This window comes from Symsagittifera roscoffensis, chromosome 10, assembly GCF_963678635.1.
Source record: "Symsagittifera roscoffensis chromosome 10, txSymRosc1.1, whole genome shotgun sequence".
NCBI classification, from domain to species: Eukaryota; Metazoa; Xenacoelomorpha; order Acoela; family Convolutidae; genus Symsagittifera; species Symsagittifera roscoffensis.
This window is the reverse complement of record NC_087071.1, coordinates 39,954,970-40,027,058: the sequence shown is the minus strand read 5'-3', so window position 1 is coordinate 40,027,058 and position 72,089 is coordinate 39,954,970.

Sequence of the window (72,089 nt, the reverse complement as noted above, 5' to 3'; positions counted from 1 at the left end):
TTACCTCTGAACATATTCCCTTGCGAGCTGAACAGAACACTATAAATGTCTGCCTGCTTATCAGACAAGGAAATTGCAAAAATAAATTGTATCTGCATGTAGCAATTTCCCAGCAAATTGGTCCAATTGAGGGTTGTTTGCAGGGAAAGAATGACAATAAAATGGTCACAAAAGGTTTCTTAGATAAAAATGTCGGGTTTTCTAGAGAAAGTTGCATGTTTTGAAAAAATTTTATGAAAATTAAATATTTAGCAAATTAGGGGAAATGATTTGGAAAAAACCCGAGCCGAATTTCTACCATCCCTGAAAAGTTTTGAACACAAAAAATTAACGAAATCAAATGTCAAGCGAGTTGGCTGCATCCAAGTTTGTTTTGCAACAACTACAAACAATAGATTTTGAAAGTACAGTGTGAATGAGACCTAGCCACTTTCTAAAAAACCGGAAAAAAAATCAATCTTTTCCAGAAATCAACCTTTTTTAATTCAAGTTGATTTGGACTTTCAAAACAACATCGAGGGCCTAATATAAAACTAAAATGAACAGCAGGCCCTCAAATAGCCTTCATTGAATCGACAGAATTCTATAAAGTAGGTTATTAGTCAGCAGTAAGTCGCTGAATACTTCCCTAGGTCAGATCCCGCTAAAAATCCGCTCATGGTATGAGCGATTTTGTAGACAATTGCGCTCAAACCGCTCAAACCGCTTAAGTCGCTTAAGAACCGCTAAAATCATTGCTAGAAACGATGAAACCGTTCAAGACTGCTCAAATTATCTCTAAACTTGGGCTGGAAACCTCGAATGGATTACACAGTCCTTTTTTGTAGTTCCTTGACTAATAGTAGACGGCCAAGCATCACGACTAGTCAAAAAATGGAAAACTTATGCGAAAGAGAACCATCAGGTAATCAACGAGCGTTTGTGTTTGATGGAAAAAAAATTCTAAAAAACATTGATGCGAAGATCCGTGTTCATGAAAGCAAATTGAACGAAAGTGTCGTCCAAAAACGGGTATATTGGTGTCAACGGCGACTGTCAACTGATAGTATTGATACAAATACATTTTTTCTAGAGTTTCTTTTGCGAGAGAACTCTGCACACTCATTTACTGGGGTTCAAATATTAAAAAATTAAATCGCGATACAGCTATTATAATGCGCGATTCGCGATACATGTATTATTTATGATGATAGAATCATTGGTACCACTCCTGATTAAAGAGCAGAGCGCAAAAATGATAATCAGATGCGGCGTTTCTTTTAAAAAACTAGATAAGGGAGAAACAAAATGATCCTGAAAAGCGAAAGTTGTTTTAAATAACAAAAACAAACTTGAAGGAAGAAGAGAATCCCCAATCGACAACAATCAAACACAGACGAATTGATTAACTGCTAGCAAACAAGTTAAATTCGGAAATAAGAAGTAGCTTTGAATTCCAAGCGTATGCAACTTTGGAAGTTTGCTGCTACAAAATGGGCTCCGGGCAGATCCCAGGCCAGCAAATATGCCATGAAAATAATCTGAACAAACCAGTGTTTTTTGCAAAGATGAGTTTTTATCTGGCACGGTTAGCAATATATTTATTCCTGGTTTCTTGGCTTAAACTACAATATTTTGAAACCAAAAGGAAAAGTTTTTTTATTTGTAAATTTTCAGAATGTTCATTGGTTTGATCAAAATGGAATTAAACAGAGCGCTTTCTTTTTTTGTCAATTTTGGTTCCATCTTTGACAAAAATCCGATGTGAAAAATAACCATGGAAACTTTCTAGAAATTTCAATGAATATTGCTATGATTGATCGTTTGAATTGATATTGTTAGCTATGTTCACATTTTCAATTTATTGGGACTAATGTACAACTAAGTATACAAATTAGTGTAATAAGAACAATTCTGAACAGACGGTAAATCTAATATGAAAAAAAAAATCTCCTTTCCTATTATTCCGAAGTTTCAGCTATATTCAGCTAGGTTTCAGCATAGTTTAAACCAAATTGAACATTCTTTTTAATAGTTAAAAAATTTTTTAAAAAAATATAACCTCATATTAGATAATCGTCATTTACATTTTTTAAAAAAAAAATAGGAAAAATCTAAAATTTGGGGCAAAATCACAAAAACTTGTTTCATTGTCTTAACATGATACCAATTATCAAAAAAGGCTTCCTTTTACACTCTACATGTAATGAACCGTAAAATTTATACAATTAACATTGAAGCGATGAAAAACTTGTCTTAAAAAAAAGTTTCTTAATATTTTTTCTCCAAAAACTAAGCTTTTGAAAAAAACTCGATTTTCTTAGCATTCTTTTGTCAAGAGTCGAGCCGCATCCGGATTTAGACACAAAACGCATAGAAGCGCCGAGAGTTTGATTCTGGAAAGTCTGGACATAAGATCTGGAAAGTCTGGACATGAGTCGCACAAAGGGTCGCGCCGCATCCGGATTTAGACCCAAATTGCTTAGTCGCTCCGCGAGTTTCAGTCTGGGAAGTCTAGACACACGGTCTGCTAAGTTTGGTTATGAGCCGTGCCATGGATCGCGCCGCATCCTGATTCAGACCCAAATTGCATAGTCGCTCCGAGAGTTTGAGTCTGGAGAGTCTGGACATTAGGTTTGTTAAGTCTGGACATCAGTCGCGCCAAGGATCGCGCCGCATCCGGATTTAGACCCAAATTGCATAGTCGCTCCGAGAGTTAGAGTTTGAGTCTGAATGTCTGGACATGAGTCGCGCCAAGGGTCGCGCCGCATCCTGATTCAGACCCAAATTGCATAGTCGCTCCGAGAGTTTGAGTCTGAAGAGTCTAAACATTAGGTCTGTTAAGTCTGGACATGAGTCGCGCCAAAGATCGCGCCGCATCCGGATTTAGACCCAAATTAAATAGTTGCTCCGAGAGTTAGAGTTTGAGTCTGGAATGTCTGGACAAACGTCTGATAAGTCTGGACATGAGTTGCGTCAAGGGTCGCGCCGCAGCCGGATTTAGACCCAAATTGCATAGTCGCTCCGAGAGTTTCATTCTGGAAAGTCTGGACATACGGTCTGTTAAGTCTGGGCAAGAGTCGCGCCAGGGTCGCGCCGCATCCGGATTTAGACCCAAGTTAATTAGTCGCTCCGAGAGTTTGTGTCTGGAAAGTCTGGACATACGGTCTGTTAAGTTTGGACTTGAGTCGCGCCAAGGGTCCCACCGCATCCGGATTTAGACCCAAATTGCATAGTCGCTCCGAGAGTTTGAGTCTGGAAATCTGGACATATGGTCTGCAGTTTCTGGACATGAGTCGCGCCGCATCCGGATTTAGACCCAAATTGCATAGTCGCTCCGAGAGTTTGAGTCTGGAAAGTCTGAGTATACCATCTGTCAAGTTTAGACATGAGCCGCGTCAAGGGTCGCACCGCATCTGGATTTAGACCCAAATTGCATAGTCGCTCCGAGAGTTTGAGTCTGGAAAGTCTGGACAAACGCTCTGTTAAGTCTGGACATGAGTCCCGCCAAGGGTCGCGCCGCATCCGGATTTAGACCCACATTGCATAGTAGCTCAGAGAGTTTGAGTCTGGAAAGTCTGGACATACGGTCTGAAAGTCTGGAAATGAGTCTGGAAAGTCTGGACACACGGTCTATTAAATCTGGACAAGAGTAGCGCCAATAATCGCGCCGCAACCGGATTTAGACCCAAAATGCATAGTCGCTCCGAATGTTTGAGTATGGAAAGTCTGAACATACGGTCTGTTAAGTCTGGACATGAGTCTCACCAAGGGTCGCGCTGCATCCGGATTTAGACCCAAATTGCATAGTCGCTTCGAGAGTCTGTTAAGTTTGGACATGGTCTGTTAAGTTTGGACATGTGTCGCGCCAAGAGTCGCGCCGCATCCGGGTTTAGACCCAAATTGCATAGTGGCTCCGAGAGTTTGTGTCTGGAAAGTCTGGACATACGGTCTGTTATGTTTGGACATGAGTCGCGCCAAGGGTTGCGCCGCATCCGGATTTAGACCCAAATTGCATAGTCGCTCCGAGAGTTAGAGTTTGAGTCTGGAATGTCTGGACAAACGTCTGTTAAGTCTGGACATGAGTTGCGTCAAGGGTCGCGCCGCAGCCGGATTTAGACCCAAATTGCATAGTCGCTCCGAGAGTTTCATTCTGGAAAGTCTGGACATACGGTCTGTTAAGTTTGGGCAAGAGCCGCGCCAAGCGTCGCGCCGCATCGGGATTTAGACCCAAATTGCATAGTCGCTCCGAGGGTTTGAGTCTGGAAAGTCTGGACATACGGACTCTTAAGTTTGGACATGAGTCGCGCCAAGGGTCGCGCCGCATCCGGATTTAGACCCAAATTGCATAGTCGCTCCGAGAGTTAGAGTTTGAGTCTGGAATGTCTGGACAAACGTCTGTTAAGTTTGGACATGAGTTGCGTCAAGGGTCGCGTCGCATCCGGATTTAGACCCAAATTGCAGAGTCGCTCCGAGCGTTTGAGTCTGGAAAGTCTAAACAAAATGTCTGTTAAGTTTGGACATGAGACGCGCCAAGGGTCGCGCCGCATCTGGGTTTAGATCCAAATTGCATAGTCGCTCCGAGAGTTTGAGTCTGGCAAGTCTGGACATCCGTCTGTTAAGTCTGGACATGAGTCGCGCCGCATTCACATTTAAATCCAAATTGCAGAGTCGCTCCGAGAGTTTGTGTCTGGAAATTCTGGAGAAACGGTCTGTTAAGTTTGGACATGAGTCGCGCCAAGAGTCGCGCCGCATCCGGGTTTAGACCCAAATTGCATAGTGGCTCCGAGAGTTTGTGTCTGGAAAGTCTGGACATACGGTCTGTTATGTTTGGACATGAGTCGCGCCAAGGGTTGCGCCGCATCCGGATTTAGACCCAAATTGCATAGTCGCTCCGAGAGTTTGAGCCTGGAAAGTCTGGACATACGGTCTGTTAATTCTGGATATGAGTCGCGCCGCATCCGGACTTAAACCCAATTTGCATAGTCGCTCCGAGAGTTTGAGTCTGGAAAGTCTGGACATACGGACTCTTAAGTTTGGACATGAGTCGCGCCAAGGGTCGCGCCGCATCCGGATTTAGACCCAAATTGCATAGTCGCTCCGAGAGTTAGAGTTTGAGTCTGGAATGTCTGGACAAACGTCTGTTAAGTTTGGACATGAGTTGCGTCAAGGGTCGCGTCGCATCCGGATTTAGACCCAAATTGCAGAGTCGCTCCGAGCGTTTGAGTCTGGAAAGTCTAAACAAAATGTCTGTTAAGTTTGGACATGAGACGCGCCAAGGGTCGCGCCGCATCTGGGTTTAGATCCAAATTGCATAGTCGCTCCGAGAGTTTGAGTCTGGCAAGTCTGGACATCCGTCTGTTAAGTCTGGACATGAGTCGCGCCGCATTCACATTTAAATCCAAATTGCAGAGTCGCTCCGAGAGTTTGTGTCTGGAAATTCTGGAGAAACGGTCTGTTAAGTTTGGACATGAGTCGCGCCAAGAGTCGCGCCGCATCCGGGTTTAGACCCAAATTGCATAGTGGCTCCGAGAGTTTGTGTCTGGAAAGTCTGGACATACGGTCTGTTATGTTTGGACATGAGTCGCGCCAAGGGTTGCGCCGCATCCGGATTTAGACCCAAATTGCATAGTCGCTCCGAGAGTTTGAGCCTGGAAAGTCTGGACATACGGTCTGTTAATTCTGGATATGAGTCGCGCCGCATTCGGACTTAAACCCAATTTGCATAGTCGCTCCGAGAGTTTGAGTCTGGAAAGTCTGGACATACGGTCTGTTAAGTCTGGACATGAGTCGCGCGAATAATCGCACCGCATCCACATTTAAATCCAAATTGCAGAGTCGCTCCGAGAGTTTGTGTCTGGAAAGTCTGGATATACGGTCTATTAGTTTTGGACATGAGTCGCGCCAAGGGTCGCGCCGCATCCGGGTTTAGAACCAAATTGCAGAGTCGCTCCGAGAGTTTGAGTCTGGAAAGTCTGGACATACGGTCTGCTAAGTTTGGTTATGAGTCGTGCCAAGGGTCGCGCCGCATCCTGATTCAGACCCAAATTGCTTAGTCGCTCCGAGAGTTTGAGTCTGAAGAGTCTAGACATTAGGTCTGTTAAGTCTGGACATGAGTCGCGCCAAGGATCGCGCCGCATCCGGATTTAGACCCAAATTGCATAGTCGCTCCGAGAGTTAGAGTTTGAGTCTGGAATGTCTGGACAAACGTCTGTTAAGTCTGGACATGAGTTGCGTCAAGGGTCGCGCCGCAGCCGGATTTAGAACCAAATTGCATAGTCGCTCCGATAGTTTCATTCTGGAAAGTCTGGACATACGGTCTGTTAAGTTTGGGCAAGAGTCACGCCAAGGGTCGGCCGCAGCCGGATTTTTGACCCAAGTTGCATAGTCGCTCCGAGAGTTTAAGTCTGGAAATTCTGGACATACGGTCTGTTAAGTTTGCACTTGAGTCGCGCCAAGGGTCCCGACGCATCCGGGTTTAGACCCAAAGTGCATAGTCGCTCCGAGAGTTTGAGTCTGGAAAGTCTGGACATACGTTCTTTAGTTTCTGGACATGAGTCGCGCCGCATCCGGATTTAGACCCAAATTGCATAGTCGCTCCGAAAGTTTGAGTCTGGAAAGTCTGGACACACGGTCTATTAAATCTGGACATGAGTCGCGCCAAGGGTCCCACCGCATCTGGGTTTAGACCCAAATTGCATAGTCGCTCCGAGTGTTTGAGTCTGGAAAGTCTGGACATACGGTCTGTATTTTCTGGACATGAGTCGCCCCGAATCCGGATTTAGACCCAAAATGCATAGTCGCTCCGAAAGTTTGAGTATGGAAAGTCTGGACATACGGTCTGTTAAGTCTGGACATGAGTCTCACCAAGGGTCGCGCTGCATCCGGTTTTAGACCCAAATTACATAGTCGCTCCGAAAGTTTGAGTCTGGAAAGTCTGGACATACCATCTGTTAAGTTTGGACATGAGCCGCGTCAAGGGTCGCACCGCATCTGGATTTAGACCCAAATTGCGTAGTCGCTCCGAGAGTTTGTGTCTGGAAAGTCTGGACATACGGTCTGTTAAGTTTGGACATGAGTCGCGCCAAGGGTCGCGCCGAATCCGGATTTAGACCGAAATTGCAGTGTCGCTCCGAGAGCTTGAGTCTGGAAAGTCTGGACATACGTTCTTTAGTTTCTGGACATGAGTCGCGCCGCATCCGGATTTAGACCCAAATTGCATAGTCGCTCCGAAAGTTTGAGTCTGGAAAGTCTGGACACACGGTCTATTAAATCTGGACATGAGTCGCGCCAAGGGTCCCACCGCATCTGGGTTTAGACCCAAATTGCATAGTCGCTCCGAGTGTTTGAGTCTGGAAAGTCTGGACATACGGTCTGTATTTTCTGGACATGAGTCGCCCCGAATCCGGATTTAGACCCAAAATGCATAGTCGCTCCGAAAGTTTGAGTATGGAAAGTCTGGACATACGGTCTGTTAAGTCTGGACATGAGTCTCACCAAGGGTCGCGCTGCATCCGGTTTTAGACCCAAATTACATAGTCGCTCCGAAAGTTTGAGTCTGGAAAGTCTGGACATACCATCTGTTAAGTTTGGACATGAGCCGCGTCAAGGGTCGCACCGCATCTGGATTTAGACCCAAATTGCGTAGTCGCTCCGAGAGTTTGTGTCTGGAAAGTCTGGACAAACGGTCTGTTAAGTTTGGACATGAGTCGCGCCAAGGGTCGCGCCGAATCCGGATTTAGACCGAAATTGCAGTGTCGCTCCGAGAGTTTGAGTCTGGAAAGTCTAAACATACGGTCTGTTAAGTTTGGAAATGAGACGCGCCAAGAGTCGCGCCGCATCTGGGCTTAGAACCAAATTGCATAGTCGCTCCGAGAGTTTGAGCCTGGAAAGTCTGGACATACGGTCTGTTAATTCTGGATATGAGTCGCGCCAATAATCGCGCCGCATCCGGATCAGGACCCAATTTGCATAGTTGCTCCGAGAGTTTGTGTCTGGAAAGTCTGGACATACGGTCTGTTAAGTTTGGACATTATTCGCTCCAAGGGTCGCTCGCATCCGGATTTAGACCCAAATTGCAGAGTCGCTCCGAGAGTTTGAGTCTGAAAAGTCTAAACATACGGTATGTTAAGTTTGAACATGACACGCGCCAAGGGTCGCGTTGCATCAGGGTTTAGACCCAAATTGCATAGTCGCTCCGAGAGTTTGAGTTTGGCAAGTCTGGACATCCGTCTGTTGAGTCTGGAAAGGAGTCGCGACGCACATCCGGGTTTAGACCCAAATTGCATAGTCGCTCCGAGAGTTTGAGTCTGGAAAGTCTAGACATACGGTCTGTTAAGTCTGGACATGAGTCGCGCCAATAATTGCGCCGCATCCGGACTTAGACCCAAATTTCATAATTGCTCCGAGAATTTGAGTCTGGAAAGTCTGGACATACGGTCTGTTAATTCTGGATATGAGTCGCGCCAATAATCGCGCCGCATCCGGATTAGGACCCAAATTGCATAGTTGCTCCGAGAGTTTGTGTCTGGAAAGTCTGGTCATACGGTCTATTAAGTCTGGGCATGAGTCGTGCCAAGGGTCGCGCCGCATCCGGATTTAGAACCAAATTGCAGAGTCGCTCCGAGTGTTTGAGTCTGGAAAGTCTAAACATACGGTCTGTTAAGTTTGGACATGAGACGCGCCAAGGGTCGCACCGCATCTGGGTTTAGACCCAAATTGCATAGTCGCTCCGAGAGTTTGAGTCTGGCAAGTCTGGACATCCGTCTGTTAAGTCTGGACATGAGTCGCGCCGCATCCACATTTAAATCCAAATTGCAGAGTCGCTCCGAGAGTTTGTGTCTGGAAATTCTGGAGATACGGTCTGTTAAGTTTGAATATGAGTAGCGCCAAGGGTTGCGCAGCATCCGGATTTAGACCCAAATTGCATAGTCGCTCCGAGAGTTTTAGTCTGGAAAGTCTGGACATACGGTCTGTTAAGTCTGGACATGAGTCGCGCGAATAATCGCGCCGCATCCACATTTAAATCCAAATTGCAGAGTCGCTCCGAGAGTTTGTGTCTGGAAATTCTGGAGATACGGTCTGTTAAGTTTGGATATGAGTAGCGCCAAGGGTTGCGCAGCATCCGGATTTAGACCCAAGTTGCATAGTCGCTCCGAGAGTTTGAGTCTGGAAAGTCTGGACATACGGTCTGTTAAATCTGGATAAGAGTCGCGCCGCATCCGGACTTAAACCCAAATTGCATAGTCGCTCCGAGAGTTTTAGTCTGGAAAGTCTGGACATACGGTCTGTTAAGTCTGGACATGAGTCGCGCGAATAATCGCGCCGCATCCACATTTAAATCCAAATTGCAGAGTCGCTCCGAGAGTTTGTGTCTGGAAATTCTGGAGATACGGTCTGTTAAGTTTGGACATGGGTCGAGCCAAGGGTCGCGCCGCATCCGGGTTTAGACCCAAATTGCATAGTCGCTCCGAGAGTTTGTGTCTGGAAAGTCTGGATATACGGTCTAATAAGTTTGGACATGAGTCGCGCCAAAGGTCGCGCCGCATCCCTGTTTATACCCAAATTGCAGAGTCGCTCCGATTGTTTGAGTCTGGAAAGTCTAAACATACAGTCTGTTAAGTTTGGACATGAGAAGCGCCAAGGGTCGCGCCGCATCTGGGTTTAGACCCAAATTGCATAGTCGATCCAAGAGTTTGTGTCTGGAAATTCTGGAGATACGGTCTGATAAGTTTGGACATGGGTCGCGACAAGGGTCGCGCCGCATCCGAGTTTAGACCCAAATTGCAGAGTCGCTCCGAGTGTTTGAGTCTGGAAAGTCTAAACATACAGTCTGTTAAGTTTGGACATGAGAAGTGCCAAGGGTCGCGCCGCATCTGGGTTTAGACCCAAATTACATAGTCGCTCCGAGAGTTTGAGTCTGGCAAGTCTGGACATCCCTCTGTTAAGTCTGGACATGAGTCGCGCCGCATCCACATTTAAATCCAAATTGCAGAGTCGATCCGAGAGTTTGTGTCTGGAAATTCTGGAGTTACGGTCTGATAAGTTTGGACATGGGTCGCGACAAGGGTCGCGCCGCATCCGGGTTTAGACCCAAATTGCATAGTCAAACCGAGAGGTTGTGTCTGGAAAGTCTGGACATACGGTCTGTTAAGTTTGGACTTGAGTCGCGCCAAGGGTTGCGCCGCATCCGGATTTAGACCCAAATTGCATAGTCGCTCCGAGAGTTTGAGTCTGGAAAGTGTGGACATACGGTCTGTTAATTCTGGATATGGGTCGCGCCGCATCCGGACTTAAAGCCAAATTGCATAGTCGCTCCGAGAGTTTGAGTCCGGAAAGTCCGGACATGCGGTCTGTTAAGTCTGGACATGAGTCGCGCGAATAATCGCGCCGCATCCACATTTAAATCCAAATTGCAGAGTCGCTCCGAGAGTTTGTGTCTGGAAAGTCTGGATATGCGGTCTGTTAAGTTTGGACATGAGTCACGCCAAGGGTCGCGCCGCATCCGGGTTTAGATCCAAATTGTATGGTCGCTCCGAGAGTTTGAGTCTGGAAAGTCCGGACATACGGTCCGTTAAGTCTGGACATGAGTCGCGCGAATAATCGCGCCGCATCCACGTTTAAATCTAAATTGCAGAGTCGCTCCGAGAGTTTGTGTCTGGAAAGTCTGGATAAACGGTCTGATAAGTTTAGACATGGGTCGCGCCAAGGGTCGCGCCGCATCCACATTTAAATCCAAATTTCAGAGTCGCTCCGAGAGTTTTTGTCTGGAAAGTCTGGACATACGGTCTGTTAAGTTTGGACATGAGTCGCACCAAGGGTCGCGCCGCATCAGAATTTAGAACTAAATTGCATAGTCGCTCCGAGTGTTTGTGTCCCTAAAGTCTGGACATACGGTCTGTTAAGTTTGGACATGAGTCGCACCAAGGGTTGCGCCGCATCCGGATTTAGACCAAAATTGCATAGTCGCTCCGAGAGATTGAGTCTGGAAAGTCTGGACATACGGTCTGTTAAGTTTGGACATGAGTCGCGCCAAGGGTCGCGCCGCATCCGGATTTAGACCCAAATTGCAGAGTAGCTCCGAGTGTTTGAGTCTGGAAAGTCTAAACATACGGTCTGTTAAGTTTGGACATGAGACGCGCCAAGGGTCGCGCCGCATCTGGGTTTAGACCCAAATTCGTAGTCGCTCCGAGAGTTTGAGCCTGGCAAGTCTGGACATCCGTCTGTTAAGTCTTGACATGAGTCGCGCCGCATCCGGACTTAAACTCGAATTGCATAGTAGCTCCGAGAGTTTGATTCTGGAAAATTTGGACATACGGTCTGTTAAGTCTGGACATGAGTCGCGCGAATAACCGGGCCGCATCCACATTTAAATCCAATTTGCACAGTCGCTCCGAGAGTTTGTGTCTGAAAAGTCTGGATATACGGTCTGTTAAGTTTGGACATGAGTCGCGCCAAGGGTCGCGCAGCATCCGGGTTTAGACCCAAATTGCATAGTCGCTCCGAGAGTTTGTGTCTGGAAAGTCTGGACCTACGGTCTGTTAATACTGGATAAGAGTTGCGCCGCATCCGGACTTAAACCCAAATTGTATGGTCGCTCCGAGAGTTTGAGTCTGGAAAGTCCGGACATACGGTCTGTTAAGTCTGGACATGAGTCACGCGAATAATCGCGCCGCATCCACGTTTAAATCTAAATTGCAGAGTCGCTCCGAGAGTTTGTGTCTGGAAAGTCTGGATAAACGGTCTGATAAGTTTAGACATGGGTCGCGCCGCATCCACATTTAAATCCAAATTTCAGAGTCGCTCCGAGAGTTTGTGTCTGAAAAGTCTGGACATACGGTCTGTTAAGTTTGGACATGAGTCGCGCCAAGGGTCGCGCCGCATCAGAATTTATAACTAAATTGCATAGTCGCTCCGAGTGTTTGTGTCCCTAAAGTCTGGACATACGGTCTGTTAAAGTTAGACATGAGTCGCACCAAGGGTTGCGCCGCATCCGGGTTTAGACCAAAATTGCAGAGTAGCTCCGAGTGTTTGAATCTGGAAAGTCTAAACATACGGTCTGTTAAGTTTGGACATGAGACGCGCCAAGGGTCGCGCCGCATCTGGGTTTAGACCCAAACTGCATAGTCGCTCCGAGAGTTTGAGTCTGGCAAGTCTGGACATACGGTCTGTTAAGTTTGGACATGAGTCGCGCCAAGGGTCGCGCCGCATCAGAATTTAGAACTAAATTGCATAGTCGCTCCGAGTGTTTGTGTCCCTAAAGTCTGGACATACGGTCTGTTAAGTTTAGACATGAGTCGCACCAAGGGTTGCGCCGCATCCGGATTTAGACCAAAAATGCAGAGTAGCTCCGAGTGTTTGAGTCTGGAAAGTCTAAACATACGGTCTGTTAAGTTTGGACATGAGACGCGCCCAGGGTCGCGCCGCAACTGGGTTTAGACCCAAACTGCATAGTCGCTCCGAGAGTTTGAGTCTGGCAAGTCGGACATACGGTCTGTTAAGTTTGGACATGAGTCGCGCCAAGGGTCGCGCCGCATCCGGATTTAGACCCAAATTGCAGAGTAGCTCCGAGTGTTTGAGTCTGGAAAGTCTAGGCATACGGTCTGTTAAGTTTGGACATGAGACGCGCCAAGGGTCGCGCCGCATCTGGGTTTAGATCCAAATTGCATAGTCGCTCCGAGAGTTTGAGTCTGGCAAGTCTGGACATCCGTCTGTTAAGTCTGTGCATGAGTCGCGCCGCATCCGGACTTAAACTCAAATTGCATAGTAGCTCCGAGAGTTTGATTCTGGAAAATCTGGACATACGGTCTGTTAAGTCTGGACATGAGTCGCGCGAATAACTGCGCCGCATCCACATTTAAATCCAATTTGCACAGTCGCTCCGAGAGTTTTTGTCTGGAAAGTCTGGATATACGGTCTGTTAAGTTTGGACATGAGTCGCGCCAAGGGTCGCGCCGCATCCGGGTTTAGACCCAAATTGCATAGTCGCTCCGAGTGTTTGTGTCTGGAAAGTCTGGACCTACGGTCTGTTAAGTTTTGACATGAGTCGCGCCAAGGGTTGCGCCGCATTCGGGTTTAGACCCAAATTGCATAGTCGCTCCGAGAGTTTGTGTCTGAAAAGTCTGGATAGACGGTCTGTTAAGTTTGGACATGAGTCGCACCAAGGGTTGCGCCGCATCCGGGTTTAGCCCAAATTGCATAGTCGCTCCGAGAGTTTGTGTCTGGAAAGTCTGGACATACGGTATGTTAAGTTTTGACATGAGTCGCGCCATGGGTTGCGCCGCATCCAGATTTACACCTAAATTATATAGTCGCTCCGAGAGTTTGAGTCTGGAAAGTCTGGACATACGGTCTGTTAAGTTTGGACAAGAGTCGCGCCAAGGGTCATGCCGCATCAGGATTTAGAACCAAATTGCATAGTCGCTCCGAGAGTTTGATTCTGGAAAGTCTGGACATACGGTCGGTTAATTCTGGATATGAGTCGCGCCAATAATCACGCCGCATCCGGATTGAGACCCAAATTGCATAGTTGCTCCGAGAGCTTGTGTCTGGAAAGTCTGGACGTACGGTCTGTTAAGATTGGACATGAATCGCGCCAAGGGTCGCGCCGCAACCGGGTTTAGACCCAAATTGCATAGTCGCTCCGAGAGTTTGTGTCTGAAAAGTCTGGATATACGGTCTGTTAAGTTTTGACATGAGTCGCGCCATGGGTTGCGCCGCATCCGGATTTACACCCAAATTGCATAGTCGCTCCGAGAGTTTGTGTCTGGAAAGTCTGGTTATACGGTCTGTTAAGTTTTGACATGAGTCGCGCCATGGGTTGCGCCGCATCCAGATTTACACCTAAATTATATAGTCGCTCCGAGAGTTTGTGTCTGGAAAGTCTGGACATACGGTCTGTTAAGTTTGGACAAGAGTCGCGCCAAGGGTCATGCCGCATCAGGATTTAGAACCAAATTGCATAGTCGCTCCGAGAGTTTGAGTCTGGAAAGTCTGGACATACGGTCGGTTAATTCTGGATATGAGTCGCGCCAATAATCACGCCGCATCCGGATTAAGACCCAAATTGCATAGTTGCTCCGAGAGCTTGTGTCTGGAAAGTCTGGACGTACGGTCTGTTAAGATTGGACATGAATCGCGCCAAGGGTCGCGCCGAATCCGGATTTAGACCCAAATTGCAGTGTCGCTCCGAGAGCTTGTGTCTGGAAAGCCTGGACGTACGGTCTGTTAAGATTGGACATGAGTCGCGCCAAGGGTTGCACCGCAACCGGGTTTAGACCCAAATTGCATAGTCGCTCCGAGAGTTTGTTTCTGAAAAGTCTGGATATACGGTCTGTTAAGTTTTGACATGAGTCGCGCCATGGGTTGCGCCGCATCCGGATTTACACCCAAATTGCATAGTCGCTCCGAGAGTTTGTGTCTGGAAAGTCTGGACCTACGGTCTGTTAAGTTTTGACATGAGTCGCGCCAAGGGTTGCGCCGCAACCGGGTTTAGACCCAAATTGCATAGTCACTCCGAGAGTTTGTGTCTGAAAAGTCTGGATATACGGTCTGTTAAGTTTTGACATGAGTCGCGCCATGGGTTGCGCCGCATCCGGATTTACACCCAAATTGCATAGTCGCTCCGAGAGTTTGAGTCTGGAAAGTCTGGACATATGTTCTGTTAAGTTTGGACAAGAGTCGCGCCAAGGGTCGCGCCGCATCAGGATTTAGAACCAAATTGCATAGTCGCTCCGAGAGTTTGAGTCTGGAAAGTCTGGACATACGGTCGGTTAATTCTGGATATGAGTCGCGCCAATAATCACGCCGCATCTGGATTAGGACCCAAATTGCATAGTTGCTTTGAGAGCTTGTGTCTGGAAAGTCTGGACGTACGGTCTGTTAAGATTGGACATGAATCGCGCCAAGGGTCTCGCCGATATCGGATTTAGACCCAAATTGCAGTGTCACTCCGAGAGTTTGAGTCTGGAAAGTCTAAACATACGGTCTGTTAAGTTTGGACATGAGTCGCGCCAAGGTTGGCACGGCATCCGGATTTAGACCCAAAATTCATAGTCGCTTCGAAAGTTTGACTCTGGAAAGTCCTGACATACGGTCTGTTAGGTCTGGACATAAGTCGCGCCGCGCATCCGGCTTTAGACTCAAATTGCATAGTCGCTACGAGACTTTGAGTCTGGAAAGTCTGGACATACGGTCTGTTACTTCTGGATATGAGTCGAGCCAATAATCGCGCCGGATCTGGATTAAGACCCAAATTGCATAGTTGCTCCGATAGTTTGTGTCTGGAAAGTCTGGACATACGGTCTGCTTGGTCTGGACATGAGTCGCGCCAAGGGTGGCACGGCATCCGGATTTAGACCCAAATTGCATAGTCGCTTCGAAAGTTTGACTCTGGAAAGTCTGGACATATGGTCTGTTAGGTCTGGACATGAGTCGCACCGCTCATCCGGCTTTAGACTCAAATTGCATAGTCGCTCCGAGACTTTGAGTCTGGAAAGTCTGGACATACGGTCTGTTACTTCTGGAAATGAGTCGCGCCAATAATCGCGCCGGATCCGCATTAAGACCCATATTGAATAGTTGCTCCGAGAGTTTGTGTCTGGAAAGGATGGACATACGCTCTGTTAAGTTTGGACATGAGTCGCGCCAAGGGTCAGCCGAATCCGGATTTAGACCCAAATTGCAGTGTCGCTCCGAGATTTTGAGTCTGGAAAGTCTAAACATACGGTCTGTTAAGTTTGGACATGAGATGCGCCAAGGGTCGCGCCGCATCTGGGTTTAGACCCAAATTGCATAGTCGCTCCGAGATTTTGAGTCTGGAAAGTCTGGACATACGGTCTGTTACTTCTGGATATGAGTCGAGCCAATAATCGCGCTGGATCTGGATTAAGACCCAAATTGCATAGTTGCTCCGATAGTTTGTGTCTGGAAAGTCTGGACATACGGTCTGTTAAGTTTGGACATGAGTCGCGCCAAGGGTCGCGCCGAATCCGGATTTAGACCCAAATTGCAGTGTCGCTCCGAGAGTTTGAGTCTGGAAAGTCTAAACAAACGGTTATGTTAAGTTTGGAAATGAGACGCGCCAAGAGTCGCGCCGCATCTGGGTTTAGACCCAAATTGCATAGTCGCTCCGAGAGTTTGAGTCTGGAAAGTCTGGACATACGGTCTGCTTGGTCTGGACATGAGTCGCGCCAAGGGTGGCACGGCATCCGGATTTAGACCCAAATTGCATAGTCGCTTCGAAAGTTTGACTCTGGAAAGTCTGAACATACGGTCTGTTAGGTCTGGACATGAGTCGCACCGCTCATCCGGCTTTAGACTCAAATTGCATAGTCGCTCCGAGACTTTGAGTCTGGAAAGTCTGGACATACGGTCTGTTACTTCTGGATATGAGTCGCGCCAATAATCGCGCCGGATCCGGATTAAGACCCAAATTGAATAGTTGCTCCGAGAGTTTGTGTCTGGAAAGTCTGGACATACGCTCTGTTAAGTTTGGACATGAGTCGCGCCAAGGGTCTGGCCGAATCCGGATTTAGACCCAAAATGCAGTGTCGCTCCGAGATTTTGAGTCTGGAAAGTTCAAACATACGGTCTGTTAAGTTTGGACATGAGACGCGCCAAGGGTCGCGCCGCATCTGGGTTTAGACCCAAATTGCATAGTCGCTCCGAGATTTTGAGTCTGGAAAGTCTGGACATACGGTCTGTTACTTCTGGATATAAGTCGAGCCAATAATCGCGCCGGATCTGGATTAAGACCCAAATTGCATAGTTGCTCCGATAGTTTGTGTCTGGAAAGTCTGGACATACGGTCTGCTAAGTTTGGACATGAGTCGCGCCAAGGGTCGCGCCGAATCCGGATTTAGACCCAAATTGCAGTGTCGCTCCGAGAGTTTGAGTCTGGAAAGTCTAAACATACGGTCTGTTAAGTTTGGAAATGAGACGCGCCAAGAGTCGCGCCGCATCTGGGTTTAGACCCAAATTGCATAGTCGCTCCGAGAGTTTGAGTCTGGAAAGTCTGGACATACGGTCTGCTTGGTCTGGACATGAGTCGCGCCAAGGGTGGCACGGCATTCGGATTTAGACCCAAATTGCATAGTCGCTTCGAAAGTTTGACTCTGGAAAGTCTGGACATACGGTCTGTTAGGTCTGGACATGAGTCGCACCGCGCATCCGGCTTTAGACTCAAATTGCATAGTCGCTCCGAGACTTTGAGTCTGGAAAGTCTGGACACACGGTCTGTTACTTCTGGATATGAGTCGCGCCAATAATCACGCCGGATCCGGATTAAGACCCAAAGTGCATAGTCGCTCCGAATGTTTGTGTCTGGAAAGTCTGGACATACGGTCTGTTAAGTTTGGACATGAGTCGCGCCAAGGGTCAGGCCGAATCCGGATTTAGACCCAAATTGCAGTGTCGCTCCGAGATTTTGAGTCTGGAAAGTCTAAACATACGGTCTGTTAAGTTTGGACATGAGACGCGCCAAGGGTCGCGCCGCATCTGGGTTTAGACCCAAATTGCATAGTCGCTCCGAGAGTTTGAGTCTGGAAACTCTGGACAGACTGTCTGCTAGGTCTGGACATGAGTCGCGCCAAGGGTGACACCGCATCCAGATTCAGACCCAAATTGCATAGTCGCCCCGAGAGTTTGACTCTGGAAAGTCTGGACATACGGTTTGTTAGGTCTGGACATGAGTCGCGCCGCGCATCCGGCTCTAGACTCAAATTGCATAGTCGCTCCGAGAGTTTGAGTCTGGAAAGTCTGGACATACGGTTTCTTAAGTCTGGACATGAGTCGCGCCAAGGGTGGCGCCGCATCCGGGTTTAGACCCAAATTGCATAGTCGCTTCGAGAGTTTGACTCTGGAAAGTCTGGACATACGGTCTGTTAAGTCCGGACATGAGTCGCGCCGCATCCGGATTTAGATTCTAATTGCATATTCGCTCCGAGATTTTGAGTCTGGAAATTCTGGACATACGGTCTGGTAATTCTGGATATGAGTCGCACCAATAATCGCGCCGCATCCGGGTTAAGACCCAAATTGCATAGTCGCTCCGAGAGTTTGAGTCTGGAAAGTCTGGACATACGGTTTCTTAAGTCTGGACATGATTAGCGCCAAGGGTTGCGCAGCATCCGGATTTAGACCCAAATTGGTAGTCGCTCCGTGAGTTTGAGTCTGGAAAGTCTGGTCATACGGTCTGTTAAGTTTGGACAAGAGTCGCGCCAAGGGTCGCACCGCATCTGGATTTAGACCCAAATTGCATAGTCGCTCGGAGAGTTTGAGTCTGGAAAGTCAGGACATACGGTCTGTTAAGTCTAGACATGAGTCGCGCCGCATCCGGATTTAGACCCAAATTGCATAGTCGCTCCGATAGTTTGAGTTTGGAAAGTCTGGACATACGGTCTGTTAAGTCTGGACATGAGTGGCGCCAATAAACGGACCGCATCCGGATTTAAACCCAAATTGCGTAGTAGCTCAGAGAGTTTGAGTCAGGAAAGTCTGGACATACGGTCTGTTAAGTCTGGACATGATTCTGGAAAGTCTGGACATACGGTCTGTTAATTTTGGACAAGAATCGCGCCAAGGGTCGAACCGCATCCGGATTTAGACCCAAATTGCACAGTCGCTCGGAGAGTTTGAGTCTGGAAAGTCTGGACATACGGTCTGTTAAGTCTGGATATGAGTCGCGCCGCATCCGGATTTAGACCTAAATTGCATAGTCGCTCCGATAGTTTGAGTCTGGAAAGTCTGGACATACGGTCTGTTAAGTCTGGACATGAATGGCGCCAATAAACGGGCCGCATCCGGATTTAGACCCACATTGCATAGTAGCTCAGAGAGTTTGAGTCTGGAAAGTCTGGACATACGGTCTGTTAAGTTTGGACAGGAGTCTGGAAAGTCTGGACATACGGTCTGTTATATTTGGACATGAGTCGCGCCAAGGGTCGCACCGCATCCGGATTTAGACCCAAATTGCACAGTCGCTCGGAGAGTTTGAGTCTGGAAAGTCTGGACATACGGTTTGTTAAGTCTGTGCATGAGTCGCGCCGCATCTGGATTTAGACCCAAATTGCATAGTAGCTCAGAGAGTTTGAGTCTGGAAGGCCTGGACTTACGGTCTGTTAAGTCTGGACATGAGTGGCGCCAATAAATAGGCCGCATCCGGATTTAGACCCAAATTGCATAGTAGCTCAGAGATTTTGAGTCTGGAAGGTCTGGACATACGGTCTGTTAAGTCTGGACATGAGTCTGGAAAGTCTGGACATACGGATTGTTAGGTTTGGACATAAGTCGCGCCAAGGGTCGCACCGCATCCGGATTTAGACCTAAATTGCATAGTCGCTCGGAGAGTTTGAGTCTGGAAAGTCTGGACATACGGTCTGTTAAGTCTGGACATGAGTCGCGCCGCATCCGGATTTACACCCAAATTGCATAGCCGCTCCGATAGTTTGAGTCTGGAAAGTCTGGACATACGGTCTGTTAAGTCTGGACATGAGTGGCGCTAATAAACGGGCTGCATCCGGTTCTAGACCCAAATTGCATAGTAGCTCAGAGAGTTTGAGTCTGGAAAGTCTGGACATACGGTCTGTTAAGTCTGGACATGAGTCGCGCCAATAATCGCGCCGCATCCGGATTCAGACCCAAATTGCATAGTCGCTTCGAAAGTTTGACTCTGGAAAGTCTGGACATACGTTCTGTTAAGTCTGGACATGAGTCACGCCGCATCCGGATTTAGACCCAAATTGCATAGTCGCTCCGAAAGTTTGAGTCTGGAAAGTCTGAACATACGGTCTATATAAGTCTGGGCATGAGTCGCGCCAAGGGTCGCGCAGCATCCGGATTTAGACCCAAATTGCATAGTCGCTCCGAGAGTTTGAGTCTGGAAAGTCTGGACATACGGTCTGTTAAGTCTGGAAATGAGTCGCGCCGCATCCGGATTTAGACCCAAGTTGTCTAGTCGCTCCGATAGTTTGAGTCTGAAAAGTCTGGACATACGGTCTGTCAAGTCTGGACATGAGTCGCGCCGCATCCGGATTTAGATCCAAATTGTCTAGTCGCTCCGATAGTTTGAGTCTGAAAAGTCTGGATATACGGTTTGTTAATTCTGGACATGAGTCGCACCAATAATCGCGCTCCATCCGGATTAAGACCCAAATTGCATAGTTGCTCCGAGAGTTTGAGTCTAAAATGTCTGGACATACGGTCTGTTAAGTCTGGACATGAGTGGCGCCAATAATCGGGCCGCATCCAGATTTAGACCCATATTGCATAGTCACTCCGAGAGTTTGAGTCTGGAAAGTCTGGACATACGGTCTGTTAAGTCTGAACATGAGTCGCGCCAAGGGTCGCGCCGGATCCGGATTTAGACCCAAATTGCATAGTCCCTCCGAGAGTTTGAGTCTGGAAAGTCTGGACATACGGTCTGTTAAGTCTGAACATGATTCGCGCCAAGGGTCGCGCCGCATCCCGATTTAGACCCAAATTGCATAGTCCCTCCGAGAGTTTGAGTCTGGAAAGTCTGGACATGAGTTGCGCCGTGGGCCGCGAAAGTCCAGACAATGGTTGCGAAAGTCGCGAAAGTCTGTGGACATAGTTCTGGGACCTCGACGTGGGTAACATAATATTGATACACTGAATTATTTATGTCTTAATAGATGAGGAAATCTACACATTATCTACACAATATACATTGGAAATTCGGGATCCGAAAAACTTTTGAATGTTACCACACATTGTATCTTAACAAATGGCAAAACCTATAACCTATCTCAATACATTAAAAACTTATTCCCTATCTTAAAAAATAGCTTGGAGACAGGAAGGCGTATTGTAATACATGAACCCCTCCCCCTCTCCCCGATAGCCTCACACATGACGTTGAATCGCGATTTTTTAGCACGAGTCTTACAGGATTCCGACAGTAGGGTGCGGTGCACAGCTTGTGTTGTTTTTTCTCTGTCTGGTTTCCTCCTATTTTCGATCAAATTAATTTCGCAGTCGATGTTTGAGCATCTTCATCTGGTCCCATATCATTCTGGACCTGTTCCTCAATCTCCTAGTCTCATTCGGTTTTTGTAAAGCTGCACTCTAGAAAAATAACCAAAAAAATCCTTCCTCGATCTATTCTTCTGTCATTGCCCGATTCGAACAGAATTAGTTGGAACTTCACTAGTTGCCCATTATGCTATAACGTTTATTCCAAGTATAGAAAGAACCCCGATAAAAGAACCCTGTTAAATTTTTTTCCGATTCTGATCGTACCAATTTTCATCCTTTATTTTTATTTTCTCTGAACAAGTTGTGTTCTCTTCTCAAGTTTGACCATAGTACAAATAAAAATTCTGCTCTCTCAAGTTAGGATGCTTGAAAACTCTTATGATTGCTTGAAGTTACTCAAATTGTTGCCCAGTTTAGAAATGAAAAACATTATCGAATTGCCTATAGCTTGAAATCGTCAGCTTTTGATGCCATACTTTCCAAAATTTAGTTTAGTTTTCAAGATAAGAAACAATTGAACTGCTGAATACGTTTTTTTTAGAACATTCAATTCTGATTTTCAATCTGCTTCAAACTATCAAGATACTTTTTTGGATTAATAAGATTTGTATTAGGATTTGGATCACTAACTTTTTGGTAAAATTATTTGAAAATCATTTTTGAAGAAGAAACCAACAAGAAAAAGTTTTATGACTTACTCTTACTTAATGATGATTTTAATTCGAGTTTGGCAAAAAAAATAAATAATTGGCGCGAAAAATCTTTTTGTATGGGTCTCAATTTATATTGTTTAACAGGTTCAATGAAGATGTGATCGAAGATTTCGCCAATTATGAGATGCCCTGGGCGATGATTTTGACCTGTGACAGAATTGCGGGCAACCTCTTCGAGATCAGAAACATACTCACAAATCCCTCTCCATTTGAGCATTGCTCATCATGTTATCATCAGATGCGTGCTCCTTGATATCGTACTCATTTTGTAAACAAGCGGCTGCAAAAGCCTCAAATTTATGCTGATTAACTTTCATACTGCAGTTTATAACCTTACAAAGAGAAAAAAACTTTGAAAATTTTAGCTCAAATTCTTGGTTTTAAGCTGAATTTTAAAATTGAAAAAACAAATCATCTTAAATGATATTTATAAAGTGCGAAGATCACAACTAATCGTTCATTAAAATTATTGATTCAAATTAACCTAGAAAAATGGAGAAGTTTAAAAGTTCGAAACCCATTTTTCCCAATTTCAGTTAACATTATACAAAAATTGTTTTGGTGTATTTTTTGAGGTAGACTGACAATTTTATCTAAAAGTGATTTTATTTTAGCTCTTTTTAATCAATCAAAACTGACACAACTAAGTCAAACATTGCCTCAACCAGATCAGAATGAGACAAAAAAAGCAGGATCAAGTTAACATCCTCGCCCCTGATAGAGCAAAATAAGTTGTTCCACCCAAGCATTTAGTTCGCATTAAATTTGGTAAGCACTGCATGTAAAATGCTCGGTTCTGATTGGCTGAAAATTTCTAACTTAGAACCAAGTTAACATCTAACATCCCCGAACGGTTTTTTTTTGGGGGGGGAGCATGTTTTTTTGGTCCAAAAGCACAGAAACATACAATCTACAATCTCCAACGGCTAAGAAAGTTTGTATAGTCAAAATAGTGGATTCATTGATAGGTTTGGGTATCATCCATTATATCAATGTTTGAAATAATAGTAGAATTCCGAAACCTTGCTGGGCTTAAGCAGAGGCTCATCTTCATATAAATGAGCTAACACTTGACTCAGTGGTTTCAGCGTTAATTTTGATTGAATAAAAAAGCCAAAAAGCCTATTTTAGTGTATACTCTTCCGCTCTCTCATTTTTAGCTCAAGGTCAAATCGATTTGAGAAAACTCTATTGAATAAATCCAATTTGGTTGGTTTTTTTTTGTACTTTATTAAGTTTTATCAACGACAAATGTCGTTGAGTTGACAGAATGGAGTCTTAATCGTTGGAAGAATGATTGTTTTCAAGATTTTTTGTCTCGGAAATTTGTCCTCACTGGTTGCTAAAGCAAATCTGATCAAAAAAATTGGCTCGATCAAAGTCGAAACATGCGCTCATACGGGTCGATACGTAAGTCAGACAGGGTGAAAAGTTGCGACCGCCAGGGTCTGTTGCGTTCGAACATGGTCGATACATATTAGTCGGCCCGATTACAAATCAGAATCTGATTACAAAAATTGCGCTAAATTTTTTGTCTGTATTGTTTGGATCGAAATCTCATAAAAGTTTTTGAGCAATATTGTAACGTTTTTGTTCGCTAAACACCTAAAAAATGTGAAAAAACGAAACGGAAAACGAAAAAAGAGAACCATTGAGAAAGATCTCTTAGGTTTCAAAACTATTTTTTTGCTAAGTATGGTGTAGAACTTTGAAAAGAATGATTTAACTTAACCTGTTGACGAATTGCATGTGGGATAGAGTTTAAAAAGTTTTAGAGGCAATTGATGAACAGTTGAACATTTTTAATAGCCTTGAGAGACAAATGTGAAGTGTTTATACGCAGCTACTGTCTAATTTCGAATTAAAATGAGAAGTTTTATAAAATCCTCCGTCGAACTGTTTTTCTCGGTCAAAATTCTTCTCTCATCAAGAGGCCAAACTGTGCATTTTGTGTATTGTAAGCGGATTCCGCAAGAAGGACGCTCCCTTTGTTCTTCTTTTGTTCTTTCTTTTTCTTTGATTGTTCCGACAAAATTTTAACATGTTTAAAGACTTGTCTATGGAATCCAGGAACAAACAGACACAAAATTGTGCGACTATCCAAAGCACAATTTGGCCTCTTAATGCAGTCGAAAAATCTCTTCGGTCGAACTCGTCTTTCGTCGGTCTAACTTGGTCGAAATGTTCTTCCTCGGTCAAACATAGTCGAAACAAAGACAGGTTGGGTCGAGTTGGTCAAAACATATCAAGCCTGGGTTGAAATGGCCGAAACATACCGTTATTGGTCGTGTCGGTCGAAATATAAATCACAAACCTCAACCCGGGAAAACGCAACATAACTGTTTTGGGTTGCGCAAGGACGAGCAAATGTTTTGGTTGCACAAAGTTGCAACATACCCATTTTCAGTCGCAATGGTTGCAACATACATTTTTGGGTCGCACAAAGTCGCAACATACCTGTTTTGGGTCGGGCAAACTCGCGCAAATAATTCGGTCGCGCAAAGTCGCAACATACACAATTTGAGACGCAATGATCGCAGCATGCCTTTTTTGGGGTCGGGAAAACTCGCAACGTATCTTCTTTGGATCGCGTAAAGTCGCAAAAAATTTCTTCGGTTGCGCAAAGTCGCAACATACCCATTTTGAGTCGCAACGGTCGCAGCATCAGTAGCCGACCTCGAAACGAGTAGCGATTTGCTCTGACGCTTCCATGCATGATGTTCACTTTGCAAAATCCACACTGATTTGATTTATGTAAAAATGTTTCTTGAGAAAGTTTTGCTGAAGAAAAGAGTCTTCAGAGTTTTAAGAGTTCTCAGAATAATAAAAAAATGCATAGTGAAAAGATGAAAAACGCGGTTATTTTTAGAATCTCAATCAAAAGCTAAGGAATTAAACCTACAACATATAATTATCTATAACGTGAATTTGAGTGAGTCGGCTATTTTGTCTTTGATATAAAAAAGCACAGTTGGAACGCGTTCATGGAAAATTGCTAATTAACTCCCTGATTTTCCATTGGTTAGTCTGAAGGTATCGTAAAACCCGTCCAATAGCAAGTCGTTTGGTTCAAATAACTGATTAGAGTTTCTTTATCAGCAGAAAAACCAGCTGCATTATTTTTAATTCGAGGGTTCTTTTTGCCTCCGCCTCTCTGCTAAAAAATGAAGCGAAGTGAAGCAGGGTTCTGGTGAAAATAGTGAACGGATTGGTGTTTCGAAGACACGTTAACTTTAGTTGTTTTTGTGCATTCGAAGCTCATCGGACATTGCCTAAACATTGTGATGAACTTATTAAACAGTTTCAGATTCGGACTGCATGATTGGACAAATCTTACATTGGGCTGAGAGCTGTCATTTTGTTGAACAAACTCAAAGAAAGCATGAATGAACTGTCAAATGACACTGACACATCGTTAAAAATGTTATTTAAGAACCTACTAGCCATTGTTCAAACTCAGATTGACATCATTGTTAACCCAGAGGAAAAATGAGATAATTTTCTGAAGAAAAAAAAATAACCTCGAGCGATTTTCATCCAAGGTTTGCGTAATCATCAACAGTTTGCCCTTGTAATATGGCACAATAAGTTGAGGAGGTAATCGCTTTTTTCGCAAAGCAATTGATATCATTGTGCTTCTGGACTCATGGTAGAATGCCACCCACTCCAAGATATTCAAAAACCTCCTGCTATTTTTGCTAAATTTATCTACTTCGACCTCAAAGATCGCATCTGGGCGAAGAAGCATTTTTTCGAAATTATCTCAGCGCAATCAATAGTAAACCAATAAACTTTTTTGAAAAAGTAACAAAGAAAGATTCCAATTTACTCGAATATTAGAAAGGACTCGAAGTGAGAGCAACGACAAATAATTGTGCACCACAACTTTTTAAAAAACGCGAGAACGGAAAAGTGTTCACTCATAATGTGACTGACACTGAAGATGCTGAATCGCTGACACCTAGGATGCGGGTAAAGCACAAATGTTAAAGAAAGCGACTAGTTCAGTTTTTAACCTTGGCAAAGTAGCAACTCAATGGCTACACGTCAACACGGCAACCCAAAACGGTTGAACCCACCTGAAACAGTTATGCAATATATTGATCTTTTAACAAAGCAACCTTCTCAAACCGAATAGAATTCTCATTTAGCTTTGAGTCTAAGCGCAGCAGAAGACAGTGGTAAGTTTGTTATCTGAGACATCCTAAGTTTTGTCTAAGGCTATCTAATTTTGTCTCAGTATGGCTATCTAAATTCGTCTTATCTACATTCCCATGTCCCCAACATCCTTTCATCAGTTTCCGAGGATGTCTTTTTATTCAATGTTAATGTACCTTGATTTAGGTCTAATTTTGAATCCCTCAAAATAAACATTGAGGCAAATTCATTTGCGCCTTTTGTCATTGCTGTCAACGAAACTTGATTGAGTTCTAATGATTCGGCTGACTTGTTCAGTTCACAAGGTTATATGCTTTCGTGCCCTAGGGCCAGTAGAGGAGGTGGAGTGGGTTAATACTTACGAAATGATCTGAACACAAACCAGTTAGTGACACCTCAGAAGGAGAAATTTTGAAGGTAGATGTTTTTGCTGATATGACATTAACAGTTTTCACAGTAGTACATCGGCAGCCCTCAGTGAAAATTTGAGATATGTTGAAAATTTGAGATATGTGAGAATAGCAAGTCGTTTGGTTCAAATAACTGATTAGATTTTCTTTATCAGCAGAAAAACTTGTTCAGTTCACAACTTGTTCAGTTCACGGCTGACTTGTTCAGTTCACAAGGTTATATGCTTTCGTGCCCTAGGGCCAGTAGAGGAGGTGGAGTGGGTTAATACTTACGAAATGATCTGCACAGAAACCAGTTAGTGACACCTCAGAAGGAGAAATTTTGAAGGTAGATGTTTTTGCTGATAAGACATTAACAGTTTTCACAGTAGTACATCGGCAGCCCTGAGTGAAAATTTGAGATATGTTCCAGAAACTTACAAATAGTCTCACCGAACACAAGTCAATAAACAGGCATTATGGTCATATTGGGCGTTTTTACTATCGGTTAGATGAAATTTTATAACGCAACGGTTAATTTACTGAAATTTTGAGTTCTTTGTTTAACAAATGTTATCGCATTTTCGTCAACTCGTGTAACACCACAATCAAACTGTTGCATCGATCCTATTAGGTACAACTTTCAAAAACAGTATTTACATCCGTCATTGGGGTCCTGAATATTTTTTTATGAATGAAAAGAATATCTCTTGGCCGAAATCGTTTAATAGTTACAAAGAGACAATATCTTGTCGGAATCCGAAAATTTTCGACATTAATGATAATTGGTTAAGATTAGCGTTTCTTTTACAGTTCAAATTTTAGGCAAATGACTGGATAGTACTCAACTTCAAAAAATGCAGTGAACTTTTCTTATCAACTGCTTTGATAGGTTTGTTTTGTCTCGAGCTCGCTATGTATCAAATGAGAAACAGTCATGAGTATGAAACCTTTAGGAAGCCGCAAAAAAGCGCTCAGCAAACAGATCTAATTTAAAGAAATGTACTGAAGATATCAAGATCAAATACACATCATTAAAAACAATTCCAATGCGCTGAGCAGATGGTCATTCGGAAAACGTTGTAAGAAAATTAAACACCCCGGATTATCATAAGTTTAAAAAAGCAGTCAGAGCATAACTTGGTGAAAAAAAAGATCAAACCGTAACTGGCGAAAACAAAGGAAGAAAGTTTCAAGAAATGATCAGATTCTTTTTTTTTTGAGTTTTGGTCTAAATCTTAGTAAATAAAGTGCATTATCCGATCTTATTTGTATTGAAAACGTGGAGCAATCAAAGTCCTTTCGTGGAATTTAAGAAATAGAGATAGAGCATATAATCTCTGATATACCAATAAGCTCAGCTCGGGGTATGGTTCTATGACTACTGCATTACTTGAAAGAAGCAGAACAATTCGCGTACTAAGGATCACAGTTTTTTTAAAACTTGCTTTATTAGTGATTGCTATCCCAGTTTCTTCAAAATTGCTGAAGTTTATTGGCTTCACAATTTCGGATTTGAAGGTTTGTACGAAAATTTTCAACCCATTTCTTTCTTACCAACGTTATCAAAGGACTTTGAGAAAGCAATCCACTCCAGATTGAGCATTTATTTCGAAATTTGGAAATTGCTCAGGGCCAAAACTACAATCAAATACTTGAATCGATCATATTTGGGGTACATTTTCAATAAACAGTCTTTCCATCCGACGTTGGGTCCTGCTCATAATTTTATGATTAAAGTGAATATCTCTTTGCCGAAATCTGTTGATATTTACAAAGAGACAATATCCCATTGGAATTTGAAAGTTTTCGACATTAATGATATTTGGTTAAAATAAGATTTTCTTTTACAGTCTTAATGGAAGGCAATTGACATAATGGTACCCAACTTGAACGGATAGGCTAACTATTTCTCTAGATTTTTTATCAACTGCTTTGATAGGTTTGTTCCGTCTCAAACTCGCCATGTATCGAACGAGAAGAAGTTAAGAGTATCTAGCGATGTTAAAAAAGCCGCGAAAACAGAGATCAAGCAAACAGATCTAATTTACATAACTCAACTGAAACCAAGATCAAGTACAAATCATTAAGGAACAAATCCATTTTGTTGCACAGAAAATCATTAGGAAAAATTTGGAGTGCTAAATGAAACATCACAAATCTCATAAATAGCAAAAGGCAGTTGCAGCATAACTTGGAAAACAAAAAGATCAAATCGTAGCTTGAGAAATTAATGAAAATAACCTCAATAAATGGACCGTTTCATTGTGAAAATCGGTCCAAGTCTTAGAAAAAATAGCAGTTGCTGATCCAATTCGCATTGAAAACGTAGAGCAATCAATGTCTTTCAATGGAACTCAGGAAAGAGAGATAGAGCACCAATAAGCTCAGCTCGGGGTATGATTTAATCCACTTTGCAATAGATAAAATAAGTACACGGTTTATCGAACCAAAGCTCACAAATTTCTTTAAAACCTGCTTTATTAGGGCTTGCTATCCCAGTTTCTTCCTGAAGTGTTCCCGCTTCATAATGGTTTATTGAAAGATTTGTATAAAAAATATCAACACTATCAAACGTTTTTGGGAAAGCAATCCATTACCGAATTAGCAGTTGTTTTGAACATCGCAACTTTCTCAGAGCCAATCAATTGGTTGTTTGTAAAATTAAGTTTTGTTAAAGCCATTCTTGAAACAAGATAGAGATTTGAACCTCGAAAGATCAGAAGAAAAAAGAGGTGATGCTGTTTTTTTTTTGGTTTTAAAGAAGGCTTGCGACACAGTTTCTCCTGCAAGTTTACTAGATAGACTAGAGCGATGTGGCGTAGGAGAAGAAATAACTTGTAACTTTTGCAATTGGGAAACTCGGAAACAGGTGGTAACTTTGAACAAGTTTCAAAGCAATTTTTAGCGTGTACTGTGAGGCGTACCACAGTGTTCCATTTTGAGGCCCCTTTTATATCAATGACCTTCCTAAGATTTTCAGAAAGTTGCAAATTTTCCTTGTTTGCTGATGATACATCTATCAAAAAAGTGCCCTCTCACGGTGATTTTCAGGAAGATTTCAATCAATTAGATAACTGGATGAGATACAACACACTTACTGCTGTAGGATCTATTATTACTACTTTTGAATTTGAAAACTGTTAAAATAGTTTTGGAGACATTTGATTGCATCACATTGCTGGGTACAAACACCTATTTATTGAACTATATGATAAGCTTTCCTTCAAATATCAAGTTGAAAATAGAAGAAATTGGTCCAGTTCCGTGGAGTTGCGAATCGCTTTCGTGGATGGTTGTGTAGTTGCGTATGACTAATGCACAAATGATTATGTACTACTTGATTTACGTTCGGCTTTGCGTTCAATATGGAATTCTTGTGTAGGAAGCAGTTTTTAAACTTTTTTGCATAAATTTGCGCAAAAGCTATCGTCATTTCGTATTGGATGAAATTGTCGAAAAGTTAGCAGCTTTTTATGATTTGCATTTTATAAGGTTTTTAAGAAAAAGTGATTGAAGATTTGATGCATAAGTTAAAAACAAATTTTGTTTCCATAAGGTCATCGGCAAAACGTGTTTGTATTTTGCCAACAATGAGACGCAAACTAAAAACTAACTCCAGATCCCATCGTTTTGCTAAATTGGAGCGTAGTTATCCCCTTTTTTTGAATCAAAATATTTCAAAAATGCCTTCTGCCATTTAATACTAGATTCATGTATTGTAGATAATAGCTGCGTGATTAAAGAATTGTAGCGATAGACTAAATCTAATTTTTCTGTCTTCCCTAGATACTTGGTCAGACCTAGAATACCTCTCGTCGAAGGAACCAGGCAGTGGGCTCAAGGAAGGTAAGTTTAAAAAAATTTGTGACGAATGGTTAAAAGCACTAAAGTGCATGACTTACTTGTCTTTCTCATGGTAACTGAAGAGTTTTAGTTCAAATTCTAGTAAACGTTTGATTGTGCTCACTCAATGCTATAAGTTGAACTTTAAAGGAGTTATATTGAAGTATATTTGATTGCGCTTAACCTAAATCGTTCTTCGAAAAAGGTCTCCAGTTGGATCTTTATTTCATTTAGGTTTTTCGGTTTGATATGCTGTCATTGTGGTTTACTTTTACGGGATAACCATCAGCAAGCCTCTCGTTGGTGCTCTGGTTTTCCTACTATGAGCTAGAATTCAAGTTTTTGGATTTTGTTATCGAATGTTAAATTGCTCAAGATGGAAAAATAAAAAAATAAAAAAACGTTTGTGAGCTGATTGCTGCGATCAACAAGCGCCGTCAAGTTCTTAGCGTTTTTTCCTTTCACATTCTTGACACAATCTCAAACTGCTTCAGGGAAGTTTTTTTTCTTTATTGTCAATCTGTGCCGAGGATACTTAGTGTTTTTTCAATCTGTTTTTGTTTAACTTTTTTTAAAATGAATTGTTCAAAAATTGCTCTGTTCAAGGGGCCAAGTCACCCATACCAACATCAATTATACAAACACTACCCCTGTTTTCAATTCAAAAGAGTGAAAATTGTCTCGCCGTGTTCTTTTCAATTCTGCCTCATTAAAAAAAAACGGCCGTAAACTTATTTGATAACCTGACTACTGAGTCCTTTTTGAGCATCTTAAAGTTTTTGACTTTTTATCATCTACCTACAGGAGCTAGTAATTTCTGCTTTTTGCTTAGTCCATACCATAGTTTAGTTTTCAAGCGAAAGCAAGCAGTCATTTGACTTCAAAGAAAAAGACAAAAAAATTGAAACGAAACTTCAAAAAAATTATAATCTCAATCTGGCTTCGTTTAAAAAGAACCATAATCATTGAAATTGAACAAAAACTGATGGTAGAAACTATGAGGTAGATCAGATTAAAAACGATTGAGTATAAATCTATTCAATCGTATTTCGACCAACTTTAATTAACACTTCTCATAAAATTAATAGTTATCAATATTTTAATTTATTTTTTCAACAAAACATTTTATAGTCGTTTAATTTATCATGGTTGTAAAACAAAAAGATGTTTTGGTGGAAATGGCTGTAAAGTACACTCCTGCTCGAGGTTTCGTGAGTGAAACAAGTGACAGTAAGTTGAGTTAGTTACAAAAATACATTGACGTGCTGAAAAGGTTTTCGGGTGCTCGATAATTATGTTTTCAAGAGCTGAAAAAAATCAACAGGAAAAGCAGGAACAACTGCGTGCGCTAGAAAAACATTCAATGAAACATAGTGTGAAAAAATTGAATCCTCCTTACGATAGGCGCATTGCAATAGACGTAATAATAGAAACACTGCAAATTTTTTGGGCACTACAACCAAGTCTGAAGGTGTAAAAGCCTGCCATACACTGCCTGATGAAACAGATACCTTCCTTCCCAGCATAATTAGTAAATTCATATGGTCTGTAAAATTACAATTCAGAAAGAATAAATGGGCTCTTTGAAAAAAAAATGGGCCCTTGATTGCACTTAATCTCAATTGCTCTTCGAAAAAGATCTCCAGTTGGATCTTTAATTCATTTATTTATTTTGATTTGATATGACATCATTGTTATTAAATTTATTGGGATAACCTTCAGCAAGCCTCTCGTTGGCTTTCTGGCTTTCCTATCATGATCTAGAATTCAAAATTTTGGATTTTGTTATCAAATGCTAGGTTGCTCAAGATGAAATAAAAAAAAAATAAACCTTTGCGAGATGATTGCTGCGATCAACAGGGGACGTCAGATTCTTAGCGTTTTTTGCTTTTACATTCTTGACACAATCTCCGAGTGCTTCTTCAGGGGATTTTTTTCTGTATTGTCAAGTCTGTGTCGGGGATAACTAGTGTTTTTTAATCTGTTTTGTTTACTTTTTTCAAAAATGAATTGTTTAAAAATTGCTCTGTTCAAGTGGCCAAATCACCTATACCGGAATCAGTTATACAAACAAAACCCTTGTTTTTATTTCAAAAGAGGGAAATTCGTCTCGCCGTGTTTTTTCTATTCTGCCTCATTAAAAGAAAAAACCGGCCCTAAACTTATTTGATAACCTGACTTTTCAGTACTTTTATCATCTATCTGCAGGAGCTACTAATTTCTGCTTTTGGCTGAGTCCATATCATAGTTTAGTTTTAAAGCTAAAGGAAACAGTAATTTGAATTTGAAAAATATAAGACAAAAAACTGAAACGAAACTTGAAATGAACTATAATCTCAATCTGGCTTTGTTTAAAATGAATCGCAATCAATGAAACTGAAAAAAGAAACTGATGGGTAAGAACTCTGAGGTAGATTAGATTGAAAAAAATTTAGCATAAATCTGTTCAATTGTATTTCGACCAATTTTAATTAACACTTCTCATAAAATTAATAATTATCAAGATTCAAATTTACTTTTTCAACCAAACATTTTATAGGCGTTTTATTTATCATGGATGAAGAACAAAAAGATGTTTTGGTGGAAGCGGCTGTAAAGTACACTCCTTCCTTTCCAGCATAATTCAAAAAATCACAATCTCAAGTCAGGAAAAATAAATTGGCTCTTAGAAAAAATGGGCTCTCGATTGCGCTTACTGGCTTTCTGGCTTTCCTATTATGATCTAGAATTCAAGTTCTTGGATTTTGTTATCAAAAGTTAGATTGCTCAAAATGAAAAAATAAGAAAATAAATAAACATTTGTGAGCTGATTGCTGCGATCAACAGGCGCCGTCAGATTCTTAGCGTTTTTTCCTTTTACACTCTTGACACACTTTCCGAGTGCTTCTTCATGGATTTTTTCTCTGTATTGTCAAGTCTGTGCCAGGGATAATTAGTGTTTTTACAATCTATTTTTGTTTACTTTTTAATAATTGCTCTGTTCAATTGGCCAAGTCAACCATACAAACATCAGTTTTACAAACACTACCCCTGTCTATAATTCAGAAGAATGAATTTTTTCTCGCCGTGTTTTTTCTTTTCTGCCTCATTAAAAGAAAAAACCGGTCGTAAACTTCATTGATTACCTGACATTTGATCATTTTTGAGCATCTAAAAGTTTTAGAATTTCATCATCTATCTGCAGTAGCTACTAATTTCTGCTTTTGATGAGTCCTTAGCATAGTTTAAGTTTAAAGCTAAAGCAAACAGTCATTTGTCTTTGAAAAGAAAAAAGACAGAAAATTGAAACGAAACTTGGAATAAAATATAATCTCAATCTGGCTTCGTTTAAAATGAATCGCAATCATTGAAGTTGAAAAAAGAAACTGATGGGTAAGAACTCTGAGGTAGATCACAATAAAAAAAGAGAGCATAATTCTGTTTAAATGTATTTCGACCAACTTTAATTAACACTTCTCATAAAATTATTAGGTATCAAGATTCAAATTTATTTTTTCAACAAAACATTTTATAGTCGTTTTTTTTTATCGTGGATGAAGAACAAAAAGATGTTTTGGTGGAAATGGCTGTAAAGTACACTCCTCCTCGAGGATTCGTGAGTGAAACAAATTACAGTAAGGTGAGCTAGTTACAAAACGACATTGACGGGCTGAAAATGTTTTCGGGAGCTCTACATTTATGTTTTCAAGAGCTGAAAAAAAATCAACAGGAAAAACAGGAACAATTGCGTGCGCAAGAAAGATATTCAATGAAATCTAGTGTGAAATTATTGAGTCCTCCTTACGATAAGCGCATTGCAAGAGACGTAACAGTAGAAACTCTAAAAGTTTTTTGGGCACTTTAACCAAGTATGAAGGTGTGGAAGCCTGCCATACCCTGCCTGATGATACAGATACCTTCCTTTTCAGCATAATTCGTAAATTTACGTGCTCTGTAAATTTACAAGTCAGGAAATTTAAATAGGCTCTTAGAAAAAAAAATCAGCATGCCAAAAGCTGACGCGGAGATCAAAGCAACTGCTGATGAATGCGTCAGTTGCGGTTGGTAGTGAAAAGGGAACAAAAAATTACTTATAAATGAATAGCTTGAATGATCTCAAAAAACTGGAACCAAATGCGATCAATTGCAATTTTGTCAAGTTAACAACAGCAGCAGAGATGCAAGAATGATACCTCACCAGCAAGGAAAAAAAAATTGTGCAACAAGTAGACTCATAAACTCTAAACAGTTAAAAGAACTGAACAAATTTTGGGTAATGATAAAACAAAAGATAAAATGAGTTGATACTGTGCCCTAATTAAATTTGATAACCTTAAAAAATGATTGTTTTTAGCTTCCTCGCTTAAACTCTGGAAGACATACGGAGTTTTTAACCACTTTTTACAATTTGTTTTAAACATTTAACATAGTCAAATGTGTCAGAAGCAAATTAAACGGTAAAATTATTTTGTTCATGTCATGTCTTTAGTCAAAACGAATTCAGATTGAACTTAGATTGTCAGTTCCGTTCGTTTTGCTTGTTATAATGCGAGCGCTCCAAATTGTGACTTGGAAAGGGGCTTATGGACTGATTAACCTTGTGAACTTTTGTATGCTTTGTGATGTCGCGTAAATAACAAAATAATGGTCTTTTTTTTCATCGATTTTTTTGCTTCGAATTTAAAAAAAAAACAATATATTTTTTTGCGTTACTTGAGAAACAAATGAGAACTTTTTGAGCCTCTACAGCGAAGGAGTGGAGTCGAAGAAGCGTCAAATCATGAAATATCTTTTTTTCTAAAACAGCAAAATTAGCGATAAAAATTCGATACGAGAACAGCGTATAGAACAAATGGATGTATAGGAAATCAGGCCGAATGAGAGAGGTCGTGATTTCTGAACCATCTTGCTGAAGTTTTTTTTCTATTTCAGATGAACAGAGATATAAAAAACAGTATATATTGAATAATACTGAGCAAAGACTTTTGCCAAAATTAGCTTAATACACAAAACTCTGGACGAATTTCAAGTTTAGTCTGACTCAACTACATTGTTTGCATAGCGTTATATGAAGCACCAAAGTAATTGGAAAGATATACTATTATGATTACTACACATCATTAATTTTGTCCTGACTAAAATTTTAATGTTTAAAGCAGGAACAAAAACCTCTTTGAACTAAAGAGCATACTAATTAGTATCAATCTTTTTTACAAAATGGAAAACAAGCAATCAGTAAAACTGAAAACAGCAAGACGTGTATAGATCTTTTTTTCCCATATAAAAAATTTAAGCATCTTTAAAACATCTATTCAATCGTAACATCACAAACATGAGAATTTAACCACTTATTTCTATAGTCCAAATGTGGCATAAAACGAAATCACATTTTTTTGTAGAATTTCATGAAAGAGTTTATCCGATGTTGATATAAAATTTAACTAAACTAATTGTGATGAGCTTTTTTTTTATCAACAAAAAGATCAAAATTATTTTTGAATCTGATTCACCTGAAAAAACATCAATTACAAGAGTTTCGAAGCAGCACTGGGTAAATGGCGAGATGAAAAATGCAGCAACGAAAGTAAGGTTTTCGAAAGCTGTTCAAGAACTGGAACCACAGAGGCCAAAAAAAATTTGAATCTCAAACCAAATTGGTTCATTCACTGTTGAACAAGAAGAAAAGAGCTTATTTCATCAAAACAAATTACAAGTGGAACCTAACAACAGAAAAATCTGTGCTTTACTACTTGACATTATTTACCAAAATCAATGACATGGAAAAACTTTTTTGATGAAAATGACAAATTTTTTTGGCAAATGATCGAGAAAAAGTGGCAAGGATATTTAATACTTCAAAATAAGTAAGAGTCAGAGAGCAAACAAATTACAAGTTTTTTAGCAGATATAACAGAAAACGAAAAGTTGAATAAAATCGAGTCGCTATAAACCAAGTTCAACTTACGTACAGATGGACTCAATCACTCTTGATTGAAAAAAAACTGTACAATTTCTCTCTCAATTTTGACAGAAAACTTAGAAAAGATTTTTCAATACAGTTTCGAAGTTGCTCAAGCTAAACCTCTCTTCAGAAGGCAATGACATGGACCTTAAATACTTCAGACCAGTTTTTTTTACCAGGTTAAGGTTAAAACTTGTGAGCGGGTCATTTATAGCAGTCATATTCATCGAATCTTAATTTTCTTTGTTACATTTGACCACATGCTTTTAGACGAGAACTGAGACGCATAAAATTTTTGTAGGAGTTTTTCTGGACCGTCTGAAGACCTCTCTAAAAACCGACAACAATACGGTTCCTTTAAAATCAAAGGATCTCAATGTAAAAAATTGAAATACGGAGTACCAGAGAAACCCATTTTAGGCCTACTTGTTTTCATTATTTATTTATAAGACATTGAACTAGATGAAAAAATTTAACTGATTTTAAATGCAAACGACACTGTCAAAAAAACAATAGCCAGAAACAGTGAGTTAACCAACAGACACCAGAAAGAGTTGAAAAAACAGCCGGTTGCTTACAAAAAAAAACAAATTGGCCTTCTATGAAGATGAAATAAAAACAATGACACTATCTAAGAAAAGCAGAAGAAAATCAGATGTAAAAATGACTGGAATAGCCATTGAAGAAAAACAATCGTTCTGGTGGTTAGATGTTAAAATTAACTCTGCGCTTTCCTTTATTGATCATCATGAAAAATGAAAAAAATTTATCGAGGTTTTGTGGTATGCATTACAGGTTGAGATAAATAACTTAGGTATAGGTCAATTACTGAATGCATAAAACGCTTATGTGGAACCTATTTCACAGTACGAAATCTATGAATTGTTAAAGTTACTATGCAAGATTTTGAGAAAAAAAAAGAGTGCATATCGTCTCTAGTTCAGGAAACTGTCACTGAGAAAAAAATGAAACCAATTTTGATTAAAGGAGTTTCAGCAAGGCAGTTGTCTGTGCACAAAGAGTAAGCAAAAACTTCGATGAAAGTTAGAGTTTTACAAACTTCAATTTTGTTCTAAAAGTCTACCCAGATTTTGTAACCTGGGTTCGGATAAAATCACTTATAAGTTTTCAAGCATGCATTTTTAGACAAAGTTCATCCCGGTCATTATCAACTGGTTAAACTTATTTTGGAGAAGAAATTACTGGAAAATTTTTGTGGCCCTCAAACGTAGGTATACTGCTGATTTTCTTTTAAAAAAATCGAAAAATAGGTCTAGCACAGTCGAAACATCGGTGGAGCAGAGTCAAAAAGTACCCAGTACCGGTCGAGAAAGTCAAAACATAAGTCGAGCATTGACGAAACTCACCCAAATTGGTCGAGAAAAACGAAACTTACGCAAGCACAGTCAAAACATACCCAATTTCGGTCGGAAAGTCAAAACCTAGGTCGGGCACACTTGACACATAGGTCGAGTCCGGTCGAAACATAAGACAGGCAATGCTAAAACATGGCAAATTTCGTTCGAGAAAGTCGAAACGTACCCAATATTTGTCGAGACAGTCGAAAACAAGGTCCAGCACAGTCAAAATGTACACAATTTGTGTCGAGAAAATCGAAACTTAGGTCAGGCACTGTCAAAAATTGGGTCGAGCACGGTCAAAAAACAAGTCGAGCACAGTCGAAACATACCCAATTTGGGTCGAGGAAGTCGAAACATAGGGCAGACAAGGTCGAAATATACCCAGTTCTGGTCAAGAAAGTCAAAACGTAGGTCAAGTACAGTCTAAGCAAAGGCAAAAACTACTTGATAGTAGACTGAGCTCAATATAAAGCTCACTATTTTGTGATCTAGGGAGTTGAGATAACCTTTAACTTAGTCTATCAAGGGAGGTTACCTTGCAAAAACCTGGCAAATAAGGAGATTCTTTCAAAGGCGATACTTCTGCTTAGAAGATCTTGCTAGGAAACCTCATTCAAAAGATAAATTTTTTGCAAGATTTTTTTTCTACGGTTTTTTGGGCATGAAAGTTTTACACGTGAAGACGCCCAAGTACCCTTCGTGAAAAAAGAATCAATTTAGCTGCGCATATATTTACTAAGCTCACTAGGCAGTTGTCACCAGAAATCTTGAATTTTTTCGAGATGGATATTGATCGACAATTTACATCTGAACTCATCAAAGTAGGACAAACGAACTGAACCAAAAAAGAAATGGTTCTTGCTTTTCAAATCTAATAGTTTCAGGTAGAACGCATGGTTTGTTTTTCCCACTATCTATGATCAGCGTTACGTTCGTGTATTTTCTTAGCAATACTGATCTATTTGTTACTCTTGTTTCTAGATCTCATTAGCTCCTCTAAAATACTGGTAAAAGCGATCAGTTTACGATAAAATTGGTTTAGTTCCAACTCAAGTGGTCTGACAGTGGGTACTCAGATTTTACAGTAAGAAAAAAAAAATAAATTGTTTCTTGACTGGTTAGTAAACTGTACTTTACATGATGTTCAATACAAAAAATAGAACATAGCCAACAGACAGTTGACAAGTTATCAATGAACGAAAGTAAAAAGAAAAAACACTGACACCCAATTTTAAAAGACTGGATCAATAGCTTATGTTTATTTCGATGTGAAATCTAAAAACTAATTTTCGTCTGCAAATTTATTTATCAATCACAGTTTTATGACTCATTTGCTATACAATAAAGATTTCTTCTTCTTTTAAACAGAAAAAAAATGAATTGAACTTCAAAAAAAATCAAAAGTGAGACCGCAAAAAAAATTGAGTAAACAAATTTTCAGGTTTTTCCTGAACGAAAAAAAAAATGAGAAGCTCACCCTCGTGACCTTCATGAGAGTTTGAACTACGTTTATCAAAATTTTGAGCAACTACATTTTAACAAAAATTTGAGCAGAAAGTAAACAGCATTTATTAAAATATTCCAAAAATCAATTTGAAAAAAAAAATTAAAAGAGAATTGGTACTTGCTTTTAAAATCATGGAATAGTTCCCATAGAATACACAATTTGTTTTTCACGCCATTTGATTTCAGCAGGTACGTTTCTAAGTCTCATTAAATCCTATAAAAACTGGTAAAAACGATCCGTTTGAGATCAAACCTGTTTAGTTCTAACTGCAATTGGTCTGTCAGTGCGCAGTCAGATTTTAAAATAAAATTAATAAAAATTAACTGGTTCCTGCTTGGTTGGTTGGTTAAGAAACATACTATACAATCATGTTGAATACAAAAGAAATAACATAGCCAACAGACAGTTGAACAGAATCAATGAACGCAAGTTAAAAAACAATGACTGTTTTTGAATAAAGTTTAACTTTCAAAGATCACAGTTAAATTCATTTGGTTTCATGGCTCTTTCTAGTTAAAGAAGGTGTTACGATTGATATTTTTTTTATAAAAATAACCCAATTCGAGAAAACTATGTTTTGAAACCCAATTGGATTACTAGGTTAACATCATTTTTGCTGCGAAGTCTGAAAAAAAAAATCGTTTTAAAAATAGGGCTCGCTCAAGGTTTTTGTGACCTTTAAGTTTTTGCTGCTCGAATGTTGAGTTTTGCTCCCTTTTAATAAAAGGAGGAACTGATCTTAGAAAGAAATCAATAACAAAACAGCAAGAAAATAAATTTGAACCTGAATAAATTTAAGTTTTTTATTAAACAAAAAACCATCGCGACCTTTATAAGAGTCTCAATTACGTTTATCGACTCTAAACAAAGTAAAAAGCAATAAGTAAGAAAAGCTGAAAAGGTCGCAAAAAGAAGTTTTTCCCTCTTTTCATTAAAAAGTCCGGAACAAAAAGTCACTCTCATTTGTTCGTAATTGAAAATAATTTTTACTTAAATAAAATTTGTTCGTAACTTTTGTTTTAGCAATTGATTTTGATTTAAATTTATACAGAAACTGAAAATTCTGCAAAAAAAAAACGATTGAAAGATCACACGACCTCAATAAGTGTCTTCACTGCGTTCATTGACTCTTTATCATACACCTGTCTTATTTTTAGTATAAAAGTCTCTTTGATTTTATACTATAAAATGTGTGCTAGTATTCGTGGAGTATTTGTAAAAAACTTGTGTGAATCTCGCATATGAGAATCTCGGAATCTTCGTTGTCAAAATTTACTGTCAGTCTTTTTTCTACTAAGAAATCAGTGTAGTTTTGCTGCCTCTTTTATACATAATTTTCAGTATTTCGGAACGAGGCAGCATTTTCGTCATACTCTTCAGCATTTTGGGAAAGATCTTCACCTTCTTCATAATGGACATTCTCCTCATCAACTTCCCTTCTGTGAATCTTCTCCGATTCTCGAATACCCTCCTTTCTCGCAGCTTCCACTTTCGGATGTGGGGTGGGTCTGGGAGGTAGTTTTTTCAACTCTTCGTCAATTTGATCAGCTCGTTTTGTTATTTTCCCAGTATAATCTCCCATTCGGTCAATCACAATTTCTTTGATGTTTCTGCATGCTTGCTGGGCGTCGAATTTCAACTGAATTTGCTTTGCTGAAATTGCAGCAAAGTCTTTTTTAGGATCCAGAGCCATAAGTGAGCCTAACTTAGCCACGGGACCCATGATATGGTTTTTTGAGACTTCCATGTACATTGAAGCTAATTGATGAACAACATATGCACTTTTGTTTGCCATACTTGTGCTCCGGAACATGATGTCACAATGCATTTGACTCAAATTTTCCACCACTGTCTGAGATTTGCCCCGATCCTTTTCACTCAAATTTTTCCCCGAAAGCACTTCATGCAAAGTTCCAGAGTTTTCCACAAACTGTTTGATGTTTTCGTGCATTGTTGTTTTTATGATTGTCGCAATTTTACTAAAGTATTGTACAAGATATCTCCACTGGTCCTCGACCTCGCTGAGGGCACCAAACGTTTTCGCAAGAAGATCTTCGATTTGGTCAAAATCGATCTCATCGATTCTTATTTTCGCCAGCTCCTCGATATTGTCAGCCATTTTCTGATTAGCTTCCCTCATGCAATTATTAGCATGTATAAAGCTAGATCTCGACCCTTCCAGGGTTAACTTAGCCATTTCTAACTTGTAACGATAGTTATCAGCATGTGCTTCTGTAGCTCCCTGGCTGTTTGCAGCATGCCTATCTCTGTTCGGGGCCCTGACAAAAGTTTCACGTTTCGCTTGGTGGGCAAAAAAGGCTTGGATACGTGCATTTGCGCACTCCATTTGCAATGCTACATATTCTATCTCCTTTCGGTCAGATTCTGCGCTCGATGGTTCTTTATTTCTATTCGTGAGTTTATCAACCAACTCCAAAGACGATTTCTCGAGTTCTTTCAGCGTTGTTTTCTGGCTGCCATTGTAGTTCTTTAGACTTCTCATGATTTCGTGAACTTCTTCCTTCAAAGCGCACCTTTTCTTAAGATTTGCCGATTTGTTGGGAACGGCCATAATCTCAGCTTCAGTTTTCAGTTCGCGAGTAACTCTTTCAAGTTCGGTTAATTCTGCTTGCAATCTGTACTCTTCTTTCCAGTCATCGTTTTTTTTGTTTCTTACTTGTTGAGTGTCGCCATGTTTCGGTTTTATGGTGCCTGGAGTTTTTCTGGCTGAAACCGCATTTGCAACGATTCCCAAGCCTTTAGCTACTGCGCCAAATTTAACACTGGCAATCAAAACGGGAATGGTTCCAGCTGACGCTGCAGCCGTTTCGAAACAACTAGCCACAGTTCTCGTAAGCAATGAGCTGTCCGATTCAAGAACACGCTCGAAGCTTAAACGGTCTTTTTCCATCTGATCTTTCAAAAGTTTGCACAGTTCATCCTCCTGCTTTTTTAAATCTTCAAGGAACTTATTTCGTTTCTCCAGTGCTTCCCTTTTATTCTGTGCAGCCTGTGTTTTTGCGACATAATCACCACTAGCTGCCGAGCATGCCTCATTCAGCTCATCGATCAGTTTAATGAGTTCAGCGAATGTATCCTTAGTTTCTTTGCCTTTATCACAACACTCCTTCGAAATTCGGTGCAAATTTTCCAGATAATCAGGAACAAAATTTTGCACGTCAAAGTTGGACCCTTGTAACAGAACCTATAAAAGAAGATACCTAGAATCAGTTTCTTCAAAACATAAAACAATCCTCTGCAGAGATTGCTGAGAAAAGGACATTTTTTAGCATTTAACAAACTGTTATGCATCAACATTCAATTGTTTTTAACACAATTTTATCAAAATTGAAGCCACTTTAGGAAGAAAAATTTTAAATCTTTGGAAACTGGAAACATTAATGACTTTGATGAACTAGCATTTTGTAATCCGTGTTCAGTCCCAAACATTATCAGCTGACAATTGAAAAAAAATGAACGCAAGGCAACAGAATTATATACTGCCAAGAAAAAAGTCAATTTTCAAAATTCAAAGAAAACAAGACTGCTCGTATCAGGGCGAAGCCCTGAATGTTCCGACTGCCTTTTAACGTTTATGGAGCAGCAGTAATAACATAAAAAATTAAATGAAATAAAATAAAATGAAAATTTTTTTTTCTAAAATTTGAAATTTTTTATAAAAATCATCCCCCCACACGCCATATAAAGTACAAAAAGATAGATTTTGTTCCTTGTAACAAATCAATCATGGCAAATAAGCTTCGTTCAACCAATTTGGAACGATTTATAAGACGGATTAAATCTCCGCTTACGCGTTAATAGTGCGAATTATATCGCGCGTTAATTGTCCCAAATTGGTCAAAATGGCCAAAAAGGCAATCTTTAAACCCTCATAACTTTACGAAAAATGATCACAGGTGAAATATCTTTTCAAATTTAAGCTCAGGACAACAATGGCTTTTGAATGATATAAAAAAATTCCGTCAAAAATGGCTAGTTAAAAAGTCGAAATTTGTCTGAAGAAAAAAAAAAACCCACCCCGAGCACAAATATTCCGTTACTTTTGTATCGAAAGTCGGAACAAAAATGGCCTTAAGGCTCTTTGAAAATAAAGAAAAGATATGGATGGCAATTTTGATAAAAACAGACCAAAATTGAGAAAACTAGATCAAATAATAGATTTTTAATCACTCATAACGAGGCCAAACTTTGCTTTTTGTGAATTGTAAGCGGATTCCGCAACATGGGGGTTCCCTTTGTTTCTATTTTGTTCTTTCTTGATCTTTGATTGTTCCGGAACAGGATTTATTTTTACCATGATTAATGACTTGGCCCTGGAATCCAGGATTTCACAGTAAAAAAATTGTGCTCCTATCCAGTGCACAGTTTGGCCAAGTAATGCTAGGAGTTCTGATACTGATTTCCTCAGACAAATTTTGACTTTTTAACTAGCCATTTTTGACGGAATTTTTTAAATATCAATCAAAAGGTATTGTTGTCCTGAGCTTAAATTTGAAAAGATATTTCACCTGTTATCATTTTTCGTAAAGTTATGAGGGTTTAAAGATTGCCATTTTGACCAATTTGGGACAATTAACGCGCGATATAATTCGCGCTAATAACGCGTAAGCGGAGATTTAATCCGTCTTATAAATCGTTCCAAATTGGTTGAACGAAGCTTATTTGCCATAATTGATTTGTTACTAGGAGCGAAATCTATATTTTTGTACTTAATATGGCGTATGGGGGGATGATTTTCATAAAAATTTCAAATTTTAGAAAAAAAAATTTCATTTTTTTTTTACATTTTATTTTTTAATGTTATTACTTCTGCTCCTTAAACCTTAAAGGCAGTCGGAACATCCAGGGCTTCGCCCTGATACGAGCAGTCTTGTTTAAATGAGAATTTAAATGAGAACCACATAATTTATTTTGCGAAAAAGGTACATCTACTCCGTTTGATTGCGGCGTTGTGATCGTTTATTCGTGTAAGGACGTTTCTTATCCCCGGGTGACAATGTAAAATGTCATCGAGGCACACATGTTCACCAGGTGTATGACTAAACCTTGAAGTCGTAACTCGTTCGAAATCATTGGCATATCGCCAAAACCGTATAACTTCAATTTAAACTTGTAATTGTGATGATTTCCTCCCAATTTTTTGAGTTTTTTTGTAGACTAGTCTTGACACTAAATGACATCTGTGAATAGGTTTACATGATGATGATGATTAAGAACAAATCCGAGTCTGAGGTAATTTCACTAATTGTCAACACTAAGTAAAAAAAAACACAAAAACCCCATTTACAAAAACACAAACCTGTACGAAAACACAATTTTCCGTTCTTTTAGCAAATCATTCAGTGTTTCCTCCACCTAGGCCAATACATGCATCGGGACTATTTTCTGTTTTACTTGAATCGGTCCTAACAGTTCTTTTGGTATTAAGTTCTAACTTCACATTTTTTGAGGAACCCTCTTCTCTCGATCAACTCCTTGAATCTCTCAGATGAAAATTCAATATTTTTACAATGAAATTGTGATCAAAGTAGCGTTGTCTCAAGATCACCAATTCACACTTTTTTAACCGTTCTAGAGCTTGGTTTCTTTCGTTTCTCAATTCCAAAGGCCGGCAAAACAAGCTTCCTTGGGATGTCCCGTTATGCACCTTACATGATATCGATTTCTGCGCCGTAGGCTGTCCAGCCCTCCGATTCTTTACCCACAAAAAGACAACCATTAATTTTGATAATATCTTTTGTCGGGCTGAAGAAAATATTATGTGTCTTCTGGCTCTAATTTTTGGCCTTGACCAAGAGTTGACCTCTGGTTTTCAAAAGGACTGGACTAGCTTAATCAATTAAACGTCTTAACAGGTTACTGATGTCGCTTACTGACTGGCGCTTACTGATTTCTAAATACTTTCTATTTTCCTGTTGTTTTTTCAAACTATCTCTGACAGCGAGCACCCCAAAATAACCTTCACCCTGTTTTTTAAACCTCCGAACGAGATTTGTCTTAGGTTACGAAAACTCATACGCTCCAGTCATCTGTTTGACTGTCACTTTTTCAGTGTTCAGTGAAGTTCTCTCCGCACTTGCAATTATTACACTTGATGTTTTAAGGTTCACAATTTTCTGATGTTTAAGTTTCAATAGGTTTTCACAATTTTGACATTAATTAACTGATACCTGTACATTCACCCCAATTACTGGCTCTCTCTAAACATATCTCCCGCTATGCATTGCGGTGTTTAATCGCGAGGGGCTAAGTCATTTCTTTCGAAATTCGGAAGTCTCCCAGTGATTCCATTTTTTTAGTTCTCCTCGTTTTCTCACTTTTGCGATTTGCAAGACGTTAGTAGGGCTCAATGTCTGTCTGCACAATTGTCTTTTTTTCTTCATTCTTCATGTAATGTTCCCCTTCCGGTCAAACCGTTATGGCAGCACTGTTCCTTGTCTATATCTCGGTCGGAGCTGCCTGATCTTTTCCCCTAGTAAGTCCTCAAAGTCGAAACTTCTGGATCAAATCAATACATGGTAGCGGCTGTTCCTGGAATAGTCCGTTCCTGATTTTTTTTGTTTTCTTTTTCAAAAAAATATGGAACCTCAGATTTTTCCTGTTCCGTTTTTGAATTTGGGTTAATTTCATTCCTTTTAGTTAAATTGAAGACGAACTCCGTTTTTGAACAACAAAAAGTAAAGGTCACAAAAAACGTGATCAACTTCCCAATTTGAAAAATTAAATGTAGTTATGAGGTTTTCCAGCGAATTCAGAATTTTACTTAATGATCCAATTTTCTTAATTATGGTTACCTTTATCAAAAACCAAAAAGCGCAATTTGAGGGTTTTCGAGAATCGGATATGGTCCTAAAGGAAGTTGACGAAGAGCATGTCCATATTGTAGAAGGTTGAGTGCTTGTCCATTTTTATAGATTTGATAGAGTACGTATCAAAAAAGCAGTAGAACTACACTGATTTGTAGAAGAAGCCAACGAACTAAATTGAATTGTAGTTTCCATTTTTGATAAAAAATAATCCTAATTTAGCAAATTGGATCATTAGGTAAAATTATTTTTCACATGGGAAATCTGATATCTAAAGTTCCATTTTCAAAGTGAGAAGTCGATCACTTTTGTTGTGCAGTTTTTTAATCAATAGTGGAGTTTGTTATTGCATCGCAAACTTAACTAGAGTATGAAGGCATATAACGAAAGTGGGAACATAAAGACGAGGTGAAGTACAATCCTATACTAGAACTAATGGCCCCTTTCGCAGACCTTACAACATGTAGATCCAAGTGAATTTTGCCCCAATTGACCGTTTTTCTACTGTTTTTTGGTTTTGATTTGGTTCGCCTTGATAAAGGCTGACCGTCAAAAAGAGCAACTTGTCTGTCTCAAGGATATTATTACCGGTTCTTGTGGCTAGCCTTCGCCGATTTCTACCGATTTCCGATGGTAATTACCAATATTACGATTGTTTTCCTGATTTTTTTGCGACTTCAAGTTTTTCTTACGGAGATTCAGCGCTGATAATTTTGGCGCGCCACAATGGACCTTTCTTCATAAATCGACCAAAGTTTTTGCGTTTGTCAATTAGTTCAACTCGTTGCAATACCTTTAATTCATCAATACTTTCTCACTTTGCTATCATTACTTTTCTTGGACATATCTAAACAGTAGAATAAACAGCAGTTTGAAATCGAGCACCGACCTGAATCTAAATTTCCCCTATAGACTCGGACATGGAGATCAGGTCATCAACTGATGTGCCAGCCATCAGCTCATCACATAAATTAGAACTATATCCAAAATACATATATCAACCACAGCAGCCTACGCAACAGTCACTTAGTTATTATATCATCTCACTGGATATCAATTCATTGAATCATAATCAGAATAAGCAGGTGCTGTAGGAAGTGGACCAACATCAATCCACGCTGGATGTAAATCAAGTGAAGAGAGGGAGGGCAATCTCAACACAGGCAAAAGCAGCAGCCACAGTACAGAATTGCAATACGACAGAGGCCTTCATACAAGTGTTGAGTGCAACCGATGAGTGTCAGTGTCCGTTCAACTAGAGACGTTTTGTGTGCTTTAGAGAAGTGATTATTGAATAACACCTCTGTGATTGACGAAAAAACTCAAAAACGGTGACCTCCCAATCTCCAAAACAGTAAGAAGGTTTAAAACTGCTAAGCTTTCACTTTGGGCTATAAGTTTATATACGATGTCATATATATATTAAAGTTTTTTTTGCAAGCTAGCAGCCGGAAAGTTTTCTCAATGCTCAAAGGTTTTGGGTAGTTCCGTTGAATTGAAATATTTTACCATCGATTTTTAGATAATTTACCTGAAATTTTTTCTCGATACCGGAATTTTTAGGCTATTTATGAACGGAATAATATTCTGTGAAATTGAAACTTAGACATGAGGTTGTGGAATCGTTTTTTGGATTGGTTTATGACTCGATCCCACTGATCAAAATGTTCCCAAAAGTTTTATGAAAAAATCGGAAAGTAATCAAAAAATACTCCACACGTAACCAGATTTTTGCGAAACTGTGTTGTGAGATGACACCGACCTTGTTTTAAGTGGTCTGGTAGTGAAGTAACAGGCAAATCAAGTTGAGTTTTCTCATTCTCAGCTTTCTTCGCCGTGTGTTGTTGGAATTGAAACAATTGGCCTCATCGCCAATAAAAAAACTCAATAAAAAAGTCTAAACTCAATAAAAAACAGTAAGAAGCGTAACCACTTAGCGCTTAAAACTCCAAAAACAGAAAAATAGGCTTCAGGCAGAGGCTTTTAGGCATCAATTTACCCCATTTTGTTGGCTAATGTTGAGATAATGAAGTTGATTTAATTATGTAACAAAACAGTATCTCATTTTTTAATTGTTTTTTTTTTCTTAATGACCTTCCGTAAAACAAGGCAGTTTTGTGAAAACATGGACAAAACAAACTATAAAAAGAGTTACCCAAACTATTTGCAATTCGTCTAGATTTATAAAATGGGCTGCTCAAAGGTCACTCATTAACACTTGAGTACATTGAGAATAATAGTCGCACTGCAAAAAATGATAATGCTGTTTACCATTGTAAATTTGCTTTGGAAAAAGCTGTTGACGTAAATAAGCAATCAATTAATTATGAGGAAAAAACGGAAAACCCTGGATGGAAAACAAAAAAATTTATTACCCAGCAAGACCACTGGCTGAAGAAAATAACCAGAAGAACAATACAAGAATGAATGAAGCCCAGAATTACAAGACGAGCCTTGAACGTTTGTCAATCCCAGCACCCGGCATTACATGGAGCTAGGCGTCATCATAAAATCATCATGCTTGCAGAGTATAAGAGATTCAAGAGGGCAAAAATCAGAAAACAAGTCTAAGGTCTCTAATATGTCTAAGGAAAGCGGAAAACATGAGTCACAAAAGTCTGATAAATCTGCTTCAACTCGTCATATGTCGATTATTCACACTATGCCATCAAGTGAGAAACCGCATGAGATTGTTTTGGTAAAACGACGCCACGATGAGCTGGAACGGCTGTATCAAGTTTCTAAAAGGCTTAAATAGTAAGAGAATTGTTTTTATTTCGAAGAGAATCAGCTGGAACTAGAGCAATTAGCTGAAAGTCACAAAAAAAACAACTAAAAGAAATGAAAATGAAAGCGTTTGAACTTGAGGATAAATTATCTGAGGCTAGCGAAAAGGTAGTGGAAACTATCTCGACAGGAGTAAGTCAGCCCATTTCAGAAATTGCAGCCAAAAGAACTAATGCTTGAATGAACTCTGTTAGTTCACAAGCACTTCATGTTTCTTCTAAAGCGCTAGGTTTACTGGCCTTCACTCTTGTTCCAGTTTGAAAGAACCGACTAGTTGCACCAACCTTTTTCATGCAATTAACACATGTAATTTTCATAACCATGGGCACACAGCATTGAGTGATCCTGACTCCATAGTCAAGGATATCGGGCTACGCCTCAGTTTGGCAGTGCAAGCCTTTTGCCATTGCAAGCTACTGTTCTACTTGTCTCCTTACCAGTTAACAATACGCGTTCTAGTTCACAAGTACTAACACCTCTTTCTGCTTTTCTTTTACAGACCAAAAAGTCAAACATAACTAACGGGCAATAGAAATCATTACCTAAACCTATGTTGGCGGCAGAACCTGGTACTGGTTTTGTTTCTTTGTCACACGCAATTGCTGGTGGTGTTTTCCCATCTTCTGGAGTAAACGCACCATCGTTTTTCTTTTGGACACATCATTGGCAATATAAAACTCCCATTGTACCACATACTGTGTCACATAAGATCAACAATTACTATAACTTGATTCAAATTTATGGCGATTGTCCGCTACAACTCTAATAGTCACGCCGGTTCAATGTTGTAATTCTGAAAAGATTTTTTCTAATGTGACAACTGTTGTCCCAACGTATAACACAGCCGTCCCTGTACTAGTGTTGGGACAGTTTCTTCTAATACTCTACCAGCTAATCATCAACAAGTTCCGCATTTGTTCCACATGTCAATAATACTAGTACTAGTTATCAGCCAGTCAACGAAGACTACGCACCGCCTTCTGGTAATCCAAACCAAGGTTGTTCATCGGATCGATCTCTCTCCACCTGTGAATAAACGGAATTATTAATGCATAGCCGCGAATATAATCACTCTGAATAGAGAATAGGCCAGTTTGACGGCAACTCGTGGAACTGACACGAATGGTTTAGTCAGTTTAAGTACGTGTTATTTCCGCTTTTCTCCCAGATGATAAGAAATTGACATACCTAAAATTGCGGAGTTTGGTTATAGTGATGTTATGTGCAAATATGCGCAGAATTTTGATCAACGGAATTTTGGGAAACTACACGCTATTGTTGGCGTGCATCTTGATAATTCGGAAAAAGATATTAGTTTCTCCTCAGCCATATCTGGCCTCGTAGCAGTTTTCAAATCAATGTCAATCAACGATGATCTAAGTAGTGTTAACCTGTGAAATCAAGCTATTATAAAACTTCCGCCTAAGCTCAAGGATGCTTGGTCCGTGCATACTGTTAGGCATTATTGGCAGTGGAAACACTGTAAATGTTTGAAAACTGGCGGAAAGGAATAGCCAAAGGGTAAGAGAGACTACGTTACAATCAATTAAAAATGGATGATAATATTACTGTTTTTCGAGGCAACAAAATCATTTTTTCATCCATTATAATTGATTTATTTTTAATTTTGTGGACAGTGACAATGAAACTAAATAATAATCGATTTTTTTTCCATTTTACTGAGATGCGAACTTCAACGCACATAAAGTCTTTTCTACGTTGCAATTAAAGTTGATTACGTTGGTTACTTGTTATTCAATTGAATTTTTTTCTATCTAACTTTGATATTTTTGTAAAGTTTTTATATTACTCAAAATTACCCCCTAGCGTTTGCCCATTTGCAACAAAATCCCTCCCTCCCTGGTAACGTGTTCTGGTGGGGGTGGGTTAAGGTGGCGGTTTCTAAGGGGTGGGGGTGGTTTCAGGGGGATGTGTTCAGATAGGGGGAGGGGGTTGTTCAGGTGGTGGGGTGTTCATGTGGGGGGTTCAGTGGGGGGGAGGGGAGCAAAGGGGCAAACGTTAGGGGTTTGAAGGGGAGCAAAAGGGCAAACGTTGGGGGGAGGGGGGGGGGGGGAGCTCAAACGAACCTTTTTGCAATTTGAGTTTAGGTTTTGAAATGGATTTGGCCAGGCCGTACACTCGCTTTGCAAAGTTTCGGCATCACTCACTTGATAAATGCTGAAGTTCTTGCAAGAACAAAGTGGAAAATAAATCCTTTTTAATGTGATTTCATACTTATTATAAAATCCATTATAATGGATTCAAAATGATTTATAATGCATTTTGTTTTGGCGAGAAAAAAGTGGATTTCAATCCATTTGTAGTCCAATTTTGTTGTCAGCACGTAACATGGGAATCGATTATATATACAACTTTATAGACCACGAAAATCCGTTAAAATTGATTTGTTTTCACTTTTCTTAAAGGCGGGGTACGCATAAAATAAAACATCATAGACATTGCATGAATTGTCTCCAACCTAAAATCTATATCTGTATAGGCAAGTACTCTAGCCAAACGGCTTTTTGTCCTTTAATTGCGTGCAAGTTAACTTAACTTTTTTTGAGCGTAAAAGCTCGCACCGCAGAAAAGTAGGAAGAAGATGGTGCAAACTACTCTTTGATTGAGACCATTTATCCACGGGGGAAAGGACCAACACAAGAGCTGTACAGCTCATCACGGAGAACTGCTGTTGTGCCCCTGTTTAAGAAGTACTTGCAATTTTTTTGGTTATTTTTCTGGGCTGGGTAATGTTGCTTCACCCTCAAGCAACGAGCACGGATCATGGTGGGCCTCGAATATCCGACCTTCCGAGTGAGAGGCGGAGACGTAACGATTTCATCACCGCTCCGCTCAATCAATGGCGGGATATTTGCACAGTATAGCCTAAGCAGAAAACATGCCAGAGTAAGCGTCTCTAAATTGGAAGGGTTCGAGCTCACTGGAGTCGACAGGACAGTGTACACCTGCGAGAAACCAACCTTTTTTTACGCATAAAAGAATAACGATTATCTAGAAAATTTTATTCAAGGTATGATTTTGATTTGAACGGAAAATTAGGAAACTGAACTCGAATGTGCATTTTACCGAGGTACTCATAGTGGTCAAATGATAAGTACCAATTTAATTTGACCTTTCAGCAAGGAGAACCGACATCTTAGGTTTTGCTGTAGCGGTTTTCCGATCACGGCGTTTGAAACAATTGCGTTAAGCAGTCTGGAATTGCGGATGCAACTTGAGAACAGCGAAAGTTCCTTGAAAACGGAATGGATCTAATCAATGCCTTGATGAAACTAAATGAAACAACCAAAATTCCAATAAAACAAGACAGTGTACTCCATCGAGCAACCAACCATTTTTAAATCTAAAAAAAGCTAGCTTTTGAGAAAATTTAAAGAAAATTATAACATGACATGAGCGGCCCGGAAAAATAGAAAACTGAACACGAATGCCCACTTTACTGAGGTACTCAAAACGGTCAAATGTTATGGACCAAAATAATTCGAACTTTCAGCAAGGAGAACCGACATACTAGGTTTTGCTGTAGCGGCTTTCCGATCACGGCATGCGAAACAATTGCGTTAAGCAATCTGGATTTGCGAATGATGCTTTAGAACAGGAAAACTCAATGAAAATGGATCGTTTCAAATCATTGCTATGATGAAACTGTATAAAACGACCAACAGACATTCTTATTCGCACTCAAGTTACCATTTGTTTTAACGGAAAACGTAGCAAAGTTCAGATGAGGACAGGGAAAAAACAGTGATTAAAGGTTTGAATTTACAGCAAGTATTTGCCGCACAACCAATGTGCTCCATTCTAAGAATCTGTACACCTTCAATTTACTAGAACGTTCTGAGATACAAAATTTCCGGGCCATAATTAGGAAAAAAGCCAAAACATTAAAGAATATTTCACCGAATTTTATCAACTACTTGACATGAGTCGCCACAAAAACTCAACGAAAAAATGGAAAACTCTACAGATCCCAAAACAAAATTTTTTTCAAAATAAACATTTTTTGGAAAGAATTAATTTTTCAAAAAATTGGACTTATTTCTAAAAACTTCTGTTTCACGCCCATGATCAAAGTTGAAAAATACAATTGGCATAAGCGCTGGATTGAGCTCTGTTGTTTTACTTGGCAACAAAAAAATTAAGGAGGTCGAAAACAAAATTTAATGCGTGTTGGGAGTCATTGATCTCCAAAAATCTCAAAAATAACTCCAAAAATAAGCACTTAAAGGAACCGCCAAATTGAAATTAGAAAAAGAGGGAGAAGCAGGCCCTGGAACAAAACCAAAAACAGAAAAATTTTGTCCAGAAACATGGCATTTAATTTTTTTGTTTTGATTCAATCAATTCCCAAGTCTTTGGAGCTGTTCGAAAAATCTCTACTACATGACAATTTATTCAAAAACAACTTTATCTGAAAGTTTGGACCATTTTCCTCTTCTTATTGTGTTATGTTCGAGTTTGAACCTAGCACAACTGCTGCAAATTGAAAGTTTTTAAAAATCATTTTTGATTTTTAAAACTACAGTAGCACTGAATAAAATATTTTAATCAACTCAGAATCTAATCTCGTATATGGGACCGTTTTTTTACTGAAATTTTGAATGGTTAGGCACAAAAAAATCATAGCTCTTCAGCAATTATTGCATATGTGAAGAGAGCTAAATACGCTGACCACAGTAAGTAGCGGAAGCCAGTTGATTAAAATGTAATTCATAATAGCTGGCTTTTTATCTTAAGAGAAACTCCGACGAATCATTTCCAAAAAAAATGAAAAAGGATCAATAAGTTTTTACATCGAGGTCGTGTTAAACATATAACTGGTCAGTGTTAGTTTTCGATGCTTGCGACCAAAAAATGTTTTTGCTATATGTATTGAGAGGTAATTTTTGCAATGATTTTAACCTGGACAAAAATGTAAACTACAACACAAACAAAAATGCGTATTATTTTGTAAACAAAAAGAATCAAGGTGTGTCACACACAAAGTTCGTGTTTAGGGAGATCAATGTGCTCAAAAACTAACCTTTGTGGACTTTCTATTATAAGAAAGGGCCAAACAGGAAGATTTTACAGTTTGCTTAGGATCTTGTTTTACTACAAAACAGTGTTTTAAACTCACGTCCAACCAGGACGCTTCAAAACATTGTTTTATTATCAGAAAAAGGCACTGATCAAATGAAAACAATTTCAACTTTGTAAAACTTGTTAACTTTAATATGAATACAGTCGAACTTTTTAAAATTATTTTCTTGCAGGTTTTGCAAGCCCACTACTACAAAAAATGGAAAAACCAATCCAGTTCAAAATCAGCTCGTGTTTATCTCCAAAAATGTTTGACTCAAGCTTAACAAGTCTAAGCGGTTGACTGTTTGTTTTAAATTGACCCACACTACATATATAAATTTGACGAGCTCTTTCAAAAAATCTAAAGTGAATACGCATATTGCGACTCATTTAGCCAAACAAGGTTTGTAAGGTTTGAACTGTTTTCATTTTCATTTTAGATTTTTCTATCGGGTCTGCACGCTAGCCACACATCCTAAAAAATTGAAATACCTTTGTGCTGATTGTCCTTTGCAAAACTTTTTAATTCAAGTCCTTTAAAACTTTGATACAATATATCCGTTCAGTTTCGTTCAGATGCGATTGCGTAGCGGTTCCTTGCTTTGCTATCCTTTTCGAGAATTCTACTTAGTTAAGCTGTGACGATAAAAAAAAGCAAAACAAGTTTTAATCAATTCCCTACCAAAACCACCTATTCAAATCAGTTTCTCCGTTCAAAAAAGTAGAAATATGGTCATTTGTTATGTTTTTTTTTATATCACCTTCAATTCATACAGACCTATAGTAACTGATTTGTAAACCAATGTTAGGGTTTGAGGCCAAAGTTCACTCACACGTTGATTCAGGTGTATCTTTTAGCAATTTTCAACCTTGTAAACATAGGGCTAGATGATCGATAGCTTTGCAAACGATCAACGAAGTTTTGATAAGATGGGAAGTCCGAACAAAAAAAGTTGATAAAAAAAGAATTTTTTTTTCATTAACAATCGATTGATTTTAAGCGTGTAAGCTATTTGAAAAGATATATAAAAACACTGCTCGCACAAGATTCATGTTGATGTTTTGTTTGAAGAGGAGAGTTAGGTTGAACTATGTCGAGTTGTTTTCAAAAAGGTGAATTGTCTCGTGTTCTGTGCGGGCGTCCATTTTATGCGAGTCAAAGTCATATGATGAATACGAGGTTTCTTCCTTGTGGTTTGATTCCCGGAGATGAAGATGTCTCAATTCAGACCATGAGATGTATCTATTTTGTGCTTCTAATGTCATGAAAACCGTATAAGTTCAAGAATAATTTTTTCTGTTATGCCGAAATGGGTTGAAAGAATCGGCTAATAATCTGCGTTGAATTGATGTGAACGCTGCTGTCGCTGTTGGTGGTTTCTGAATGAAAGTTGCCGCTGCTTGAATGAATTGCTGGTATGTTTTGATGGGCTTCCACTTGATTTGTTTCGAGGCAGGTGAAGCAGGTTTTTTTTTGGGATACACATTTATTCTTGATATTCACGTATAGTGCTGAAGCTGGGCGATGATTGTTGCAATCAAAGGGACACTCTTGTCAGGTATTGAAAGTTCTGTTGTCTATTGCTCGTGAAGTTGAATAGTTGTGAGTCCCAGCACCCGTTGTTGTTGTTGTTGTTGTTGTTGTTGTTGTTGTTGTTGTTGTTGTTGTTGTTGTTGTTGTTGTTGTTGTTGTTGTTGTTGTTGTTGTTGATGATGTTGAAGTTGTTGTTGTTTTTTGTTGTTTCAGATTGTTCATATTGGCTGATGAAAAATATGTGTCATTGATGATTTTTGCTGCTGTGGAACACGGTCAAATGCAAGGACAAACTGTCGTAGCAAAGCGTTGAAGTCTGTGAGGTTTGGCTTCCAAGTTTTCAGTCATATTGTGTTGAAAAATTTGTAGTGGTTATTGGAGCTTCAATTTGCTTACTGCAAATTGCACATAGATTGTGGAGTTCAAACCATGGTCGAAACCTAATGATTGGAAGATTTCCACCAGGTTGCTGATGATTGTAAGCAAAAAATCCATGCCAGTGACATTCTGATGAGTCGGTGGCTAGATCAAAATGTAGAGTTGGCTAAGGTAGTCGTTCAGGATGATGCCGGGTCTTCCAACTTTTCGTTTTCACTATCCGAAGGCTGCATTGTCCAATTATTTTTTGCAGGCTTATAGTCTGGGTCTTTTTTTTCCAGTAATGAGTGTTTGAAGTTGACCGGGTTTTTTCTTTTGAAGTTGACCGGAATTAGGCTGGTTGGGAATTAATGAATCGAATAATCAAATCACTTGTTCTGTTTCTTGAGGTTTCTGTCAAGTTGGTCAGTTCGCACTTTGGGATGTCTTGTTATCTGGCTTTACGTTGGTTGTGGAAAACCAATTCTTTGTTGACGGAGATTGTTGCTGTAGTTGTTCAATGATTGATTATAAGGCAATCTTTTGTTGCTAATGATACTGCGGATTCCATTTCATGGTGGCTCGCAATGGTTTTTCGTTTTAGTAGCCGCTAGGATCTCGAACCCCGAAGTTTGTATGCGTTTTCGTCATCATGATTTCTGAGAATCAAAACGACTAAAAACGAAAAAGTTTAGTGCCAAAAAATGCAGGCTGTCACAGTCATTTGAAACCATCAGAGCCCATTCAAGAGACATGAAGTTCGTTTCCTTTTGAAAGGTGTAGAAGACATAGAAATGACTTCAATTCTATTGTTGATTTAGGAAACTGATCTCAATTTCTTTCGAATTTGTTTGATTAACCTCGAAACAATCACCAAATTATCGTGCAAAACAATGCCAGAAAATAATCAACAGAATTGTGAGTCAAGCTCTTCTTTTTGTTAACTTGGCATGTGATCGATTTGGTAGGAAGTTAAAGTTTATTTTGCTGATAGTAAATCTGAGGATGGCCACAAAAATGGCAAAATTGCGTGTGTCCCAAATTAACCAACCACAAAAAAAAACAGTGCAACCTCGGTTCCAGTTCCCCTCATTACGTGGTAAAAAAAGATTTTATTTAAAAAAAAAGATTTCATTAAGATTTTATTTAAAAGTGGGTTCGTTTTACATTTTGTGGCTTGCGCTGACAATCTGAGGATTCCACTAACAGTTTCGGATTCCGAAACAGCTCAATTTTAAAACTCTTAAATTTTTTTATTTGTTTTTGGATACCACAATTTTTTTCCTGTTTCTGCCAATAATGATATGGATTCCTCAAACTCGCCTAATTTCTGAGCAATTTTGAGTGACAGAGTGTTTGAGATATCTGTTTGTGGAGTCCAAAGCAGCAATTAAATCGAAGAGAACTAGTAATTTTGCTAATACTGCGCCAAATCCGATTTTGGCTAAATTCAATTTTGGCCTCCGAAAAGCACTTACAATTCCCAAATTGCAATTTTTGGCCACGTAATAAGAAAATTCTTTTGCTTTGAGTTATAGAAATCATTCACCTCATCAAACATTTTTTCATTATGTTTATTTTATTCCTCCTTAAAAGTGTGTTACGTACGCCAATCTACTCAGTTTTTTTTAAATTCCTTATTTGATATTTGATTGCAAGTTATTTGATTGCAAATTTCCTGATTTGAGTTTTCAAATAACATTGGTACCAAATAAAAACAGTAAACATTTTGTCACTAGAAGTTCCAACAGTTTTGCTTGGGTCATACGAGTGTCTACGTTTTTGGAGACTTCTCTATTTTATCATGTCTTCAGTTTTTTTATCCGCGGTTACGTTTTCCAATTTTTCGCTTTTTGGTTGAAAAGAAAGGGTTTTTGAACAGATAATTTTACTTGCGTCTGAAATATAGAAACGTTAATTCTTCAAAGTTTCAATTTCATCTCTTCAGGCCGGCCTGATTTGTTAAAAGTAATGGTCACTAATTCTTGTTCTTTTTGTAAGTTTCAACCTTGTTATCACGTTTTCTAATGAAACGCTTGATGCAACTTGCAAATTAGACAAACTAGTTGGATTCAGTTTGGTCCGGGCAATGAAGTTTTGTATGTAAACTTAAAACGTGCTGTTGATTGTGTCTTTTCTCTTTTATCAGAATTATTATATCAATTTTAATTCAAATGTAATCCGTCTCAAGAAAACTTGTGGATCCAATTTTCCGGGTCGAGGTAATCACTTTATGTTTTGAACGATTATATATATTTTCGAAAACTCCACAGTGCATAATCATGGTGCAATTCAATTTGCGAAAGATATGTTGTGTTAGATATGATTTTTTTTTTCATTGTCCTTTTCGATTTCATTTTTCTATAGGGTTTGCACGAGAGCCACACACCCTAAAAAAAGGAGTTACATTGTGCTGATTGTGCTCTTCACGAAACATTTCATTTTGTTCCTCCCTAAAAATCTATTACAGGCTCAATTGAGCTCAATTTGAGCCAAACAAGGAAATATTGTAAATAAAATTATAATGTTCTATTAATTGTGTCTTTTCTATTATATAAGAATTATTAATTCAATAAGTGTTCAAATGTATTGTATCTCAAGAAAACCCGTTGATCCAATTTGCCCGGGTTGGGGTGCTCACTTTATGTTTCGAATGTCTCGAACAAAATTTGTATAATTTGACCATTCTCGACAGACCTAAATGTGCTTGACCAATCTCGATGCAAGCAATTCACTTTGTTTTTTGTTTAAGCGATATGCTTCTCTCAGAATTGTTTTTTTATTTCAATCTACTTGTAGTTGTTGCCAAATTTTGGGAACAACAACTCCCGATCTCATCCAGAATTGAGTCAATATACATGCAACTCTTTGCTCGACAGGATGACCGCAAACTCCCTTGCTTTCTTTGAGAAGAGGAAAAGCACTAAATCTTCGAATACCTTCAGTTTGTGTTCAAGCAAACTCAACATGGGTACAAACTATGCATTAATTGAAAGCGCAGATGACAATGAAACAGAATAACCCATCGTACTGCCCTTTGTTTTTGCCAACACTTACATGGACACGTTTTTTAGTCAACGAAAGACATTAGCTCAGCGACCAAATTGGAAGATTAAATTCTGCAGACTGGAGGTTTAAACTTGACAGTACATTCCAGAAAAACAAAGATCAACAACTCTGAAACATATAGTTGATCTTCAACTCTACAGACGCTCTCCCGAAATGAGATGCAGAATCCTAGCGACACCCTCAATTTAACAGGAACAAGCTCAACGGCTTCCAAAAGAAATAAGTAACATGGTGCAATCCTCTCTATGATAATTGATACCATTCAAAAAGAAGCACAATTCATCAAACGCCTACGAATCATGCAACAAACTCTACGTATAAAAGGAATGAAATAGGGCATCTCGACAGAAGACACTTTGCCAAATCTTTTTTGACCTTCTCAAAGAATGAAACCACCTCAGGACGTTGGATCATCCTGTATGTTTTCTTGGATGCGCCATACACCAGCCTACCCGCAGTCGCCTATTTCTTCTACAGTTACAGTAACACACATGAAAGCAGTAAGACTTTTCTACTAAGAAAATTAAAGCTGCCCCTCTAAATTAAAAAAAAACTCGAGGGTCAAGCAGCAGTGCTCGGAGAATTTTGAGCAAAATTCTTCAAGTCTGAACAACGTATCAGAATCAACATAACTCATATGTAGACAGACAAAACGACAGCGCTTTGATGGATTCAAGGATCGACAAAACGTAGCACGTTTTTTTATACAGGTTGAACTGGTGTCTTACTGGAGACATTGTTCAGGACAGCTAAACAAAGCCAATGACGAGACAGGAGGATTACCATTCTGATATTTCCACAACAATTCTAGATGGTTATAAGACCATAACTCATTCATCAACCTGAGAAACAATCACCGCGGCTCCAGTCAGTGAACTAATCAACCCTTTCTACGACAGCAGCAGAAAAGACATCAAACCGAATGACAGAGGTAAAAACCAATATTAACGAAACAAACAACAGCAGAGTGACTAACAGAACTACAACAGTACCGCCCCTAACAGTCATCTGCGTTTCAGTCTATTCAATCTTCAGTGAAAACTGAAAACACTATTTTGTTGCATACTAACAGGTATCTTCTTGGCAACGGCTTATGCAAATAACATATTACGTAAACTTTACGCGCAGCAGCAGCAGCTTTCAAGGAACAAAACCAACAACAGCACCGCAACAAAGAAATCGATTTCTTCTACCTATGGATAAAACGAGAGCAAGGACCCTATCTTTAAGAATATTTCAGCTTGAAATTCTGCGCTTTTCAAAGAGACCACAATTTTGCGCAAATCAGCCGCATTTGACACCTTTCCCATTTATCGGGCTTTGCTAGCAAACCTCCCCCACATTTTGGATGGACATCTTCCTGAAACATACATTCTGATCAAAGCATTAGGACTCTACTTGTGATGAGCAACACACAAGGACAACCAGCCTTCACCTACGCAGGTTTAGAAAAAAAAAACATTCTTCAAATGGAAATAAGGATATGAACGCCCTCAGATTCTTCTTGGTCTGCATAGAAACTCCAAGTTTTCGAACTCCCAGTCAAATAACTCCGATAATGGAAAGTTTTCACCGCTGATGAAAAATAAGTCAGGCGCTACCACGACAACTATCCTGCGCGAAAAATTTCGAAACAAGGATATCTGATGGAAATTTGACGCCGCGCATGTGCCTCAGCGCGGAGGAGTTCAAGAACTCGTCATATTTTTGGAAAATCGTTTTTCGCGGTAGTCGGATTGCAAATTTTGAACTACGACACATTCCTAACTCTTCTCTGCAAAGTTGAACACTTCATGGACACTTAATGAAAGCAGTTGCAACCGTTTGTCCCGAAGCCGAAGACAAAAACTTACTCTTACCAAATCATGCTAGCCTGCCATCATGTCATCAATCAGAAACTATCAGCCTTCGACAGTCACTCTATAGTAGAAATTCGTTCCTAAGCCATCCACACGTATTTGGAAGCACCTAATCCTAAAATTATCTCGACGCTCCTGCCAAGAAAAAAATGGACCAAGTCCCGGGTTGACCAAAACTTCTAACCATACAATTTCCATTTATGAAGAACTTCTTGTCAACAATTCCATGCATACAGAACATTGTATGAAGTCTCTATGATAAACATTTTTCCATATATGAAAATTGTATGATAGATGTTTTTCCATAAACGAAAAATTTTGATTTTTTCTTTCCAAATTTAGTTTCTGAAAAATTTTCGGCTGTGTTTGCAACCGAACACAAGTGACAAAGACCTTGGTTACTCAAAACACCAAAAGTTGGACGGTCTTGCATTTACAATGCATAGCAAACGACCTGAATTTGGATGTTTTTCACAATTGATATACCAAAAGTAACGAACTTTTATTCTTTGGCAAAATTTTTTAAAGATGTTAATTTTAAATTGTTGAATTTTCAAGTTATCAGACATTGATCAAGTCTTACATTAACACCCCATACAGAGAAAATAGGAATTTTCAGCATTTTTGAAAAAAAAACTTAAGTGAAAAAAAATAAAAGTCAATTTTATCGTATCCAGGACTACGTTATGCACACAAAATACTAAATTTTGCATGCAAAAAAAAATTTCGAAAAATTTTTGTTCGCGTTCCGATATTCGATTTGCGGTTGAAAAAAAAAACGAAAATTTTTTTGGGACAAATTTTCAAAATTAATTGAAAAATTTTTTTGTGTCGCCATCAAAAAAATGCCAGTCATACAATTCCCATATATGGGAATTGTATGATAAGCATTTTTTTCAAAAAACGAGAACCTCCGTTTCTTATCACCAGACTGTTTTAAAAGAATCAAACATCCACAGAAATAAGTTTATACCAGTTTTCAACCATTTTTAGAAATTGTATGAAAATTGTATGACAAGCATTTTTCCATACACTTGATGTATGGAATTGTATGATAACCATTTTCGGTAAAGGAGGTCAACCCGGGGTAACACAGCATCAATGACAAAAAATTTGTTTGGGTATTTTAAGACATGAATCCGCGTTGACCGTGGCTGGTGGGTAACGTATTGTCATACTTGACGGTCAGACCCGACTTCTTGACGAAGTCAAAACACGACGAAAACTTGCCAAAATACCCGTCATTTTAATTGCCTCAATTAATCTCGACTTCTCAGTAGAAAACCATGATATCGAAAATCAGTGAAATCAACCGCAGACGACCACTACTAAACATTAACATTGACCACAACAACCAACCTCATGAACGAAACCTAGAATAAGTAATAGCTAGGAATTGTTTGAACCCCTCCTGCTAAGTTTAATTGTTTTACTGCAAAACGAGGCAGCTCGAGTCGAGATTTTTCAACTAGATTTGAGCGGTTTGAGCGGTTTTTTTAGACAATTACGCTCAAAATCTTGCTTCAAAATGAGCGGTTTTTGAACGGTTTATCTAAAAAATCGCTCAAAAACCGCGCAAGATTTGAACGGTTTTGAGCGGATTATCTAAAAAAACCGCTCAAAAACCGCGCAAGATTTATTAACAAAAATTCGACTACAGAGGGATTCGATCCCCCAATCTTCTGATTCGAAGTCAGACGCCTTATCCGTTAGACCATGCGGCCCTGAAACTGAGTCGCGCAGCGAAGGCAGTATAAATTACGCACCACAATGAATACATTGAAAGTGTACATTTTGAAAGTGCACATTTTGGTCGCGCTGGCCAAACGGTCGCGCCGTTGTCTTTGGAGTCGCGCCGTTTCCGCCTAGGTCGCGAAAGTCGCGCCTTAGTTTTTCGGTCGCGAAAGTCTGGAAATGGCAACTCTTGGTCGCGAGAATCTGGACATACCAAATATGAGTCGCGATGTTTTGGTCGCGCCACCTCTGCTTCGGCGCGATAATTGCAACGGATCATTATGGTCGCAAAAGTCTGGAAATGCCATGTGTTGGTCGCCAAAGCCTGGACATGCCTAATTTTGGTCTGGAAAGTCAGGACATGCCAAAGTTTTGTCGCGAAACTATGGACATGAGTCTGAGACCTCGACCCGGGAAGACCGCTCAAAAACCGCTCAAATCTTGCTTGAAAAACCGTTCAAAAATCACCGCAAGAAATGAGCGGTTTTTGAGCGGTTTTTTAAGCAAGATTTGAGCGGTTTGAGCGGTTTTTCCAAAAAAACACCGCCCAAACCGCCCAAACCGCTCAAATCTTGCTGGAAAACTGCTCAAACCGCTCAAATCTTGAGCGGTTTTTGAGCGGGATCTCGACCCGGGAGGCTGAAAGAAGCCCACTTTCGGGCATACATTTAAATTGCTTTTTTCTGGCAAAGTGCATAATTTAAAATGTGCATTCATCTATTTCTCAACAAAGTTAGACGTTTTGACTACTCGGTTATCATAGTGATGAAATCAAAGCATGCAAATTTCTAGTTTCGATTGTTACTTTGACAAATGTTACTTTCTAAATGTGCCATTCTGCCGGATTGGCACAGTGCAACCTTCCGGCGACACAGAAAACAAGGACTAAAAGCCTTAGCAACAAAAAAGTGCTGCGAAGGAGGGTCTAGATATTCTGAAAATTTGAATTTTTAAAATTTCGATTGACGGGCCAGTATTTCTGAGAAATACAAAAAGACGGCCATTTTGACTGAAAAGGACGAAAAAACACAACAACGACAGATAAACCGGAAAACAGTCGCACGAGAGAACGAGAGAAAAGAAGCCTCTTATCGTGGCAATAACACACAATAAGAGCCTTAGCAGTGGAATTTAGTGGAGAAGGAAGCTTCAGTGGGGAAGGGATATTCCACGGAACCCTCCCGTGCCACAAATTGGGAGAGATAACAGCGTTATCTCGAGAAGAACACGGGAGCGGAGGCTTGGCCCCCCAGAGACTGTTGTATGTGAAAAGACTATATAAAACTGACTTTGTAGCTACTTGGATGTCGTAGAACTTTGAATTAACACCGGTATAATTTGATATTTTAGAGTATGAGTAGATAGAAAGAGGAAAGGGTCAATCCATCTCCAATGGATTTAATATAGAACTGTCACACAAAAACATAATAAAATAAGGTGTTCGAGCCGTGTTTTTAACAGCCATCACGTAGTCTGAGGATCCGAGACTCAGCTATGTGGTTGTGTCCGCATGTAAACGAAAGCTGATCAAAAGTCGTTTGACTGATGGCCTAAAAATAGTAACTTTTTACTTAGCCCTAGACAGACCAGAAAATCAACTGGCAAGGTCGAGAAACGAGTAGAATTAAGGTAACTGACGCCTGCCAGTCGTCAATAGGTACTTTTTCTACGCTCCGTCGCTGTGTAGTAATTGGGCGAATGTTACAAAATTATTACGATCGGAGCAAGTGACAAATGGAAATCTGACTTTCACAAAGAAAAAAATTGCTTTTGCACTCTATTTTTGAACAGTATTAAATAATTTGACCAGTTTTTGAATGTATCTGATGAATTTTTTCAATTGACTAAACACGATTTTTTCCATGTGCTCGACGCAAATCGAATTCTCTGTTAAAATTTGTCAAGGGTAATTACTTGAAAACATAGGAACTTTTTTGACTTGTAAGCGTGGTTTGTTGACACGTGAGTTTGAATAAGTTACTTGATTTGTCAAGTAAAACGGCGACTTGGCTTCACATGAGCACACTTGAGTTTTTAGGTAAAAACGCTGAGTTTAAGTCGGGAGTGGCTCACTCACAGCGTAATTTCAGATAAGGTACAACGTCTGTTCGTCAAGCTATCATTCTTTCGGCGGGATAGGTTCGTGCAACTTCTTAATCTAATACGAAACTTAATCTTACTTATATCTCCTATTCTCAAAAGATCTAGCGTATACTGGTTTTTGCGAGATATCTGGAACTGTTTCGAAAGAGAACAATGTCTTCTAAGTTATATTCAAATTGCTCTGGTGCTGAAACTACAAGTAGTTTCAGCACTACAAATAATAGTCAGTGTTAGTTATGGACCATGATTGGTTAGTAAGAAACACTTTAGAGTGATAGTTTATCAAGAATATAAGTGGTTATAAGTACTAGTTTTAAACTGGTTCCACCCATTCGGGGTGTAGAAAATTTTTTTAATTTTTAAATTTTTTGTTTTAGTGAAGGATGGACGGGGGTCTTTCTGTTCTTTGGAGTTGTTTCTTTTCAAACAGTGACTGCGTGAAGGAAGGAGAGATGTAGTTGTCTTTGTAGAGAGAAGGAGTACATTTGTTCAAGTTCCAGAAGTGGGTCTCCTTTAATTGAAGATCTTCTTAAGTGATTGTCTCAAGATTTCAGATTGATGTAACGAGGAGTTGTTACTGTTAAGCTAGAGCGAGACTACTTGCAAAAAAAAGATGGACTTTCCTGTGTGAAGCGCCAAGTGACTTCGATCCGTATACGAATTCCACATCGAGTTTGCCATTGTTTTTCTTCAATGGACTCCATTGAGAAAACGTTAGGCACATAATTCAAATCCTGTGAGAGTTGTGATTACGGCAACAAGCCAATAGATTTGCCATTCCTGGGTTGGAGTGTGTCGAGTTTTCATCTCCTTTTGCTGCTCGTTCCGTTTGCTCTAAAAAAATTGTTTTACATTGCTTTTCAAATCTACAACTTGTCAGTGAGATAAAATTTAGATATGATGTTTATTATTCAATTTCGAAAAAGCGTGATTTAGTTTTGATTATTTTCAAAAGTTGCTCAACGAAAATTGAGGATCAGGGTCGTAGCACATGCTGGGAGCATGTACCTCGATCGACGTGGTTCTGGTTGTACCGTCTCGTTGAGCAGAGTCTCTTTTTTTAATTAAATTTTTTGTTCTTTATTTAAAGGTGTTTTTTTTTCTTTTTGGCTGAGTCCTTTTATCGAAAACAGATTGTTTTGTTTTGGGTTTTTCATTTAACATTTTGGTGTTTCAAGTGGTTTCGATAAAATTTGAAAGGAGGTTTCAAAAGAATTTTTTATCCAGTTTTGTTCTGGGTTTTATCTGGTCTGAGTACCGTGGGACTTTCTTGTACAGGTAGGTGGTTTTGTGGTGTTAGTAAGCTGCGTTGGATAGTTTAAGCTCACTTATAATTGGTTTCAAGCTTGTTAAGGGAAAGTTTGAAACGCGTGAAAACAAGTTAGAGTTGTTATCAGTTAGATTTGAAACTTGAAACTCATTTTTTAACTACTTTAAGTGGGCGAGTTGTGCGAGTTTGTGGAAAGAGTGTGTGAAAAATGCGCAATTAAAAAATTTTTATCTGAATTTACAAAAAAAAAGAACACATAAAGATGTTAGTTCCTTGAAATTTGTTTTCATCTTAATAATTTACAACTTTGATTTTTTTGAACCCTACTACAGAATTAATAATTTAGTGCTTTTTTTATGAAATTTGATGCTCTTAGATAAATCAGTTTGAGTGATTAATTGAATTTTTGAAAACAAGAAACTTTGAGTGCATTGCTTTGCTTGTTAGTTTCAACAATTGTATTCAAAATTATGAGGGTCCTTTATTGTTAGTTTTGATCGTATCTGATGTTAAGAAAAGTTTGGCAAGCATGCAGATTTCGTTTTTAAAATGAAGCAAAGGCCAAAATATTCAAGCGCTCTGATGTTAACTTCTTTGGTACGTAGTGAAAATTCTTGATTTGTGTTTTGAATAAGATTAGATAAAATGTGGTTAAATTTTGTATTGTGAACAAAGTCTAATAGGGTTTTTTCAATGGTCTACATGTATTCATGCGTACAATGAGTGGGCGCGCGTCATCAATGAGGAAAACGTGGCTTAGTGGGCAGAATATATCCATTTGTCTCATGTGATCATAGTAACGGAGGATGCCGTGTAACTTAGTTGAATAATACAACCAGTGAATTTTAAGAAAAGAAGAGATAATACTTTGAGTCAGTAAACATAAAACGGTGTTGTGGGTTACGTACTGCTGGGTTAGTTATGTAATGTTTTTGTATAACTTTATAATATGTGTACGTGTGGGCTAGTTTTGTCCTTAACATGATTTCATGTGAGCAGTAAAAGTCTCGTTCCTTAGGTGTAAAGAATTGAAATGTGAGTGCGAAATGATAAAAGTTGGTTGAAAATGATTCGTATGCGTTACTGTTTGTTAGTGCGCGAGCAATTAGTTTATCAAAATTTTTGTTAGCGCTATCTAGATGGAATATGTGTTCGGATTCAATGAAAAATTTCACTGTTAGTTGAGGGTTAGTGTTTGTGTAATCTTCGTTTGTGGTGTCTTCCGTATATCGGGTTATAGCATGATCGTAGTGTTTAACTGAAAATCGGTTAGCGCGTGATGCTATGAATCGGTTGAGGGTCTGATTTAACCCGATGGCAGTAAATTGTTTTTTGCGAAGTGCAGTAGACAGTTGATTAATAAGGTAATGAAATAGTTCATTATCTTGGTGGTTTTCTGGGGGGAAAGTTCAGAGGGTTAGTAAAATTGCAGTAGGCGGTCCAGAAAAGTAGGAAGATGCAGTAGGTGGTGACAAGAACTACCGCATTTTCATCAACGACTAAGTTCAGTTAGTTGTCGTTTGTTGTTTGTACAAATGTATTTTGGAGGAAAGTTGGAGAGTGACAAACTAAAAAATCTGGAGTGTTAGTCTGTTGCGGATGATGGGAATATCATTGAGTTGAACGCGAATAGCTAAAAAGAAATTGGGTTGTAGGGTTAGAAGGCGTTCCTTAAAAATGTCTTCGTGCTCCTGTGCGTGCAATATGAACTGAGTTAGCCGAGGACTCGGATGTTCAGGCCTATGTTAGCTGGTGGTTTTTTAATGTTTTTTTTTGTTGAAGCAGATATTTTTGTATTGTCATGTAGAGTGCCATATTCATTTGGTATAGTGTAGATAGTTTTTTGTTGTATTCGCTAATTTGGTCGACAAGGAGTATTTTATCAACTCATGTGGAAAACATTCCAAATATCCTGCAAACAAAGTGCTTGCTACGATTGCTTGTCTATTAACTTCTATGTAAGTGCTGCACTTGTGTTCTAAATTTTTTTAGTGAAAAGATAAATTGAAAAAAAAAACGAACATTGAGTATAAAATAGTTAATCTTTATCATAAATAGCAGGGCCATCCTAGAAAAGCTAGAGTTCGTTTTTATGATTGAAAAAAACTAACGGTAAAATTTGGTGAAATATCCTTTGGACGGTACTTTTCGCCGTTAGGATATATTCAGTCTTCAATATCCTCAAAGTATTCTCTATAGTTTTGTGAAAAAATATCAGAGAAGCCTGTTGTTTCAGTTAGTTTTCGTAAATTTTGATCAATTGATTGTCTTTGTATTGTATCCATTTTATTGAGAACTTTTTGAAACTCAAAAAAATGAGTTTCAAAAAGTTTGAAAAAAATGAGTTTGTGTTCGAAAGTGATGTTGTATTTCTGATCTAGAAAAAAATGATTTTGAATATATGATTGGATTACGAGCTTGGGTGAAAATTTTTCAAATGATGGCTTTAATGAAGGGTAATTCGTGAGATAATAATTTTCATTTTCGTTTTGATTAAGCAGTACTACGTTTTTGGCTATTTTCCCATCCACATTGGAAAGCTATATCCCAAAAAATTGTACGTCGTTATAGTGTATTTACAAAAAACTCTTTAACTTTTATGAATATAGCTATTCGTTTGTAATATATTTCATCTTCAAAACATAAGGTTGTGAAATTTTTTCAGTGCATCTATACTACCAGAAGGATATTTCCTTCATAGTCAATGAATTTAAATCGGTTGCCTGGAAAGAGATATCATGCGTAAGGTATTTTAAATACTGCTAAAGCGAACGATCGTGGTATTTGTGTTCTTTCGAATTCACATAAATGATGGAGTGTTTCTAAATCAGAGAGTGATATTTCTTGAAAAAATCTACTAATTGTCTAATAAAATTTCATATCAAGGTGTATATGGTAGTGGATTGCACTAAAATAGCTGTTATTGAATAGGGAAGTTTCTTGCTGTCGTGTACTAACTTTGTCTTCTGGATGTTTTATTATGGAAATAAAATTTAGTTTTAAGATTTCATCAGGTTGAATGATAAGAAGTTCAAACGAAATTTGAAGTTTTTGTTTTGAAAGTTTCGATTGGTTCAAAAAAAAAATTGGGAAAGTGATCAGTTTTATTTGTTCTGCGTACAATTTTTGCAGGCGTTTTTCATAGTCGCTTACAGTTTTTATTCATCGCCCAGGATTAAGAACGGTTACGTTGAACTGAACCGACCATTTCTAGTTAAATTTTTTGCCTACATGTAAAACGCCCTACTGAAATGTCAGTTTTAGAAATACAAGTAATCGTTAAACAGCAGTTTTATACCGATAATTAATATATTTCAAAAAAACATCATTGAAACTGTTCTTTTGTTTATCCACAAAACTGGTGCATTTTTTTAATCCACAAAATGATGAATCATTAAAAAAGTTTTTCTACTAGTTTCTAGGAGCAAACCTAATTGACGTGGAAACATCAGAAGAGGCTCGTTTGAAAACGGTGCAGTTTGACTCGAAAATTCCAGATGAAGCTAAACCAATTCCCTTTGCTATGTCCTGCAGACATAGATCTGCAAGTAAAAGTGAGTTTCTGGTTGTAATAAAACTTCGACGAACAAAATCTGAAGACTTTCTTAGATATACCAGTCATGCTAATGGTTTTTGAACAGTTTTATTATCCTGAGCTTAAGTTTGAAAAAATATATTACCTGTGATCACTTTTTGTAAAGTTATGGAGATTTAATGATTGCAATTTTGGCCAATTTGGGAAAGTTAACGCGCGATATGATTCGCGCTATTAACGCGTAAGCGGAGATTTAATCCGTCTTGTAAATCTTGCGAAAAGATAAATTGAAAAAAAACGATCATTGATTATAAAATAGTTAATCTTTATCATAAATAGCAGGGCCATCCTAGAAAAACTAGAGTTCGCTTTTAAGATTGAAAAAAACTAACGGTAAAATTTGGTGAAATATCCTTTGGACGGTACTTTTCGCCGTTAGGATATATTCAGTCTTCAGTATCCTCAAAGTATCCTCTTTAGTTTTGTGAAAAAATATCAGAGAAGCCTGTTGTTTCAGTTAGTTTTCGTAAAGTTTGATCAATTGATTGTCTTTGTATTGTATGCATTTTATTGAGAACTTCTTGAAACTCTTGTGTTCGAATGTGATGTTGTATTCCTGATCTCGAAAAAAAATGATTTTGAATATATGATTGGATTACGAGCTTGGGTGAAAATTTTTTAAATGATGGCTTTAATGAAGGGTAATTCGTGAGATAATAATTTTTATTTTCGTTTGGGTTAAGCAGTACTACGTTTTGGCTATTTTCACATCCACATTGGAAAGCTATATCCCAAAAATTTGTACGTCGTTATAGTGTATTTACAAAAAACTCTTTAACTTTTTTGAGTATAGCTATTGGGAAAGTGATCAGTTTTATTTGTTCTGCGTACAATTTTCGCAGGCGTTTTTCATAGTCGCTTACAGTTTTTATTCATCGCCCAGGATTAAGAACGGTTACGTTGAACTGAACCGACCATTTCTAGTTAAATTTTTTGCCTACATGTAAAACGCCTTACTGAAATGTCAGTTTTAGAAATACAAGTAATCGTTAAACATCAGTTTTATACCGATAATTAATATATTTCAAAAAAACATCATTGAAACTGTTCTTTTGTTTATCCACAAAACTGGTGCATTTTTTTAATCCACAAAATGATGAATCATTAAAAAAGTTTTTCTACTAGTTTCTAGGAGCAAACCTAATTGACGTGGAAACATCAGAAGAGGCTCGTTTGAAAACGGTGCAGTTTGACTCGAAAATTCCAGATGAAGCTAAACCAATTCCCTTTGCTATGTCCTGCAGACATAGAGCTGCAAGTAAAAGTGAGTTTCTGGTTGTAATAAAACTTCGACGAACAAAATCTGAAGACTTTCTTAGATATACCAGTCATGCTAATGGTTTTTGAACAGTTTTATTATCCTGAGCTTAAGTTTGAAAAAATATATTACCTGTGATCACTTTTTGTAAAGTTATGGAGATTTAATGATTGCAATTTTGGCCAATTTGGGAAAGTTAACGCGCGATATGATTCGCGCTATTAACGCGTAAGCGGAGATTTAATCCGTCTTGTAAATCTTGCGAAAAGATAAATTGAAAAAAAAAACGATCATTGATTATAAAATAGTTAATCTTTATCATAAATAGCAGGGCCATCCTAGAAAAACTAGAGTTCGCTTTTAAGATTGAAAAAAACTAACGGTAAAATTTGGTGAAATATCCTTTGGACGGTACTTTTCGCCGTTAGGATATATTCAGTCTTCAATATCCTCAAAGTATCCTCTTTAGTTTTGTGAAAAAATATCAGAGAAGCCTGTTGTTTCAGTTAGTTTTCGTAAAGTTTGATCAATTGATTGTCTTTGTATTGTATGCATTTTATTGAGAACTTCTTGAAACTCTTGTGTTCGAATGTGATGTTGTATTCCTGATCTCGAAAAAAAATGATTTTGAATATATGATTGGATTACGAGCTTGGGTGAAAATTTTTTAAAATGATGGCTTTAATGAAGGGTAATTCGTGAGATAATAATTTTTATTTTCGTTTGGGTTAAGCAGTACTACGTTTTGGCTATTTTCACATCCACATTGGAAAGCTATATCCCAAAAATTTGTACGTCGTTATAGTGTATTTACAAAAAACTCTTTAACTTTTTTGAGTATAGCTATTGGGAAAGTGATCAGTTTTATTTGTTCTGCGTACAATTTTCGCAGGCGTTTTTCATAGTCGCTTACAGTTTTTATTCATCGCCCAGGATTAAGAACGGTTACGTTGAACTGAACCGACCATTTCTAGTTAAATTTTTTGCCTACATGTAAAACGCCTTACTGAAATGTCAGTTTTAGAAATACAAGTAATCGTTAAACAGCAGTTTTATACCGATAATTAATATATTTCAAAAAAACATCATTGAAACTGTTCTTTTGTTTATCAACAAAACTGGTGCATTTTTTTAATCCACAAAATGATGAATCATTAAAAAAGTTTTTCTACTAGTTTCTAGGAGCAAACCTAATTGACGTGGAAACATCAGAAGAGGCTCGTTTGAAAACGGTGCAGTTTGACTCGAAAATTCCAGATGAAGCTAAACCAATTCCCTTTGCTATGTCCTGCAGACATAGAGCTGCAAGTAAAAGTGAGTTTCTGGTTGTAATAAAACTTCGACGAACAAAATCTGAAGACTTTCTTAGATATACCAGTCATGCTAATGGTTTTTGAACAGTTATATTATCCTGAGCTTAAGTTTGAAAAAATATATCACCTGTGATCACTTTTTGTAAAGTTATGGAGATTTAATGATTGCAATTTTGGCCAACTTGGGAAAGTTAACGCGCGATATGATTCGCGCTATTAACGCGTAAGCGGAGATTTAATCCGTCTTGTAAATCTTGCGAAAAGATAAATTGAAAAAAAACGATCATTGATTATAAAATAGTTAATCTTTATCATAAATAGCAGGGCCATCCTAGAAAAGCTAGAGTTCGCTTTTAAGATTGAAAAAAACTAACGGTAAAATTTGGTGAAGTATCCTTTGGACGGTACTT